General features: G+C 34.7%; 1 protein-coding gene across 4 annotated transcripts; it reads right to left on the reverse strand.

Annotated features, from left to right (window-relative positions):
• Positions 1–18,415: 18,415 nt before the first annotated feature.
• Positions 18,416–48,122, reverse strand: LOC149547087 (uncharacterized). 4 transcript variants are annotated; one of them, XM_089791498.1, is made up of 10 exons: positions 47,532–48,122; positions 47,321–47,440; positions 46,764–47,077; positions 23,451–23,614; positions 22,301–23,349; positions 21,932–22,204; positions 20,480–21,763; positions 19,795–20,340; positions 19,214–19,684; positions 18,416–19,080 (listed from the first exon to the last, which is right to left on the reverse strand). In XM_089791498.1, exons 1-10 carry the CDS (start codon positions 47,679–47,681, stop codon positions 18,535–18,537), a joined length of 4,917 nt encoding a protein of 1,638 aa, XP_089647624.1. In that variant the 5' UTR covers positions 47,682–48,122; the 3' UTR covers positions 18,416–18,534. The 4 variants fall into 4 exon arrangements, with proteins under 4 accessions (XP_089647624.1, XP_089647622.1, XP_089647626.1 ...); XM_089791496.1 differs by having other exon boundaries at positions 22,301–23,352; XM_089791500.1 differs by having other exon boundaries at positions 47,321–47,397; positions 47,532–48,118.
• Between the last annotated feature and the right edge of the window lie 23,967 nt (positions 48,123–72,089).

Raw genomic sequence — 72,089 nt, forward strand, 5'->3', positions numbered from 1 at the left:
ACAAAATTAACACACAAAACAGTAAAGGGTAAAGGTTAGGAACTGCCCCCTACCTCAAAACTCAGCAGATGAAGAAAAACGTTCAACACAAAGCTCCAAATTTCTGCTCAACTCCAAGCCCCCAATCAGAACAAAATCTCCACAATGCAAAACACTGAAACCAATTTCCAACCGAAATAAAACTTCCATCGAGTTCCCTTTTTCCTCTAATACATAAGCAAGAAAATCCTTCCAACAGAAACCCCACATCTTGCCGGAAACCCAGCAACAACATCCAAGTGTTAGAGGAAAAAGGCCCAAATTCAGGTCATAACCATTGAAATCCTCTTTACAAACAGCAATGGCCGACATTCCATCAAGGATAGTAAAGCCTCCTTAAAGAGCAATTAATAAATCTTTAGTTCCCATAAGGTTGTGCATACGACTTTCCTTATAGCCTTCGCCATTTTGGCCTCAAGAAACAATAAACATTTTTACCTATTCAAATCATGTGAAACCTTCTAGGGTTTTTAGGGTGAATTGTTTTTCTTTTTTAATTCAAATAAATATATAATAAATGCATAACATAATTACCTCCCATGTTTATTGCCATTGGTATTAAACATTGCAAACTCCTAAAACCATCACTCCACACTTGAGTTTATGCAAAAAGATGTGCGAAAATCTCATACCTAAATTTATATGAATTCTAGTGTGTGACTTAACAAATTATCCCTAAATATAAATATATCCACAAGTCAAGAACTTAAAGGCATGAAATGAATTTCTCGAAAATAATAAAGATAGCAATATACATGAGAAATTCCTAATAATACCATAATGCATTTGTCATATATGTACCAGATATGTATGCTTTTCATCAATAAGATAATGACTAACATTTACGTAAACATATACACAATTACATAAAAACACAAAAGAGTTTTACAAACATCCTTTTAACATTAATTCTAATCAAAACCTGATTCAGTTCAGAGATCAAGTGATGTATTTCAAAATCAACACTACAACTAAAACTGATCAGCTGTAAACCCGAAAACAGTCCAGATGAAATACAAAAGCAGTATCCAAAATATATGTATCTCATGAAATCAAAACTAACCTATTGTAGTGCCTGCCCCTCTACATTTTCGAGCTACATTTCTGATATCATTGCCAAACTCTTTTAGGCCAATTTATGTTTGATGATTAGTATTGTTATTTTAGAGATTATCAGATGTCGTTTTACACTTAGTTTATTATATGATGAGATTATTTGGTACTCCATATTTCATGCATGTATGATGATTATTCAATGGTTTCAGTTATCGATGATGATTAGTTAGATGGTTTATTATTTCATGTGCTGCTTATGGATACTTACCCCATACTGCATGTGTATGGTGTGCGTGTTGTTTTATTTATGTATGGTGTTTCTGATGTGGTTAAGGAAGGGAGCCGTAGTCACCTGCTAGTCAGGATCTACATGATGCACCACTTCCTGCCATTGTATGTTTAGCTTAGAATATTGTGTTTGTACATGCGTGGATTTTATGCAGGTTGTAGGTACCGGGTATCGACTTCCCTGAATTGTCAGGATGAGTGTACCCTATCGCACTGTCTCAATGGTAAGAGAGGGGAGATAAACTCTTAAGTCCAAATCCTAAACCCTTTAGCCAATTGTCCTAATTGATAATTAGGACAAGTATCTGAGTTAAGTACCCTCTGAATGCATCAAATGATGTAATTTCGTGATTATAACCCTTTTGTTTGATTTGGTATGTATTTTTCTATGATGGGTTTTCGTATGTTACTTTTTGAGTCCTTGGTGTATTTTCTATTAATTAAGTCTAATTAAAAAGATTAATTAATGATTTAATTTAATAGAGAATTATTATGATATCTTTATATTTAATTAATTAATTAATTAATTAATTAAAGAATTAAATGTGGAGATTAAAGTTCAAAGATAAATTTAGAACAGGATAATATTTATTTAATTTAATAATAATATATTTGGAGTTCATTTTTAAATAAATGCTAAATATTATTGTTATTTAAATTAATTAAATATGTTATCAATTAAGTTCTAAAATAAATTAAAAGTTGAAAGATATTAAATTATTAAGAATTCTAGATCGCATGATCTAAGCATGAGTTTAAATATGAGAATTAAATTAAAAGATTAAATTATAGAAATTAATAATGTTATTTTAATTTCTTAAAAGTGCACATAAGATTAAAGTAATAAATTAATTTAAAATAGAAGTCAAGTGGAATATTAAATAAAGTTATTTAATAATTCAACTTAATGTGCATGAAAGTTGAATGCAAAAGAATAAGAAAAGATAATAAAGGTTAATTTGGAGTTAACTGAGTTGTGAAAAGAGTCTTCTCGGGTAAACGCACAATTAGTGCCCCAACTTGAGGAGAAATTGCTTATCACAACTTTGGGGGTTCATTTTTGAGAGATACGAAGTTGGACGGGAATTTTTTGGGAGACAATTTTTGGAAGCGAATTTCAGAAAGCTGATACCAAGAAAGTTTTCCAGAGGAAGGTTATTGAGAAGAGCGAATTCTCATACAGTTCCTGGAGATTGCATAATAGCATCAGGATCAGGTAGGGTCTTGTGTTTTTGATTATCCATTAAATACGCAATTATCCTTTCCTGCCTTCTTCGTGTCTGGGGTTTGTAGATCTGAATTCTCTGTGATGAAAGTTTTAACTTTTCAATATTGTGAATTTATTAATTGCTCTTCAATAATTTCTGTATCCATGGAGACTGGATGAATTATTAGAACCCTTGTTTTCTTGATTTAGAAATTAAGTTTTAATTTGGTAAGGGTTTTGATTTTGAAATTGAAAGTTCTAGATAAATAAATATATATATATATATATATATCCTTTGGAAGAAATTGTTTTAATGAAATTAAACAAAACTAATTTTAAAATTAAACTTAATTTATTTTATATATATTAAAATAGAGCAAAAAAATAATAATATATTTAATGTATTTAGTGGGGGGAAGGGAATCACCCCGTACCCACCCCCATTGTCGGCGGGCCAATAGTACCTGCGTCGCAGGTACTACGACGGCAGGTACAGAGTACCTGCATCGCAGGTACTACGACGACAGGTATAGAGTACCTGCCGCCGCAGGCCTGTGGCAAAGCCGACGGGCTTTAAACGTTGGTTGAAAAAAAAACTTTGTTATTTCATTTTTTTTTTATATATATATAATTTTAATTATTTAAAACAAATTTTATTATTATTTAAAAATTTTAATTAATAAAATTATAATATATTTTAAATTAATAATAGTTTTATCCTTATTAATATTTAATTAAATAAATATTAAATGCATTAAACATAGTTGTAAATATTAATTTATTAATAATTTTGGTATAAAATTAATAAATTAACAATTAATGAATAGATTAAGATAAGTAAGTAGAACAAGCAATTATTGATTAATTTAATTAAAATTAGTTTAATTAAGTTAATTAATAATGAATATTATTTGACTAAATTATAGATTTGGATTATTGATTTAATGAAAGTTATTATAGAAATGGGTTAATCGTAAAGGGTAGTTGTGAAAACCTAGTTACTTGAATTCAACATTAAACTAAAACATAAACCTTACCTTAACTCAAATAATATACTTTCAGATCCAATCTCTGAGACTTTGATGTTGTCTTTGTGCTTTGAATGTTTTGGGGTTGGTTTAGTGTTGACCAGTTTAGGTTGTTACCAGAGGCTCGGGGTTGTGAATGTGATGTCATGATGATTTGGTCTCGATCTTTCTTAACCCGACCATGGTAATGTGATGAAGTGCTCTATGACATGATTGTGTTTACTGTTTGTTATTGCTTTCCAGTTTCTTTGTGTGAAGCTGAGATGTACGTATTTGAGATACTTGACTTAACCATTTTCAAGTCTCAATCAATTATATTTGATGACCATTTTGGAGTCTTCAATCAGTATGGTAATTTACTATTGGGATACTTTCTGGTTGCTCATTGGAGAACCATTGGATTTTGTGACTTATCATTGATACCTTCATTTGCTAATAGAGAATTGTCGTGATCATATGATTGTTATTTGATGCTTATCTGTTGCTCATGAAGAACTGATGTAATTTTGTGGCTTATCTTTTATGATGTTTTTCAGTTGCTTGTATAGGACTGAGGTGGTTTTATTATGATTCTTTGATTTATGTTTTCATGAGCCTAGGGTAGGTTATCTATGTGTAGAGTCAGGAAGTGGTTTGCAATGGGGGTCGGAGCCCTAAGAGGCTGCCTTGAGAAACCCATTGTAAGTCATTTTTAATAAGTGAAAACATTTACACTAAATGAGAGAAAATGAACCTAACAAGATAATTGTATGTTCTCTCCCATACCATGAGTGCTAGTACAGACTAGGATGGGGTAGAGAGGATGCTTGGTTATGACCTTGCATTCCATAGTAGGCCTCATCAGTACGAGAGGATACTAGTGGCCGCAGGATCAGTAGGGACCTGGGATTCCTAAGGGATTGCTCGGGTAACTTCTACGTGACTTTTGCGATGACACTTTCCCGCTTTCATATTAGGTTTCCTACGTGTCTTGTGGTACCTCTGGGATTTAGATGTCGATCTTTTTAGGAACCCTTGAGTTAGCATACTTATAGGATTTCCTGGACTTAGAGAGTATTTATGATTATAAGTTTTGTTATCCTATTTAGGACTTGAGACTATATCCTCAGCGCAGTGGGAGTGGACCATTTAGGTTCCACGTGGTCGGGTGGTAGTGCTTTTACTCTTACCATTGAGATCTGTTCTGTGGTCACCATGGCTGGAGATTTCGTGATTGGCATTTACCTTCACTATGTTCTTGGATTATTATGATGGATGGTTAGATTTTATGATAGATGTTTTATCATTATGGATGTATCATGTATGGTGAATAGTTTCATATATTTTACTTTACTTTGTATCATGGATTTGAGGTTGTTGTATCTTGATCTTTACATATGTATATTCTTTTAAGCCTTTCATACCCTGTGACTTGTACAGTGGATGATTGAGCATTCCGAATTAATTTGTCAAGAGGCATTCGAAACAAATGTATAATATGGACATGGGACTTCTGATTATTCTTTCATATTTATGTGATATTTGTTAGACTTAGAATTAATTAAATTTAAACGTGACTCAACGTCTTGGGATCTTTAAGAAATGTAACTTGTAATGTAGGTTTGTCGATGATTACATGTTATTGCTTCCGCTACTATGTGTTTGATGTGTATGTTATACTTTCTTACTTTTAAAAAAAAAATGTTTAGCAAACTTAGTGAAACTTTAGGTTAATTCTTTTGGATCCCTTGGTGGGGTGTTACACCTATCTGATATAACAAAACAGTACCCAAAATATAAAATCTCACAGCCACAAAACTTGGGTCAAAAACATCTGAAGAGAATTAAGAGAAACAAGAAGAAGTAGGGTCAGGCACGACACCCTCCCCCACTAGGGTTCGACTTTCTCCTGGAAGTCAGCAAATAAATGCGGATGAGCGGTTCTCATCATTTCAATATCCTCCTAGGTAGCAGATGTTTCATCATTGGGGTCCCATAAGATTTTTACCTGCCTTATTTCTCTTCCTCTTAAACTCATAGTTCTGCTTTGTGTGATCAGCACTGGTTCCAGCATGACCTGCCCATCCAAAATCTACAAATGTTTCCAATCCATCACGTGAGCAATGTCAGGAATATACTTACGCAAAATTGAAACATGAAAAACATTATGAATGTGTGAAAGATTCGGTGGCAAGGCAAGTTTGTAGGCAACAGGTCCAATTCGTTCCAGAATTTCAAACGGACCAACAAATCGTGGTGCTAACTTGGACCCCTTTCCATAACAAATCGGACTCTTACGCGGCCTAATCTGGAGAAACACTTTATCACCAACCAAGAATTGACGGTCGATTCTATGCTTATCAGCATATTTCTTCTGCCTATCCTGAGCAGTAATAAGGTGCTCTCTGATCCTCTAACCTGCTGCTCCAAATCTAACAACATTTTAGGTCCTAGAAGAGTCCTATCCTCCAAATTGTCCCAGCTGAGAGGTGTCCTACAAGGTCTTCCATACAATGCTTGAAATGGTGCCATACCTACGGAGCTGTGATATCCATTTTTATATGCGAACTCTACCAAGTGTAGATACTCCTCCCATTTATTCTGTCTATCCATTACGTACATCCTAAGCATGTCTTCCAGAATTTGGTTGACACGTTCAATTTGTTCGTCTGTCTCAGGGTGATAGGCTGAACTGAAATTCAGCTGAGTACCTAACTCTCGCTGCATGGATTTCCAAAGAGATGAAGTAAACACTGGATCCCTATCAAAAATAATCTTTTTAGGAATTCCATGTAACTTAACTATCTGTTACATAAATACTTTAGCAACCGTTGCTACATTATAGGATGATCTAACTGGAATAAAATGAGCAACCTTAAATAAACGTTCCACAACCACCATGATAGCATCATGCCTTCGAGCTGTCATAGGCAATCCAGTAATAAAATCTATCGAAATGGCATCCCATTTCCATTCTAGAATGCTATGTGGCTGAAATAAACCTGTTGGGTGCTCATGTTCAGCCTTAACTCGCTGACATTCCAAGCATCGAGCCACAAAATCTGCTATGTCTCTTTTCATTCCAGGCCAATAATAATGCTGCTTAAGGTCCGCATGCATTTTCTTGACACCCGGATGAGATGAATATGGTGCCTTGTGTGCTTCAACCATAATAAGATCTCTCAAATCCCCCAGCTCAGGAACGTACACATTCACTTGATACAGCAGCAAACCTTCAGGATTCACTGAATACCCCTCAAAACGTCCCTCCAAGATGCTGCCACTGACCATAACAGCCTTAACATCTTGAAACCAATGATCTGCGGAAAGGTTTTGTAAGATCCTATCCTTAAAATCCACTGAAAGAATCAAAGAAGATAGTTCATGTCACCTTCTGCTAAGAGCATCAGCAACCATGTTCTCCTTCCCTTGCACATATTTAATCTCGAAGTCATATTCACACAGGAATTCCATCCATCTTCGTTGCCTAGCATTGAGGTCTGGTTGCGTGAAAAGGTACTAAAGACTTCGATGATCAGAATGTAACTCAAAATGTTGACCTAAAAGAAAATGCCACCACTTAGACAAAGCATGCATAATCGCAGCAAGTTCGAGATCATGAGTTGGGTAATTCACCTCATGACTCTTAAGTTTTCTGGATTCATAAGCTATAACACGTCCCTCTTGCATTAAAACTGCCCCTAAGCCATCCAACGATGCATCAGTACAAACCACAAACTCCTTAGTAGAATCAAGGACTGCTAGAACTGGTGCACTGGTCAAACATTCCTTAAGTTTCTGAAATGTTGCCTCGCACTCTTCTGTCCACACAAATTTCTTTCCTTTTCTCTGAAGGGATGTGATAGGATGCACTATACTGGAGAAATTTAATACAAATCTACGGTAATAGCTTGCTAAGCCCATGAAACTTCGAACCTCGGATACATTCGTAGGTGCTGGCCAATCAACAATAGCTCAAATTTTGGATGGATCTACCGGGATTCCATCTCCTAAAATAATATGCCCTAAGTAACAAATCTCTGATTTGAAGAATTCACACTTTTTAGGATTGGCATACAATTTGTTCCTACGAAGACATTCCAAAACCTACTCTAAATGCTACTTGTGCTCCTCAACAGTGTTGGAGTAAACCAAAATATCATCCAGAAAAACCACCACAAACTTGTCAAGGTAAGTTCTGAACACACCGTTCACCAGACTCATGAACACAAAAGGTGCATTAGTTAACCCAAAAGGTACCACTGTGAACTCGAAGTGTCCATACCTAGTGCAAAAAGTTGTTTTATGGATATCAGCTTCCTAGATTCTAAGCTGATGATATCCAGATTTCAGATCAATCTTTGAAAAGATTCGGGCACCTTTGACCTGGTCAAACAAATCATCAATTCGAGGCAAAGGATACCTGTTCTTAATAGTGACTTTGTTCAACTGTCTATAATCGATACAAAGCCTTAAAGAACCATCTTTCTTCTTGACAAAGATCACTGGAGCACCCCAAGGTGAAACACTAGGACGAATCAAACCTCTTTCCAAAAGCTCTTCCAACTGAATCTTAAGTTCAACCAGCTCTTGAGCTGTCATTCTATAAGGAGTCTTGGAAATTGGTTCCATTCCTGGCACTAAATCGATCTGAAAATAAATTTCTCTCTTCGAAGGTATCCCAGGAATCTCCTTAACAAAAACATCTAAAAAGTTTCGCAAAACTGGACGATCGAGAGAAGAACTCTTAACTACGAAATCTTCTAAGTTGTTTACCAAAATGGCAAACAAACTATAGCCTTTCCGAGCACACCTTACCAATTGCTTGGCAGAAATAGTCCGCAAAGAGATAGGTCTCTTGATTCCTATGATAACTCTGGCTGATCCACAATCATCTACACAATAGATTGACTTATCTTTGCAATCCAAAATAGCTTGATGTTGTTCTAACCAATCCATACCCAAAACTATGTCATACGACCCTACAGGTATAACCCTAAGGTTCACTGAAGTTGAGAAAGATTTCATACAAATCTTACAGTCAGGAGCAATAATATCAACATTTACCCTGGACCTTGACGCTAACTCCACTTGCCATCTATTCCTTGCCTTACCCATAGGTATATCACAATGTGCAACTAAAGCAGAAGAAATGAATGAGTCTGTAGCTCCTGAGTCGAATAAGATAGAAACTTTCATACCTCAAGTATTACCTTGAGCTTCTATAACCGAGTTCTGGTGTTCGGCCTGCTTCTGATCTAAAGTTGCAAAGATACGATGGTTCCTGGCAGAATCACCAACTGTCGCTTCAGACCTAGCTGGCTTAGGTCCAACCTTTGGCTTATCCCAATTAGGACACTGAGACTGATAGTGCCCTAACTGTCCGCAATGAAAGCACTCAACAGATTTCCTGAATCCCAAATTCTGACCAAAAGGTTTAGGAGATGGCTTGCTACTCTGCACACTCTGAGGTGATTGAGTTTGCTTAGGATGTTCCGAACCTTTGGAGTTCTTATCAAACTTCCTCTTCTTGAATCTTCCACCTAAAAATCCAGTTTTTGAACTACTCTGTGGAGGCTTCTGATTCTTACTGACATCAGGAGTAGGTGGATTCATGCTGGTTTTATAAGCAACCCCATGATAACCAGACTTCATCTCTATCAACTTTGCTTGCTCTGAGGCTTCTTGCATAGTCAAAGGTCGAAAAGTTCTCACTTCCTCCCCAATTTTGGGCATAAGCCCTCTGATGAAATGTTGTATCATGGCCTTATCATTTTCAGCCCACCCAGAAAACTTCTTAAGTTCGAAGAACCTTCATTCGTAGGCTTCCACTGTAGAGCCAATCTGCATGATCTAAAAGAACTCCTCAGCACGGGCCTGACGCCAATATTCAGACATGAATCTCTCCTTGAAGCACTCAACAAAAAGTTCCCATGTGACCAGGGAGATGTCAATGCCAAGCTTTTCCAACTCCTGTTCCCACCACAAGCAACCAAATCCTCTCAAATGCATAACTGTCCATCTGACCTTCACGTTACTCAGGTAACGGTGTAAGACAAAACATTGCGCGATATTCAGCAGCCAAGCTTCTGCCGTTGTACCCTGTTCCGTACCATAGAACAATGGTCCTTTCATCTTGGAAAGGTCCTTGAGCTGAGTTCTTGCCACTGGATCTTCTTCTACAGGAAGATTAACGCCCTGCACAAGAGGTCTCCTATCATATGCTCCCCCACCAGGAATCTGGTTATTAGCCTCAATATTATCAAGACGTTCCAGAATTCTCTGAAGTACCAAAGCCTGGTCTGCCTAATTATTTTGCTTGTTACCAACCCCAGCATTCTGATCAAACTAATCATCTCCAACATCATTCTGGTACCTAGGACCTCTACCACGGCCCCTACCTCTACCTCTGCCTCTGCCTCTGCCAGTAAGGTCATCCTCAGGGATATTGCGTCCTCGAATTCCTCTAGTGATGGGAGGCATGAAAGCAACCTAAAATAGAAATCTATTAATAACGCATCGATGACGGGATAAACCGTATAACCCAAGAATCCTGGTTATTCTAAACCTATGCTCTGATACCAAATGTAATGCCACACAAGACATAACCGAAAGAATTTAAAACAAAATACAATTCCATAAATGCAATATTTTTTTTTTATAAAATCATCTCAACATAAGTTCCATTACAAGGACAGAATCACTCATATACAAAAAAATTCCCTAATGAAAGAGAATATCGTCCAAATACATTTTCATTACAATAAGAATACATAAAGAGTTCAGAACTATAATGAAATAAAATTTCATTTCTTGACACCTATGTCCAACCTAGGAACCCTAAATGCTGATTCAAAAGTAACTTCAATAAACATCCTTAGCTACTTGAATCTCGAAGTACCTGAAAACCACACAGAATGCAACATAACACAAACAGGGGCTCAGTACACACTGAGTTAAAAGGTGAAATCCATCTGCATACATGTTAGTACCAACATATAGATATCCAAAAGCATATTTCTAATCCATCTAATATAGTGCAAACCTGATAATAATATGGAAGAAGTAAACAATTACTTCTCATTGCAAAAATTAAACTCGCACTAAGAATAACTCATAAATGAAACATATATATTCTGAGGTGTCATCGTTATGGCACTAAGTTTCTGCATCCAAATATGGTATGCTCATAGTCATCACATAACGGTATTCTCTATTTTACTTGTCATTGACAGAATAGAGACATGCCTTTTCTCTGTACTTAACCATATAGGTTTAAGTCATAAGTAAGGTTATTTATCATTTATGTGAAATTAACCCACCCAATTTATTTTGAAGTTATCACTGAATTAATTAATTGAATAGGATAAACCAAATTCAGCCACCTCGATATACATTCATCACAGATATCCTTAAAAATACACATCTAACATATATACTAAGAATGAACATGCAGCAATTATAAAATCAGTTTACAACATGATACTACATCCTTAAATCCATCTGTAACACATCTTATACTACCAAGTTCAAAGGTAAATATGGATAATTACATTAACAGGATTAAAACCTATAATATCAAGATTGCATAGATACAATTGAACTGTTACACCGCTCAACAATACTTACAAAATCTTCATACTATACTCTTAATTCCTTGCTGACCCAATCATCTACACTTAACATCGAATTGACCAAGACAACAAATCAAAATGCACATGATATTCACATCATCAATCATGTATCAAAATCTGCCTCAATTCATATACTACTTTCATTTTATTAAGAACTGAAATTCATCTTACATAATAAAAGAATTCTGTCTTAAGCATCTAATCTCAAACAATCCAATAATGCTAATAGAACACATTATACTCATAGTAGAAACTAATTACAGCCAAATCTTAACAAGTGATTGTTAACTAAGATATTAAGATAAACAAGTGTCTATAAAAGTAACACCTCTGTTTTGACAATATGCCACCACCAAAATAACCACAGCAACATATTAAGATGTGATGTTTAAAATCGATTTAGAACATAATTCTCAATATGCAAAGTGACTTTCAGCATCCCGACACTCAAAAGTAATTTAGGATATAACATTCTTAATCTAAAATGTACATCCTAGTTGTTCATAGATAACTGCTTTGGTAATGAATCAGCAAAGATAACTAATGTTTTCGTTTATCAATACTGTCATACTCAGTTGCGAGTAACATCTCAAAAACAACAATGAGTGATGACTCAATATCTATCAAAATTTACTGAACATAATAATAATATATCTCTATTCACCACTATTAAACTTGAGTACCAAATAAAAACATTATACAATATTGCCCTCGATGACCCAATTCACAACATAAGACTGTCATCTCACTATCATAATACAAGTTTTTTTTTTTATATGCTTATATACCTATCTTCTAATGAAAACAAAGTTCAAACCAGTATTAAATAGTTTTATACTATTGAATTGATGCATCTACCTGCTTCTAGTTTTATCTAGCTAATGAAATAATGTCATTGCACAGTTCCAAATCTCATTATAGCAAGATAACTAAAACTCGACAGCATACAAATTCCAAATAGCAATAGAATCATAATGCCTACTCACACAGAGTATCGGCTGTTAGATAGCCTTTTATGTCCTAATAATTCTACACCAAGAAATGTTGATGCAGCACTCTATATGTTTCGAACTTTATATATGACCAAATGTCAACCCTCATACCATGAAACTGTTCGACAAAATGTCCACTTATAAATCCAAACAATGATGCGATACTTAGACTGAGTGATTGGTTTATGCAACTCGAATTTCCATCTAAGCTTCTACTACCGGTGTTTTAATATTATCATCGCAGGTCAGACTGTACTTCAAACCCAAGCCTATATTTCAAAAATCAAGTTCGGTTATTTTCCTCCAAACTCAAAATCCTCTATAAACAATGATAGTGCCTCTAACATCAAAATAGTTTATACGATGCTACCACAAAACCCTTAAATCATAAATCTACGAAACCGTAAACACATATTGCCTTCAAATTAAATCTGGGTGATACCGCAAAATTGTAAAACCCATGTCACAGAGTAACAATGTTCTCTTATCACAAGCCATTCATATGACAAAATGTCTATATAACAAAAGAAATCGAAACACACAGTTGACCACAATCATCTCAAATCTGAATACATATAATACTTCTTAAAACATCATCTAAATCCAAAACACAATGATTGAAAACTCATATTTCTTGTTATCCGAATACGGATACATGCAGAGCTTGACTCCATTTGTCGAACCCTACATATACCCACACTTGGGTATCGACAAGAATAACTTAAAATTGAACTCCCACAATTTCCTTAGAACAAAATTAACACCCAAAATAGTAAAGGGTAAAGGTTAGGAACTGCCCCCTACCTCAAAACTCAACAGATGAAGAAAAACGTTCAACACAAAGCTCCAAATTTCTGCTCGACTCCAAGCCCCCAATCAGAACAAAATCTCCACAATGCAAAACACTGAAACCAATTTCCAACCGAAATAAAACTTCCATCGAGTTCCCTTTTTCCTCTAATACATAAGCAAGAAAATCCTTCCAACAGAAACCCCACATCTTGCCAGAAACCCAGCAACAACATCCAAGTGTTAGAGGAAAAAGGCCCAAATTCAGGTCATAACCATTGAAATCCTCTTTACAAACAGCAATGGCCGACATTCCATCAAGGATAGTAAAGCCTCCTTAAAGAGCAATTAATAAATCTGCAGTTCCCATAAAGTTGTGCATACGGCTTTCCTTATAGCCTCCACCATTTTGGCCTCAAGAAACAATAAACATTTTTACCTATTCAAATCATGTGAAACCTTCTAGGGTTTTTAGGGTGAATGGTTTTTTTTTTTTTTTTAATTCAAATAAATATATAATAAATGCATAACACAATTACCTCCCATGTTTATTGCCATTGGTATTAAACATTGCAAACTCCTAAAACCATCACTCCACACTTGAGTTTATGCAAAAAGATGTGCGAAAATCTCATACCTAAATTTATATGAATTCTAGTGTGTGACTTAAAAAATTATCCCTAAATATAAATATATCCACAAGTCAAGAACTTAAAGGCATGAAATGAATTTTTTGAAAATAATAAAGATAGCAATATACCTAAGAAATTCCTAATAATACTAGAATGCATTTTTCATATATGTACCAGATATGTATACTTTTAATCAATAAGATAATGACTAACATTTACGTAAACATATACACAGTTACATAAAAACACAAAAGAGTTTTACAAACATTCTTTTAACATTAATTCTAATCAAAACCTGATTCAGTTCAGAGATCAAGTGATGTATTTCAAAATCAACACTACAACTAAAACTGATCAGCTGTAAATCCGAAAACAGTCCAGATGAAATACAAAAGCAGTATCCAAAATATATGTATCTCATGAAATCAAAACTAACCTATCTGATATAAAAAAAAAGTACCCAAAATATAAAATCTCACAGCCACAGAACTTGTGTCAAAAACAACATCTGAAGAGAATTAAGAGAAACGGGAAGAAGTAGGGTCAGGCACGACATTGTATCCTTTTGTGGCTTAGAATCTAATTCCTTTTGTGTCTTGTTAGATCCTTTCTCATGACTAGCCATAAGAATATGATTTGGATTTCTTAATAATGCCCTTTGTAATCAACTTTGATTGTTTAAACATCAAAATCTTGAAGTTGAAGTGGACATTCTTGAAGGAAAATTGATTCTATTTTCTCAAGAAGATGGTTAAATTCTTGAAGTTTTTCTTATAAAAATGGTGTTCTTCTAAAATCTTATTGCAACATGCACAAGTAGGTTTCTCCTTCTTAGATGATCCCTTGTAGATTAAGAGGATGTAGAATGTTCTTTTTGAGGAGGGAAAGATTGTATTGTTTCCTTTTGTGGCTTAGGATCCAATTCCTTTTGTGTCTTGTTAGATACATTCTCATGACTAGCCACCAAAGCATATGATTCGGATTTTTTAAAGAATACTCTTCATGATCAACTTTGATTGTTCAAACATCAAAATATTTGTGAAAGAATAAAATGATGTAGTGTGGACACTCCTTATTGTCAACAAATGAGTCTAAAAATTTGAGGAAAAAGTTGCGTACTCAAAAAAAAAGCATCCCCAACAAGTTGAAGACTAACCACACATCATTCTTCTTAATGCCACAATCTTTAAGGTGTAATTTTAGCTCATTTTTCTTCAATAGTCTAAATTGAAGAAAAGTTATTAGGATCCAAGTTGAGAAGTTTACTATCAAGTGTATATTCCCTAATTTCGCTCATTTAACCATACAATTAAGTTTTTCCTAATCTTCCTTCACAGTCTTAAACTTTTCAATGCAAAAGATAAGATTAGGTGATATGTATTTCCTTAATGTTTCAAGAGTCATAGAGCTTTGAATAAGCCATTAATTTTATATTACAATCAACCTCCTAGAATCAAAGGGTTTCATCAAGATAATAATTTAAGCATTTTTCGTTAATTTACTCAATGCATTAATTTCCCATGTTGCATAATTATGGTGAGTTAAAAGTAGAAATTTAGCATAACTCATAACTTGTGTGTGTGTGTGTGTGTGTGTGTGTGTGTGTGTGTGTGTGTGTGTGTGTGTGTGAGTGTGCACACGCGCACGAGAGAGAGAGAGAGAGAGAGAGAGAGAGAGAGAGAGAGAGAGAGAGAGAGAGAGAGCCACGATGATGATTTGGCACATTATATTTATCACATGTACAATTGCCACTTGAAAAATTAACACATTATATTTATCACATGTACAATTGCCACTTGAAAAATTAAACCAAAGTAGACTTCTAATTTTGACGTTTACAACTGCATTAATCATGCAATATCAATATCACATTGCTGGTGCTAAAGATCAAACTAAAATCCTATCATTACAATTATTAGAATCAGCCAAAAAAACAAGTTATGAAAGTGATGTTCTTCCCATTGTGGCTACAAACTAATAAGATATTAGAGAAGTAGACAAAATAAACTATGCACTTTAAAAAGAAGCACATAGAAAGGAGTTCGTATGACCTCAAACAAAGCCTCTATAGTTGCAAAAATAGGGATTACTTAGCTACATTTTTTTAAAAGGGCTATTTTTATTAAAAAATTCCATGCATCAAAATTAAATATTAATTCTAACACTAAAAATAACATTAAATTTTACCCCAAATCAAAAAATAATGTAGTAAAAAAGGAGCCTTGATCACCAAGTTAAGAGGTTTTGAAGTTCTCCTTCAAATTTGTGAATGTGATCTATGAAGGGTGTGGGGAAAATAATTCTCCCACATTCATTTCATGGGAAACTATTTAGTTATTCAGATACAAACCTTTATACTAATAAAAGGTAAACATTTGTTATGTAAAAGCTCCAAATTCACCTATTTTTACTCAATTCCCTACCCCATGGATATTGATATGTCCCATGAGAATTACTTGATAGAAATGATGTGACACATGCATTTGCTATTTGTGTCATAGAAGCCAACACCTAGTGATTTTCTAATGTGGCAATCATGTAGTAAACCTAGTAGAAGTGATGATGCAACACTTGATGATGTGTCCTTAATTGTTGACATAACATGCAATGGTTCTAGTGATTTTGAAGAAGCAACAATACATAATGATATAAGTGTGCCACATGATAGGTACTTTATTGTGTGCAAGTATTAGTTGTGCAGGCCAATATTGTTGTAAAAGTACTCTACAAACTAATACTTGCATGAATTTTTTTATTATGAAGATTTTTTTTTTTAAATAGCGTTGTGTACAAAACCTTTTTAAACTTTGACTTTTTCATACAAACTACATTGAAATTTTGATATTTTTACAAATCATACTACCAAGCAATGATTGTGTTCATACAGTAGGGAGGGGTAATTGTTTTGATGTTTTGGGTCGATTGCTCCAATTTGGATTTTTTTAAAATTTATTTTTATTTTTATGAATGGTCCTTTTCTATTAATAAATAATATACTAAGTTACAATTCACAAAAAAGGGTCGGGGGGTACAAGATCACCCTGTGAAAGTTCACACAGCCTCATTCAACAATTGATTCTAGGGGTTTTATGCATTCTAAGCATGATGCCATGTTCTAATTTGGCCCAAAGTACTGCAAAATTGTAGATCTCTCTTGGGACTTGAATTCACCTTCCACCTTCAAAAAATTGTATTATTTGACCTTTAGTGTCGGATATGAGAAAAAAAGGGTAATTTTGATTGAAAATGATCTTATAGATTTGATAAAAGCCTCAAATTTGACCTAACAAGCTCCAACTTTGACTAGAAACAAAAAATCACAAAATGCCAAACTCCAACTTTCTCAAAAAGTATCTCCAATGGAAAACCAAAGTCACTCTAAAATCTCTAATACCATTTAATATATGGCTATGAAGTTATCCACCAAGATCTAGAGACCAAGTGAAAATCACAATAACAAAAGAGAATGAATATGACAAGAATAAAAAATACAATAGAATCAATACACTAGATGCAATAGAATCAATACAATGAATGATATATAATTCATTTAAAATCTAGATAAGAAGGTTGAAAGTTATTAAAAATTGTACACATATGTTTCTGAAGTCTATAGACTCTTGCTAGTCTAATTAAGACATTTTGCCTTAGTAATTTCTTAACTAGATTCTAGTTACACTTAAACTTATGTGGAGAATTGAACAGGATTATTTAGAGTGTTTCCACTTTGAACAGACTTATCATGTTATCAATCTATCATATCCACCCATTGTAAATGTACTTCCCACCTTCGATGGGTGATCCATGTTTTATAGTGTTACATTTCATAAGGTGAGAGATTTCATTGTCCCATTCTATCCTTTATACTCACCTTGGACATGTAACCAAGGGCTCTCCTATGTACAAATGCTTTCTCTTAATGGAAATGTGGCTTTTTCTTCTAATCAACGAAGGATTTGTAAACAGACATGCATTGCGAACCCAATTTAATAGATCGCGAGACCTGTCATTGAAACCAGAAAATATAAGGTACCCTGGTGGGTTGTGTCTGACTCGCACAACATGGATGAGACTAAACAGTTTCAAACTCCCGTTAAGCAACTTTGGAGTGGGAGAATGCACTTTTAATGCTCTCGGTTCAAAGTTTTTACATTTTCCAGAAATGGGAGTCAGGAACATTTAGTAATATATATGGATTGGATTTATCCTATCCATCAATCATTTCTCTTATTTGAATTTTCAGTATTGGATTTATCCTATCAATTAATCATCTCTCATATTTGAATTTTCAGTATAACATTTTGAATGGAACCCAGAAGAAGGCAATATGCAAGTGCTCCCATGCCACAGTCTAAAATTTCTACATTTCAATGCAGTCGAATTCACTTCTATTTAGAGATGGCCGCTCTGCATGTAGGACGCACTAAACAATGTGTACTTACTCAGGGGCTTCCTGTGTAAGGTATATGTTACATGCACCTTCCTATCCCTGTATATGTGGCCTCCAAAGGTATCTAAGTGCTACCAATGAAATTCATTACCAATCCATTTCCAAGAGTTGTTTGCCTTTTAAAATGTTGAAACATGATTGTGAAGGACTATCCATTTTACACTCCTTACTACTTACCAAATCCATTTTAAAGTTTTTACTCGTCACTTTTTAATGTGGTTTATTACAGATGAAAATATTTCAGTCTTTCATTTTACTTTTAAAATTTCTCAAATTTCAAATGCACTTCGCAGATGTGGATCTTGTAACATGTAATTGCAATTCGAGCCATTAAACTTCCTTTTTCCTTGTCCTTATTGTATTCCGAGAATTCTGGTACATTTTAGAAACTTAAACATACTGCAGTAATAGAGTGACTATACTCATGTAAGAGTTTTGAGTTAGTGATAAAGAGCGTTGGACACTATGTCATCTTTCCATCTCTTATATAAAACTTGTTTTAGTCCCTTGCTTTTAATATCACATAACAATTCTTCCTCATCCTTACCACCCTTCAACAGCACCTCTACCATTTCCTTTCCCCTCCCAGTCACTATCTCCCCATCTTCACCGATCACAATTAGCTCCACATCTCTGTTGGCTTTATTCAAGAGAACTGATACTAATCTCCTTACTTTTAATGTTTTTTCATTATCTTTTATACTACTCAGGTCATTATACAAATGTACAATACGCTGCCACAATTTATGTGCATCCAAGAATGACAGACTTGGAATATTAGATATTGCCTCTCTCTTCATTTCATAATTGGCCGCTTCTTGGGCATCCATCCATATGTATATAGGTCTCCTCCCCACGTACAGAACATTGCTCTTGATTTTCAATTTCATCAATGCAAAATTCAAACTAGGGACAAAGTCTAACATCTTCTCAAGGGAACCTGTGCACAAGAAAATTGTTTCTCCATGGTGCATAGCCTCTTTTATCTGTCATCACAGGAGCAATCATATTAAACTACTGTTGACATAAATAAATTCTTATTTTCAGACTAAGATAGGATTTTGTTGAGATCAAAAGAATTCTGTAATTATATATGGAATTTGATTGAATGGACTTTACCTTCAATTGAGATGATTGCAGATTTTGAAAGACAAATTGCACACTAGCTTGGACCTTGAGTCCCTCCCACTCTAGGTTTCTGAGTTCATCTTCACGGCTTTGACAAAATGGATATGCCTCTAACCCCCACCTTTCAATCATAGGCAATGCATCTTTGCAGGAAATCATTCCCTTTGCATCTAGCACAACAAGTGCAGTTGCTGTATTAACCAAATGATGTAATGATTCTGGATTTATTAGCCATGGATTCGGAACCACTAGCCATGGAGAATTTGTAGCACATCTCTCATATTCAACCCAAGTTGGCCTTCCCCAATCCACTCTTGGGATCCAAACAACTTCTGCTGGATAGTCATGTCTGTCTAGCATCTTTAGATACGTATCTTTCAAAGCTGAAATCTGTATTTCAGACATGTTTATGGGTGTAATCAACAATAATAGCATTTTTCCTTGCAAGTCACTGACCTGCACCTGCAATTATCAGTTTAAAACAAGTTAGTACCAAAATTTGCATTCAATTTACTATCAAATTGCAAGTTTTAATGAAAAATACCAGATAGTAACTTTAAGAAGTTTAATACCCGTTGTTTGTTCTTAAGCAGAAGAAAATCTGTTTCTGTTGTCACCAACAATGCTATCAATAATTCAATATTGCTCTCTCTCCGGGTTCTGATTAAGAATTTAACCTCATTAAGTATATAGGAGATGTCTTCCCATGCTGTGAAACATTTTATGCCATTTTCTTGCAAACCATCAGTGGTACAGAAGACATGCTGGCTATAAGTAGGAAACAAAGAAAATAATTTATCCACGAGTAAGGAACCCTGGGAGTTTTCAGGTGTGTAAGCCAGTATTCTGTCGATCAAATTAGTTGGTAATGAACTGAATGCCTTGCCGACATATATGAGTTTGAAGAGTTTACAATTGGATTCCAGCCTCTGGAGATTTTTTTCCAGTAATTCCCATACCACGGGTTCAGTGGAACGCAAACTAATGATTAAGATAAGGGCAGTCTCTGGCTGAAAAGAGTATGAACAGAATGCTTGTTGATGAGCGTCAATGAGAATTCTTTCTTCCCTAAAGAACTTTGATATTGTTGCTTTCAACAATAAAGAACAATAAGTTTCCTGCAATAAACAAACATGGTGTTTCTTTAAACCATCTGCATCTTAATAAAGAAACCATATGTTTTTCTTTCCATATATTACAGCTTTAAATCTCTGAATGAGTATTTACTATTAACTTTGAAATAAATCACAGCTATACCTGCAATTTTCCTGTTACCACTACCACATGCCAGTCATCCTTTTCCCTATGCATTTCCATCCATCGTTCGATCAGCTTTTCACTTCCACTAATGTCTACACGCCAAAGGCTCTGAATTGCCACAACACTATCCATCCATTTCCCTTCTAACCTCTCACAATTTGTGAGTCCCAATCTTATTAAAGATGGTAAGGAATGGAAATCTTCAGAGAGATATTCCAATTGAGAGCATCCTGACAGATCTAGCTCTTCTAAGCAAGCAAGATTGCCAAATTGCTCAGGAAGTATCAACAAACTAGTACATTGAGACAAGTCTAATTTTCTTAATGTTCTTAGGCAATGGAAGTCACTGCACAATTCCTCTAACTTGTCGCATCTTGATAATCTCAACTCCTCCAGACAGCTAAGTCTACCAAAACCTTGAGGTAACTTTGATAAACTCCAGCAATTGAACATGTTCAATTTTCTTAACGCTACCAAGCAGTGGAAGTTATTACACATGTCTTGTAAGTTTTCACATTCTTGCAAGTCTAAATCTTCAAGGGAACTGAGTTTTGTGAGCTGACGCGGAAGCATTTTTAAACTAGAGCACCTTGCCAGTGAAATATTTTTAATCATTGTAAGTTCGCAAATTTCTTCTGGTAGTTCTGTCAAACTTGAACACCCACTAAGTGATATGGACCCTGACAATGATGACAACTCTCCAATGCTATTGGGAAGACTTTTCAGATTTGCACATTTACCTAATCGTAAAGAAGTTAAGGATGTTAAATTCCCAATTCTTTCATGGAGCCCAAATAAACTACTGCAATGTTCTAACCACAGGGATCTTAATGAGTAAAGCTTGTCAAAACTGCCTGGAAGCTGCTCCAAACTCCCACAGTATGTTAAGTCAAGCATAGTAAGAGCCTTCAATTTGCCAAACCCTTCTGGTAACTTCTTCAGGTTCCTACAATAACTCAAAACTAATTCCTGCAAAGACTGGAGCTTCTCCAACGAATCTGGCAGTTCTTTCAGATCTTGAGAAAAGGACAGGTTTAACTTTTCCAAAGAAAATAATTGACCAAAACTCTCCGGAATTTCTGTGAATTGGCATCTTGACAAATCTAACTGCTTTAATTTGCTAAGCTGCTGAAATGCTTTAGGCATTTTTGCCAATTTACAAAAATGCCAGACACATATTCGTAGGTCCTTAAATGCTGCTACTGTAACTGGATTGATTTCAAGATTTTGATGGGTCATGCTTTGTTCTGAAAGCTTAAGCACTTTGAGTTTTGATTGTATCTGAACCAAAGAACAATATTAGCTCACATCCACTGAAACCTTCTTACTAAATCACAAATTGTTGTAGGATAGTCTAGCATTCAAATTTTAGCAAGAAAAATGTTGCATACCACGTGTTTATGATAAAAGTCGTCAAAGACAAAACATAGACAAAAAGTGATTACAGACCTGGGACAGATTCAACATCGTGTTGCCCTCAGAGTTATAATCCATGAATGTCAAACACTTTAATCTTGAAACATCAAATGGAATATTGGGTACTCTTCCCACCTGAAGAAACCTCAGCTTGTTAAATACTTGACTGCATTTTCCTTTCACAAGTATCGAGTCTCCCATTGCAAATACTCGTAAAGACCCACACATTGTATCCAACTTTTCTGCCAATAGATGAAAAGGCTTCTTATTCCATTGCAACCAAACTCCTTTTATTTGGCGGAGAGCCTGTAGACATTAGGAGGCCACAACAACATAACTTTATATGAAACATCTTGCAACAACTGGCATAAATTTAATATGAATAGCAATAGGTTTTCATACCTGTTCATTGTTAAGGATTGCAGAAAAATCACCCAAATTATTGAAACGGTTGTCTTTTGATTTATTACGACCAGCTGCAAGAAGGAGATCATGAATGCTTATCCTGTTTACTTTTCTTTTGACATTATAACCCTCTTCATGCTCGATTCTTTTGAGCAGAGCCCCCTCTTCTAGGCTTTCAAGCTCTTCCTCTCCTACAATGCATGCAACTTCTTCCCACTCCCAACTATAGAAGAATGAGCATATGTCAAGAAAGGCCTCCTGAGCACTTGGTTGAAGTTCCTCATATGCAAAGAGAATCCTTGATTCATCAAAATCCTCTTCCTTGTAGCCACTAAAAGCTTCTCCACATTGGAGCCAATTAAGTACTCTTTCATAAGCTTCACATTTGTTCTTTCGTTTATGGAGATATGCTCCTACTACTTCCAAAAACAGAGGACAGCAACTGCATTTCTTTGCTATCTCCTTGGCCTGAGGTCTTTCATTCAATATTGAATGAATGTCCTGTTCTCTGTCCATCTTTTTGCATAACACTTGTAGGGCTGCATCAAGAGAAAGAGGTTCCATATGATAAATTTTACAGGGTTTAATCCCGCAGTCCTCAATCACTCCCAATATATTTGTTTTTCTAGCTGTTAGAAGCATCCGTATTTTTTTGGAACCTGTTATCTCCTTAGGTAGAAGCTTCTCCAGATGGTCTCTCCTCAAGACATTGTCAATGTATAAGAAAACAGTTTCTTTTTCCATTATATCTTTTAAGCATTGCTGTCCACTTTTATAGTCTCTTACCTTTTGCTTCATACCAGTCAAATCCTGCACAAGCTGGGATTGCAGTTCCTCTATTTTGGGATCTAAATCTAGGTTTTGGATGAGAGTAGCTTTGGAATGTTTCCAACCGCGGAGTTTCTCTTTCAGAGATACATAAACTGCATCAGCTAAAGTCGTCTTCCCAGCTCCTCCTATTCCATGTATAACAACTGCTACAACTGGCTTGTCATTTTCCCAATCAAGTAGTTCAATGACTTTAGTTACCTGTTGCTCTATTCCAACTGCTTTCAAAGTTGACAAAATGAAATCAGAACTTACATATTAATATATTATCATCAGTTACTTTTAGCAAATAGGTGAACAGTAAATTCAAGCAATTTACCTGCACTATTCAAGCAAGACACCTGTGGGTTGCTGCTTGCCATAGTACTATGGATATCATCTAAAATACAAACACTAATCTGTTCATTTAATGTCTTGCGCATCTCATCCACTTGAACACTAAGTTCTTCAAGGTCTTGTTTGTCTCTTGAAGCCATGTACAACCTACATCAAGAATTTAACAAATGTGTTATGTCTATTGCTTCAGGGTAGTCCAACTTTCTTAATATATTTCTGAGCATTTATGTTTCTTGGAAAACTAAGCAAGGGGTGAGTATTTACTATTTAGTTATCTTGTTATGGCTCTTTTCATGTAAGCAATCTAGGGGCAATACTGCATGGCATCAACTATGTCAGTCACTCTCACATGTTTGGAGTAGGTCTACACAACTGACAAGTGCTCTACCAGGTATATGTACAAAAGGAAATGGACTTGAAACATTTCAAACTTGTCGTTTTCCAAATTTGGATTCTAATCCACAGTTCTTCCAAATACACAATTTATTCCAGTGTATTTATGACAATTCTATCTATAGATGATAGTATCAAAAATGCATAAATAAGTTTAATTTATAAACCAACAAAAAAATTAATTTGATAGACTGTGAAAAAGACCTTGTATCTATCATTGGATGAGCTAAAGGGGCTTTGAGATGAAAATTCCATAAGGTGCAACACTAGCCGAAGGTTTTGCAAATGCGGCAGCAAGTTAAATGGGCTTGATCTTGGGGAAAACTTCATATTTAAGAGTGCCTGAGTAGAAGTATTACTAGGATGGTGGCCTCATGGTAAGTCTCAATGCTTCACCCTTGCAAGCATCACTTGGATGCAATAAGTGCAAAGTGTACCATTCATTCTCACAAGGGATGGGTTTGTGTGAACTGCTACCATAAAATATGGATCAACGTGTTTGGCTCAAAAGCTACGTAATGGAATTTAATAAACATCACAATTTGATTTACCAAAAAAATCTCCTACCTATCATTGAATGAGATGAAGGGGCTCTATAATGAATGATTCTTAAGGCACAACATGTGTTGAAGGTTTTTGCAAATGGGATAGAAAGTTACGTGGACTTGATTTTGGCAGAAAATTGATGGTTAAATACACTCAAGTCAAGGTTATAGCAGCCTAGGTAACCTCCCAAGGAGTCCTAAATTCTTAATTCATTCATACTCATGAGAGATGGGTTCATAAAATCACTGCTCATGAAACATGGGCTATTCATTTGACTCAAAAACTATGCAATTGAATACCAATAAAATTAATCAATAACTTGATACATTTGTGAAAAATGCCTCATACTTGTCATTGGGTGACTTGAAAGAGCTCTATATGAATGTTTCATGAGGTACAATACTTTTAACAGTTTGGCAAATATGGTGTTGTGTGGTTTTCACACCATCGCCCCATTAAAAATAGGGACCCCCTCTTTTCATTTTAGCAAGGACTCTTTGTCTTAGGTGGTTTTGGTTGGCAACATTTTTTTTCAAGTCTCTAAGTCCAGGGTGAGTTTATGAAATTTCGGCTCATTGTGAAGCGATTTTTGTCTCAGGTTTGTGTGAGCACTTTGGTGCCACTGTAGAGGAATTTTTGTATGCTAAGTCCAAGAGTAGAGTGGAACTTTTAGCCTAAGAGAGAAGGGGGTTGCATGTTTGAGAATTAGGAAAAAGTTTGTGAGGAAGCCATATTCGGTAGAAAATTTGCAACTTCGGAATTTTCCCCCCGGTGGAAATTTCACAACTTTGGAATTGTCTCTCCAATGGAAACTTTGCAACTTCGGAATTGTTCCTCTAGTAGAAACTTCACAACTTCAGGATTTTCCCTCTGGTGGAAACTTCACAACTTCAGAATTTTTCCCTTAGGTGGAAATTTTGCATCTTCGGAAATTTCCCTACCTCCCCATTTCTCCCAAAAATCTCAAGACTCCCCCTTTTGGAAAAATGAAGTGCAAATGCATTAGGAGGCCTTTATTCGGTGGCAAATTGAGCATTGCAATATTAGAACGATGAGGGGAAGAAATTGATAACTTTTTGAAGGATTTTCCTCTTGGAAAAATTTTGCATCTTCGGAAATTTCCCCACTCTGAGTCTCCCAAGTTTTACCATCCTCTAAGACATTAGCAAATTAATTTATGGCATTAGGGCAACACCATGAACAAGAGTAGAGCAAGGAATCACCGAGGAACATTTAAAGGATGACATTTTAAGAACACCAAATCCTGGGAAAACTTCGCATCTTCGGAATTTCCCTCCTCTCAGGATTTTCCCCAGCCAACTATCATCCTTTCTAACTTACCAAAACCACCCTCTCCTAAAAAAAAAATTGAGGAGAGAGAAAGTGACAAAAATTAGAAATAACAATAATAATAACAAATGGTTTTGGATTGTGATTTGCCTCAACTTTGAAAAATCATTGGTTTTAAGTTGGGATAGAGTTTGTTTATTGTTGATGTGATTTTATTTTCAGTTTTTTCTCACAAGCTTAATGCTCTTCTCCGTTGTTTTGCAAGGTGAATTAGAGGAGGAAAATAGCTGAATGGAAATTCATTCTTGGAACAACTTTGAAGATTAGAGCGTTGTTGTTGTTGCAAATTTGGCAATCTTAATTATGGTTTGTGGGAAGAAATCTTGGCCCTTGATCTTCAATCGATCTTGGCCCTTTGTTGTAATTGAACTACCATCAAAGGCCAAGGCCTTGTCGTTTGTAATGTATTAGATTAGAGGGGCTTAGGAGATTAGCTTAAAGATTGGAGGTAGTATAGAGCTAGGAGAGTAGAGTAGGATAGCTAAGGGAAAGACTTGATCAAATTGTTGCTATGATGCTTGTCAAAGTAATTGATAATTCATTGTTGGTTCTTCATGGTGGATTACTTGTTATTGCTTTGAAGTGTTGCATGGTTTCCTCAATTTTTCACTTGGAGTAGATTTCTTTTCATGTTGAAGTAGTTTACTTGAATGGAAGTTGTTGTAGATGTTTACTTGTTTGACTCTAACAAATCTGGACCTGTAACCTCTTGCCAATGGTAAGGGTGCTTTGCGTGGTAAGCCAATGAAAACACTTAACTTCAATTATCGTTCAATCTTTAGTTTGCATCCAAATGATGGGATTGGAGAGAGGATATTGATGTGGAAATCATTTGTGTATTCCTTAGAAACTTGGACTAGGTGGGTGGAGTCGCTGGTGAGATAACAACTAGTAGAGTCCAAGTCATCCATGATTCCTTGCAAGAGATAGAAGTAGTAGTAGAGGTTAAGTTTAAGTTGAAGTGGAGGATTGAAAAGTTGAACACTATTTTCATTGCACATTGTAAAGCCAAATCTTTAGAAGTGCAAGAGTTGATATTCATTGACTGAATAATGTAAGTCCCTTTGTGATAACCAACATATCACATCATAAAACTGAGTGAACTCCACAATTAAGAAGGAAACTTGAAGTCATTTCATGATCTTACTTTGCAAGCTTAGCATGAGAGATGACCTTATATCAAGAGAGGATTGAGTGTTTGTTTCTCCTTAAAACATTAAGTATTTGATTTTGCATGTTGTAGTGGAACAAAGCTCACATCAACATATGATAGCAAGCTAGGTGGGCATGATCTTAGGGGAAACTCCATGCTCAAGGCTTGAGTTGGAGTATAACTAGAATGGGGAACCTCCTAGGAAGTGTCAATGTTTCACCCTTTGAGCATTACCTAGATGCAATGAGTACTAAGTAGACTATTCATAGTCATGAGAGATAGATTGATGTGAACCACTCTTAATGAAACATAATCAATGAGTATGAGTAAAAAAATATGTATGTGAATAATGATAAAAATTTATAATTTGACACACTACAAAAAATACCTCGTCATCAACAAATGAGCTAATAGTGCTCCATCCTGAATTGATTTATAAGGCACATTTGCTGAAGGTTTTCCAAATGGGCTAGAAAGCTAAGCAAGCTTGTACCTTGGGGGAAACTCCATTGTTAAGCACACTCAAGTAGGAGTAATCCTAGGATAGGTGACTTCCCAGGAAGTTCCAATGTTTCACATTTATGAATATACTAAATGCAATGGATGATAACTAAACCATTCATGCTCATGAGAGATGATTTCTTCCAAATCACTACCCATGAAGTATGCATTCAATGAGTTTGGCTCAAAAACTATATAAGTGAATCATGATAAAACATTGTAATTTGATAGATTACAAAAAAAAATACCTTCTACTTGTCATAAGTAAAAGCCATCTAACCCACAAATGCAAGCACTTGTATAGGTGCTTTCCTATTTGTTCCCAAGTAGTCATTTTGTAGTTGTGGTGTGATCTGTATGTAAAGAATTCTACCTCCCTCAAAAAAGCTTAGAACTTCATTTGCAACACAAGCAAAATTTACTATATAGCAATAGATGTGCTAGGAAACATCAAATGTGCTTAACATGATTAATTAATTTTTAAGTGTAGATTTATATTGGAGACACAAAAGTAGAAATTAAGTAAAGGATGGTTCCACAAGTGGGGTACTATGAAGAGGAACAAGTGGGCCCCTCGAAGATTTCGCCCACATACTTGCAGGTTGTCAAGCAGTTTTTCTTGTTTTACTACTTTTTTTCATTGGTATCATCACCTTCTTACATGTCCTTGTTGTGATTGTTGCTAGCATGAATGCTAATGATATTCCTATGGGGGAGTATTCTAGCATTGTTGTAGCAGTGGAGAGACAACATAACTGTGTTGCATTCATGACTATGTTTGTCATTGATGTCAACATACTATGAAGATTGGCAAAGTAGCAGACATCGATTGAGGTCGTACGGATCAGATATTGAAGACGAGGTTAAGCGTAGTTGAGGACTTGTTCTATAGTGTGTCTTGATGACATGGTTAAGAGCATGTGCAGAAAGTCGAAGACTGGTAAGAGTTATTTGTGATTTATAGAAGACAATTTGCAGACAGAGTTCCTAAGAAGTGGCTTCTGATGTTCGGATTATATCTCCTAATAGGGATAGAATCTCAATGAGTGAAGTTAGAGACAGAAGACATTTTGATGATGACGTCAACGAGTGCGCGAAGTCTAAGGTGGCACGTGTAAGAAATTGTGAAGACTATGAGCCGACAATATTTTGTAATTGTGAAAAAGATGTATTGTAGTGTGTTATCTTATTGAGGTCCTATTGTAATTGTAATTGGGAAAGCCTCAAGGCCGACTCAATGAATTATTTTGAGGACATGGTATAAAGGAAAGTTATTTTCCTTGTGATGAAATGGGTATGAGTGTATGCAAATAATTTGTGAATGCGACAAGTGAAGTGGTAAATGCGAATAAGCAATCAAAGGGATCATTGTGATGCAAGTTTGCAGATCTGGTATTGGGATGTGAGAAGTATTTGGTGCGACAGAGGCATGGTAAGAGGACAAAGCAAGAGTTTGAGTTATTGAGATCAGTTGCATTTCTATTATTCTGAAAGGAATAATATAGAAGCCAGTTTGACAGTGAGTTCGGTGGTCTTGCCCCTGGAGCTATTTGGACAGTGGGTCCATTTGCCTTCTACAACTCCTAACAGGGTTGGAATCTTCTCACAGGGATTCAAAGTCTCCTAACAAGGACTGATATGTATTGAATGTATTTCATTGGCTCCTAACAGAGTCCATCCTCTTACAACGAACTTATATATTGGTACATCATTTTGTGGGTATCATCCTTTTTCTCTCTAATCGAGGGTTTCCCTAGTAAACATGTCTAGTGTTATTATGTATGTGTATCTTGTTATGGTTACTATTTATATTGATCACTTGTTTAAGGTTTAATAAGGTTGATAAAAGTCATATTGATCTAATAACTTATTCACCCACCCCCCCCCCCCCCCCCCCCCCCGCCTCAGTTATCTTAGTGGACTTTACTTTCTAACAATTGGTATCAGAGCATCAAGTCCTTGAAGGAAAAACTTAACAAGTTTAGGAGATCAATGGTGGGTCATTTCAGATAGAAAGTCCAAAATTCAATGTAGTTAACTATGACAGTTGGAAAGAGAAGATGAAGACACATTTTCTATGCTTGGGTCCAAGATATTGGCTGACTAGAAAGAATGAGAAGACCATTGTGGAAGAAAACAAACTTGAAGAATGTAGTGAAGCTGAAAGAGATTTGTTCATAAGTAATATGCTTCCCAGAGAAGCACTTTTGTCAGCTCTTCCTGAAAATGAGTACTATTAGGTAAAATCCTTGGTATCATCTCATGAAATTTGGAAAGCTTTGGAATCTACTTTTGAAGGTAATAAGCATGCTAAGAGAATCAGATTGCAAAATTGGATATGTTTATTTCAAGAGGCTAAAATGATGGAAGATGAATCTGTAAGAAGTTATATTGGCAAACAATCAAAGATTGTTGCAGGAATAAAATCTTCTAATGGAACTAAAGATGAAGATGAGATCATATGGAAGATCTTGAAGACTTTGGCACCACATGCAAGCAGACAATGTAGATCATTGAGCAAGTGATTACTTGTACTAGGAAATTTTCTAGAGAGACTCTTCTTGGAAGATTGGAAGCAACATAAGTAAGTTTAAAACAATTTGGAGATTTGCCTAGAGTGGAGATTACTTTTAGTGCATTAAGTGTTCGCCCTTCCTTATCAAGGAGTGCAAGCACCAGTGGAGATTATGCTAGCAGCAGTAGATCCATATCTAAGGAAGACAGAAAGATTGAAGAAGGAATCACCTTGCTTGTGAAAAGAGAACTTGATGGTAAGAAAATATTTAAATGTTTGACTTGTAATGAATTTGGTCATTATGGTTCTAAGTGTCCTAAAAGAGTAAAGAAGTACAAAAGGAATTTCAAGTCTAGAAGACCTAAAGAATGCATGTATGCAAATGATGATGATGAATCTAAGGAAAAGAGTGAGAGTAATGATGAGTTAGGATTTGTAGCTATAAAAGAAGAAAATTTTGAAAAAGAAGTTAGAGAAGAGAAAGCCCTAGTGTCATAGGTTGAGAAGAAATCTGATTGGATCATAGACAGTGCATGTTCAAATCACATGATTGGTGATATAAATAAATTTGTTAAGTTCAACAACCATGATGGAGGAATTGTTAGAGTTGGTAACAATGTGACTTGTCATATGAAGTGAATAGGATCTATTACTCTTGATGGGAAAACTAATACAGATGATGTTTATTTTGTTGATGGATTAAAACATTACCTTTTGAGTGTTCGAAAGTTGGTTGATAAAGGATATCAATTACAATGCACAGAGAAAACATGCATCATCAAGGACAAGAATGGTAAGATGATTGACACTGGTACAAGATCCAAAGGTGATGTTTTTCAGCTAAATCCTACAGAGATGACATGTTTAGTTGCTAAAGTTGATAATAGGTTGTTGTGGCATAGAAGGTTTTGTCATATAAATTTTGACAATATTGTGAAAGAAAGTACTACTTTTGCTATTAGGGATTTACCAAAAATTGTGAAGCCTACTAATGTTGTGTGCAAGGAATGTGATATGGCTAAGAAAAAGAAAAATTATTTTCCTAGCAAGAAATTTTCTACAACAACAAAATTGGAGATTATTTACACAAATCTCAGTGTCCCACAAAGAAAAAGAGAATTCTACGATGAAAGGTGACTTTACTAGGATGATGTGGGTAGCGTTCCTTAGAGAAAAGTCTGAAGCATTTGAGAAGTTTTAAGTTGTTTAAGAATAGACTTGAAAATGAGTCTAGATTGAAGATCAAATGTTTAAGATCAAATAGAGGTGGAGAATTTACCTCGAATGAGTTTAATACTTTTTGTGAAATGAATAGTATTAAGAGGTAGCTATCAGACCCTAAGACTCCTGAGCAGAATGGTATAGCTGAGAGAAGAAACAAGTCTGTAATAGAAGCAACAAGAGCTATGTGTTGCCCCACTTTTTAACATATTCCAATTTTGCAAAGTGAATGATTTAACTCGATTGCGATTAGTCCAGTCGAGTCAGTTGGTCCTTCCTTCCTCAAGTGTTAAGTTTCTCCATCGGGTTTCCATCTTTTTCCTTTTCCCGCATTATATAGTCGGATTGGTGTTCCTTATAGTTTTGAGTCATGTGGGTAGTCTAGATCATTACTTGATGGAGATTCTTGAAAAATGCTACTTCAGATGAATTTACTTGCAGCTCATTTGATCTGAGTATAAAGAAAGTTGAATTGGTAGAAAATCAAGTTTCTTCTTCTCCTTAGCGGGTTTTCACACCCCGAAGGTGAAACTCCGCAGAGATCTATAAATGCTATTTGTAGGCTGAAACAAGGAAAGGTGAGTCATAATATGGATGGATCATTCAAGTATTATCATGTTTTCATAGTGGGAATCACTCAGAACTCACCAGGATGATCAGAATAAGCATCGGCAGAAAACTCAAAAATAGCTTCTCCTTTGGCGGGTTTCGAACCAAGAACTAAGTTTTCCGAAAAGGCCTAAATAGAAGGGTAAAGTTACTAGTGGACCCCATTTTTCACTTGCGAAGCCCTTTTTATGTTTTCCAAAGGCTTATAGTAAAGTGCTTAAGGCAGAAAAGGTAAAGCAAAAGCGTAAGCGGAAAAATGGAAATCGCCTTCTCCATTGCGGGTTTTCTACCCTCAAGGGCAATTTTTCGCATCTAAGGAAAAATCGCTACTGCAAGCATGGTAAGTGTTTGAAATGATCACAAGATGTGTTGGGACAAAAATGGAAGCAAATTAGTTAAATTTGTAAGAATATTTTGAGTGGAATCTAGCCAAGCGGATTTTTCCCCAGGGAGTACTCCTTTCTTGTTTTTCCGAAACTGGGTGAAAACGGAAAGGTAAGTTAGTAATAAAGGAGAGTTACCGTTAGGCCAACAAAAACTGTGAAATGACAAGGAGAAAGCCGTTAGAACCCTTACATTTACTAATCCAACGGATTTGTTCTTAAATTCACTCGCGTGGCGTGGATTGTAGAATTTAACGGGCAGATTAAAGGTTTTCATATAAAGAAGAATCTAACAAAAATTCAAATCACTGCTTTACTGTTATACTGTTATATTGAATAGTGCTTCCGAAAAACTTCAAAGTTTAGGGTTCATTTCTTTACATTATCACAATTGTTGAATTTCTATCATTCTATATCAGGCAAGATGGCATCAAGATTCTCTGGCTTTGATGGGCTAGGAGGAATCAAGTCAACATGGCAAAGTATCTCTGATACTTCATTACGTTTCTTTGATATGCAAGATTTTCAGAGAAGGCTGAGAACTGAGCCGACTCACCCTATAATGGAGAAACTCAGAGGAAGTGGACTGGTGGAAGCAGCCGGGTTTCCTGTTGCAGTACAAGCTCCGGAGCTAATTGTGGAATGTATCAATCATTACAACTCGAATACCAAGCAGATCCTATTGCCTGATCAAATGGTATTGATTTCAATTGATAGGCAAGCGGTGGTGAACTGTCTGCGGATTCCAGAACGAGAGGAGTTCTCTAAGCTAACAATTGGAGGGGCCATGTCCGAATTCCCCCTGAGGAAGATGGTGTGGCGGAAGGAGATCATGAACTCTTGGTTCCAAAAGCCCAGGGGAGCAAAAAGTAAGGTCCCTAAAACCCTATTTGGCATGGATCTTAAGCCCGAAATTGTGGATATTTTGGTTCTCTTGCATTGACTAAAAGGTGAGGTAGAAGCACTCAATTTTATAGAACAATACTTCTTTATGGTGCAAATTATCTGCTCAAACACACAGTATGTTGACTGGGCGTTTGAAGTTAGTGAATATCTTTCTAGGGCTCTTGATGCAGCCAAGTTTTATAATTCGTTTTATATGTCATCTTTCTTGATATATATGTTGGCTTCCCTACAATTGTGGCCGGGACTCCCCAGAATAGAGAATTTTTTCGAAGACGTAAAAACTTGAGTTTTATCCATGCTTGCAGTTACAAAATAGCTATGCGGAGTATATCCGGGTTAATGATGCACAGAATCTGCAGGGAACTCCAAGGGTGTCCAGGGCGGAGGTTTAGCCCAGAAGCAATGGTGGTCATCAGCCAGTTTGGCTGTTATTTTATTCAATTCTCATCTTTCTCTTATTTGCGTCTTGCAGTGTTTGACGGATTTCCCCTGAAGCTACCTAGATATCCAGATGATATGATCATGCTCATCGAGATCGTTAGGCAAGCAATCCAAGTAAATGTGCTGAGCGCCAGTTTGAGAAAGAAAGGGTATGAATTCCCCATAAAAGTTGGAGCTTATAGTTGTGAATCCAGATCTGATGCAAAGAACATACTCAAAGCATTCGAGAACAAATACAGACTAGAGGAGTATGAAGTGATAAGGCCCATGTTTGATCCAAATGGGTATGCTAGAGATGTGCTTCAAATTGAAAGAGTCATCAAACATGTAACTACTATAGAAGATTACTGGGCCGATTGTAGAGATGAGCTAGATAGTCCAGACCGTGCCTTTGCTAGACTCACAGTAGATCAAATAAAGACCTATGGTATTGAGTTGGATGTGGAAGGGCTAGAAGATGATGGGCAAAATATGTATAGTAATACATATTTGACCAAATTGAGAAACATCCCAATCAGCTCTGAGCCATGTGTAAACATAGAAGAAGATATTGATGTTATGATGGCCCGGGTCATCAAGAGGACTGGGAAATGGGTTGAGTGGACAGAAAAAAAAAGCTGGAGTAGGAGCAAGACTACTCAAGCTTCTCCAACCGCTGCTACTCCCACTTCCTCTCAAAGCGCCACACCCAATGTTACAACTTCGGCTACTCAAGGGCCGGCTCAATCTGCGGGAGGAGGTGATCAACCCCCGGAGAAAAATATTTCAATAGCTCCAACTTGCCAAGGAGGTTCTCTACTAACTCAGGCTGGTACTAAAGAAAAAGGGGCAAAAGAGCCGAAAGATGGAACCACTGCTCCACCCTCACCCCCTCACACCACTCCAACTCCATCTCCGCATGCTACTCCAATTCCATCCCCCCGTGTTACCCCAGTTTCATCACCTCATCATAGCCCTACTCCATCTACAGGTGCTTCCCTTTTGAAGCCAACTGGTTCTCCCATCCAAATAGTAGAGATTGGAGATGATAAGAGCAGCAGCAGCGAGTCCACTAAATCCGATGAAGCTGCAAAGAGAACTCAAGAAGAAGAGAATGTCTCAGGTTCATCTCAGCTCCTCTCTCAAGATTCGAAGAACCCCTTCTCTGCAACAACAGTAGCAATGACTCCAATAAAGAAGAAAATGTTCAGCATAGAGTCACTTGGAATGGCTTCTAAGGTGATTGGTACGGAGTCCTGGCTTGAAGACACCTTAGAAAGAAAAAGAAAGAGGAAAGATGAAAGCGTTCCTACAAAGGATGTTGTGTCCCAAGCGGTATGCTCTGGATCAGCCATAGTAAAAGCTAAGAAGCAGAAAACTTTGTCCATACTTGGGCAGGATCTAGAAACCGGACATTTGACTATGGAGATTGCAAAACCAAATAAAGCAGGGCAGATTAAAGAGATGACTCCTGAAGACTTCACTCTACATTCAATTGATCTTGAAAAGGCTATAGACATGATACAAAAGTTGGCTTATGGAGATCAGGCAATTAGATAATAGAAGGTCAGTTAGAAAACCTCAAATTATCAAAGATTAAGATGAAAGCTGAGATAGAAGAACTCAAAAGATTCATCAGGCAGCTAGTTGTTCCATTGGCAACCATTACTGGTGTGCTTGCTATTGAAAATCCTACAGCAAAGGAAGTGCAAGCTTTCATCTCACAGCTCCAGAAAGATAGACATTTTGGTCAGATTGGGAAAGAGTGGATTGATAAACTCAATACAAATGGAGTTGCTTTGATTGATCAAATTGGGAATGTTATACTTCGATTGGAGACTAAGAAAAATAATATCTCGTCTAATCAACGCACTTTGACCGCGGAGAAAGAAAGATGTGATGAGTGCATTTTTCTCCTGAAAATGATTATCCAGATGAAGGCAAAGGAGGCAGTTGAAGTAAAGATTTTGAAGAAAGGAACTGAACCCCTGTTTGAATGGCTCCAGGGTATGCAATTCAAGCTAGAGATGATTCAAGAAGCTGAAAAAGGACTCAAGGAAACAGAAGATAAAGTGAAGAGAGTTCAAGATAGGGCATTTGAACTGATGAAAGGATTACACACTGATCCACAAACTAGTGGTCAAGGGAGAGCCCTTATTGGAGTAGAGATAATGAAGAACAACTTCTCCATGTATTTAAGTAACCTGTCAGGAATGGCTTTAAGCGTTCAAAACAGAGTGATAGAGCTACAGACACTAGGTGGATGCATACACGTAGCTGCTAAAGAAGTGACAGGACATCTAAATTCTATGAAAGAATTGGCTCGATAACATTCCAAATGGCTCTTAAGGTTCACTAATATACACGTTCCTAGTCATGAGGAATTAGTTCCCATTATAGTTGCCGCTAAGGCATACAGGGCGAAAGTTGAAAAGGGAAAGAAGTCTAAATGATTCGATGATGCCTCCTTTTCACTTTCTTTTGCAGCTTCTACCAATTTTGTAAATTTTGTAATATGACAAACTGGCATCTTGCCATTTGTCTCCTCAGAATATGAACTGATTAAAATTCCTATTGTAACGGTCATCTCTCAAAATCTATATGTATGAAGTTGAAAGATTAATGAAGGGTTGGCAAAAATTTTGGTGTGAAGTACTGTTTGTTGCAGAGACAATTGAATGGTATTTTATTTCAAATCATTTTCCGTTCCAGTAGGTATTGTGATTAGTTAGTATTTCCTTTCTGTATCACAGAGAACTAAGGAAGAACAGAGTTTCATTTTCCTTGTTTTCCAGAATACAAATGAATGTAATAAGTATTGTTATAATTCATTTGACGAAAGGATTCTGTTAGTTTTCCCCGATTCATCAGTTGTATTTCAGATTTGAGTTTGACTTAGTTTAGCATCAATTGATTATGCGAATGGATTTATGGATTCATAAGATGTGTGGGTACATGAATCTCTTTCAGTATTGAGAAGTTATTATCTGCCTGAGTTGGATTTAATTTAGGTCTAACTTGGTTATTCCTCAATTGTTCTCGGGTTAAGAACATACCACAAAGTAGTTTAGGAAGAAAACAAAATTCATTGCAAATTTGTTTTAGGGAGCTGTACCTATCAATTCAAAGGAAAGCTAAATTATTCACAAGAGGCTTTCCAGCTGTTTGTGATCAGATATTGTTCTTAATTGGGTAATAAAGAGTAATAATATAAAAGAACAATCTGTTTACCAACACTATGATGTTTGAGAATGATGTATTAAAGACATTTTGGAGAGAAGGTAATACAATAGTGTATACAGTGAATAGAGTGCAGATCAGAAAAGGTATAAACAAGACACCTTATAAATTGTGGTTTGGAAATGCCCCATCAGTGAAGTATTTCAAAATTTATGGAAGTAAATGTTATAAGAAGAGAGATGATGACATTGGTAAGTTTGATGCAAGAAGCGATGAAGGTATCTTCCTTGGTTATTCATTGAAAAGAAAAGATTATAGATGTTCTAATTAGAAAACTAAGACTATTGTTGAGAGCGCAAATGTAAAAGTGGATGAAAAGTTTGAAGTTCAAGAGAGAATGCTTGATTATAATTCTAATGATGAAGAAGCTAATCCTAAGCCTATCCAAGAAAATTTTGAGACTTTTTATGAGACTAACAATGATTTGCAGAATGATATTCAAGTTATGGAACAGAGAGAGGAACCAAGATCTGAGCCTAGACCAAAAGTAATAGTTGAGACAATGACACCAACACCAAACAAGAATTCGACAAAGAATCATCTTGCTGATCAGACTATTGGAAGCAAAGACAAAGGAGTTATGACAAGAAACAAAGTACATGAATAACTATGCTTGATTTCTCAAGTTGAACCTAAGACTGCAGATGAAGCATGTAAGGATGATCATTGGATTCAAGCAATGAAGGAAGAACTAGATCAGAATGTGAAGAATGATACATGGAAATTGGTCCCTAGACCTAAGGATAAGAATGTTATAGGAACCAAATGGATTTTCAAAAACAAGATGAATGAACAAGGTGAGGTTGTGAGAAACAAAGCAAGATTTGTATGCAAAGGATATTCACAACAAGAAGGTATAGACTAGACAAGACATTTGCACCTATTGCTAGAATTGTAGTAAGAATGTTCTTGGCTTATGCAACAAACAAGAAGTTCAAAGTGTATCAGATGGATGTGAAGTAAACATTTCTGAATGGAAAACTTGAAGAAGAAGTCTACATTGAACAGCATAAAGGATTTCCTTTGATAGAAGAAAGAGATGTGGTATGCAAGCTGAAGAAAGCATTGTATGGAATAAAGCAAGTGCCTAGAACCTGGTATGCAAGGTTGGATAAGTATTTGACAAAATTGGAATTTGATAAAAGCACTGAAGATAGTAACTTATATAATTATATTTGACAGAAATTGAGAATGGTTTGTTGATTATTGTGATATTTGTGGATGATATAATCTTTAGAGGTGATGATGAAGCAAGTGATGAATTTGCTGATGAAATGAAGAATGAATTTGAAATGAGCATGATTGGTAAGATGAAATATGTCTTGGGTTTACCAATTGTGCAGAACAGTGATGGTATTTTCCTATCACAAGCTAAGTATTTGAAAGATTTATTGAAGAGATATGGCTTGGACAGTTGTAAGCATGTTGGTACACCTATGATAATTGGTCACAAGTTATCTAGCAAAGATAAGACACCTATGGTTGAACAGAAGCAATACAGATCCATGATTGGAGGTTTGCAATATTTGACTCACACAAGACCAAAATAGTAGCAATCAAGCTGATTCTAAGGAATCACACTATGCAACAGTAAAAAGGATATTTAGATATTTGAAGGGTACATCTTATTTTTGGTTATGGTATGATAAATGAAATGACTTTACTCTATGTGCATATAGTAATGGGGATTGGGCAGGCAGTATGGTTGACAAAAGAGTACAAGTGGTGGAGCATTTTTCCTTGGAGGAAGATTGGTTTCTTGGCTAAGCAAGAAACAAGATTGTATTTCACAGAGTATAGCAGAAGCAGAGTATGTAGCAGCAGCAAACAATTGCAATCAGATCATGTGGATGAAACAGATGTTGAAGAATATCAGGATAGAGTTTTCAAAACCTATTATCATACATTGTGATAACACAAGTACAGTGAGTATGTCTAAGAATCATGTATTACATTCTAAGACAAAGCACATATCGATTAAGTATCATGTTTTGAGAGAAAAAGTTGTAGAGAAAGAGATTAGATTGGAGTATGTTAATACAAAGGAGCAGATTGCAAATGTTTTTATGAAGCCTTTGCCTAAGGATACATTTGAATATTTGTGAGGTATGCTTGGGGTTATGCCCTTTCCTACTTCTAAGTAGACAATGGAGAGATTGCATCAGTCCAGTGGTACAAAGCACTATTGTTTATCTAGACTGAATGCTGATGCTTCCTATATGGGGGAGTATCTATGATTGAGCAGAGTCGTGAAGGACTCTTGGTAGCTGGTCTTGAGTAATGTCTTTGGACACTTGAGTTGGTTGAAGACATTAAGCAATAGATTGACATAATGATGTCTTTGTCATTGATGTCAATGGGGGAGAAGTAGTGCATGAAAAACATCTCCTATGAATGGGGGAGAAGTGAATGCATATGAGAGAATCTGCTGTGGATATGGGAGAGTTATGAAGAAGAAAAGATTGATGTCAATAAGGGAAAGTACATAAGAGCATAAACAATTGAGAAGTTTATCAATGGGGAGCAATAGTTGTTCCTAAGAGTTTCAGATTTGATTGATGAAGAGGATTTCAAAAGATCAAAGAAGCAAAGTTGGATTTGGTATTCTTGGAATTTAGATATTTTTCATCTATTTGCCATCAATGCCAAAGGGGGAGATTGTTAGCATGAATGCTGGTGATATTCCTATGGGAGAATAGTGTAGCATTGCTAGAGCAGTGGAGAGAAAGTTAGCATGATTGTGTGTTGCATTCATGACTATGTTTGTTATTGATGTCAACATACTGTGAAGATTGGTAGAGTAGCAGACAAAGATTGAGATTGTACAAATCGAGTATTGAAGATGAGGTTAAGTGCGGTCGATGACATGTTCTACAATGTGTCTTGATGACGTGGCTAAGAGCGCGTACAAAAAGTCAAAGACTGGTAAGAGTTATTTGTGATTATAGAAGATAGTTTGCTGATAGAGTTCCTAAGAAGTGGCTTTCGGTGTTCGGATTATATCCCCTAATAGGGATAGAATTTGGATGAGCGAAGTTAGATAGAGACAGAAGACAGTCCGATGATGACGTCAATGAGTGCGCGAAGTTCAAGGTTACACGTGTAAGAAATTCAGAAGACTATGAACCGACAGTATTTTGTTATTGTAATTGTAATTGGGAAAGTCTCAAGGCCGACTCAATGAATTATTTTGAGGACACGGTATAAAGGAAAATTATTTTCCTTGTGATGGAATGGGTATGAGTGTATGCAAGTAATTTGTGAATGCGATAAGTGAAGTGATAAATGTGAGTAAGCGATCAAAGGGATCATTGTGATGCAATTTTGCAAATCTAGTATTGAGATTTGAGAAGTATTTGGTGCAAAAGAGGCATGGTAAGAGGACAAAGCAAGAGTTTGAGTTGCTGAGATCAGTTGTATTTCTATTATTTTGATAGGAATAATATAGGGGCCAGTTGGACAGTGAATTCGGTGGTCTTGCCCCTGAAACTGTTTAGACAGTGGGTCCATCTACCTTCTACAACTCCTAATAGAATTGGAATCTCCTCATAGGAATTCAAAGTCTCCTAATAGGGACTGATATGTACTAAATATATTTCATTGGCTCCTAACAAAGTCCATCTTCTTACAAGGAACTTATATGTTAGGACATCATTTTGTGGGTATCATCTCCACCAAGGTTTTCCCTCTGATAAAGGGTTTCCCTAGTTAACATATATGGTTATGTATGTGTATCTTCTTATTGTTTTTGTTTATATTGATCATATGTTTAAGGTTTTATAAGGTTGACAAAAGTAATATTGTTTGCTTCTATCATTTCTTTGCATTGTGGTTCTAACTTTTTTTAATGCATTTTTTTGTTTCCCTCGTACACATGCATTCCTTTCTACGAATTGTGCCATCTTGGGTTCGATCTGTTTTTGATCCGGAATTGATTATTTGTTGTATGCTCTTAGAAAGTTATGCAATTGCTAATGATGAGAGGAAAAATGCAATTAATGCAAACGGTAATGTTGGTGGGGTGGAAAATGTTAATATTGAATCTACCAAACCATCGTATAAGGCAGTGGTTACTAAACCTACCCAACTTAAGTGTGTTTCAATGGAGAATTTGTTAGAAAAACGATTGTGGGAGCATTCAGAGGAGTGGATCCCGTGTGAATGGACATCGAATGGGAGACAGATGGGAAACAGAGACCTCATGGAAGCTAGAGATTCCAGAGGAGGAGAAGATAGTTAGATCCTCTTGCCTAGTGTGAAAACCCTTTCACTCTCTGTAAATGATGACATGGTAAAAGCTATTAAATCTGAGTAATCTCGTTTAAGGAACATTGCCATATTTTTTGTTTGCATGGATAATGAAATTTTTACCTACTAGAATATTTTTGGATGATTGGTTCAGCAATGTGTGGAGAAAAAACCTAGAATTGTTGTAAGCTTTAGTAGAATGATTTAGAAGGGTTTATTTGTCATGTTTATGAAATCTCATGACATGCAAGTGAGTGTTAAAAAATGGCTTCTTCAATGTTGGCCAAACCCTATTTAGGGCCTTTCCATGGTCACCCAATGACAATGTCGAGCAAGTGATTGCTCGTCCTTCTCCAAATTGGGTCAAATTGAGAGGGGTCCAGCTTGAATTCTGACCCTCATCCTTAATATGCTTGAACCATTGGGCTATGCTCTTCAACTGAGGATTCAAGGGTCAGAATCTCACATTTGAATGCTAGAATCCTCATTGCTCTAGACTCTGAGATGTTTTTTCCTAAAAGGATTTATGTATACATTGAACGAAAAAATTCAATTGGGAAATTGTCTTGCTTGGCAACCTAGGAGCTTGTTTCCATTGCAAGCTTAATAGTCATACAAGGCGGGATTGTTCATCCCTAAAGACTATCTAAAAGCCTTCAATGTCATCCCTAAAGACTATCTAAAAGCCTTCAATGTCACATCTCTGGTAAATGAGTCTATTAACCCTTTGAGGAAGGAAATTTCTGGTGAAAATATTAAGAACCCTTTGTCTAATGAAGGGAGAAATGAAATTGCCTCCTCTAATGAAAAGAATATGCCTAGCAATGGTACTCTAGATAAACCAGAAGGAAAGTTTGTTACCTTGTCTAACCCTCTGTTCGAAGAGTATTTGGATGTGATACCCACAAATGGGTCTAATGTAAGTGTCTACCCTAACCCTTTCGGTTGCCATCCTCAATATCTCCCAGATCCTTGGGAGATTCAAAAAGATGATATACTCACCAAAAAGAATGCACAACAAATTACACTTGAAAATATTAATGAAAAAGGAAAAAGATAAGGAGAAATGAACAAAATTCTTTGGAGCAGAGAAATGTCCCATTTGAGATCATGAACTCTCTAGTAGAAAAGGTAAACTCATCTCATATTGTCCCCATTGAAGTTGATGGTAATGGCTTGTTGAAAAATGGAGAAGCCCAATTCACTAAAGTTGTTAGTAAGAGTTCAAAAAAGAAAAGAAAAGTCTTTGCAAGGCAGAATAGTGCTAAATCCATTGAGCAAGCAAGTAAACATAAAAGTCTTGATATGCCCGAGTGTTTGAATAGAGTTTATAAGAATGAAAAACCATCCATAAACAATTCATAATGATAAACATACATAGCTGGAATGTAAGGGGTCTTGAAATGCCTGACATAAAGTATATTGTTAGGAAATGGTGTAATATGCTTACCAATAAGGTAATTATATGTTTACAAGAGATTTATGTAACTGGTTATCTTACCTTTAACACTCTAAAAAAATTATGGGAAAAAGCCACCTCTTTGTATTTTGATCATGACAGAGGAAAAGGTGGTGTAGGCACTTTGGTTGGCCTCGAGCGGTCTGATAAAATTGAGACTAAAGGTGTCTCCCCTTGCCAAAGAGCCCAATGGGTTGTATTCAATACAGATGATAAGAAGGTGGGGATTTGTAACATTATGCTCTGAATGACTACAGGGAGAGAGCCTCTCTTTGGGATTGGTTGGTGATAAACCTTCCTGTTGCTAAATGGATTGTGGTGGGGGACTATAACATGATTGAGAGTAGTGATGATAAATATGGAGGAGTCAAAAATATTTGGAAAGGTAATGGATTTTTCTTCTGGGCTAAGTTCAAAAGAAGACTTAACCTTTGTGATCCTATGAAGAACCAAAAAAAAAAGGAATTTGATAACATTTGGTTTACATGGTACAATAACCAAACCAGTAAGAAAAGGATATATTGCAGGCTTGATAGGATGTATGTGAATGCCTATGTTTTTTGTCTTCTCTCATCGTCCTAGCCAATCTCCTATAAGAGTCCTACCTGCCAGCATTTCTTGCCTCTCCCCTATCTCTGCTCGCATTGCCCTTGATGGCCTCTAAACCTTGCAATCTCAACACAAAAGAAGAACAATCTCTTCAAGCTCAATGTACCTTCCTCAAAGGTCAAGAAAATCTTGAAGTAATTAAAACAGTAACATGTCTTACTGAGTATTGCAACACTGGGTGTACTCCAAGAGAGACCTAGGGACATTTGTTTGATGCTTGGAGATTTTTTTTCCAAATTATTGGTAAGAAGGAAGCCAAAGATGGAAAATATGAGGAATGGTATTATCAAATGAAGTTGAATGAGGCTGAAAGAGACTCACAGACTAAGGTAATGATAGAAGCCTTGAAGAAACTTGATACATACTAAGATTCAGCTTAGAAAGATTTAGAACTATGATTTATAGAGCAGAGAATTAGGGCAAAAATGAACTGGGTCAAAGATGGCGAGAAAGGAACCAAGTATTTCTTTAACATCAGCAGGGCAAAACAGAATAAAGAGATGATTAGAGGCATTCAATCTGATAATGGATTCACCAGTGATAATAAATAAATAATGAGTGCATCAGAGGATGGGGCTGATAATCATAGGACTTTGGAACAATGTATAAAATTGATTCCCAAAAAGATATCTAAGGAGGATGAGAAGATGCTTAGTAAAAACATTAAACTTTTGAAGATGCTCTAGGCTCAATGACAAATGGGAATTTCCCAGGTCTGGATGGTCTTCCCGTGGAGTTTTACAAGCAAAACAAGGACTGGATTAGCCTTGAACTCTTGGAGTTGTATGAAGATGCACTTGAGAAGGGATCTCTTGGTGAGAATATCAATAGAGGTATAATCAAACTACTTCCTAAAAGTGGAGATGAGTCCCAAGTCAGAAATTGGAGACCTATTACTTTATTGAACCTTTTCTACATGATTATTGCAAAGCTTTTGGCCAGAAGGATAGCTAGCATTCTCAACAAGATTGTTTCAGTTACTCGGGCAGGGTTCACTAAAGGCAGATACATCTTAGAAAATATTGTTTCTAGCTAGGAAGCAATACACTAGGCTAAGGCTGATAACCAGAATGTGGTAATGGTGTTACTTGATTTTGAAAAAGCATATGACATAGTGGAGTGGCCCTTTGTTTTTAATATGCTTCATGCATTTGGTTTCCCCCCCCCCCCATATTTTTGCAGTTGAATAGCCATCTTGTTTAAAGACTCATCCACTGTTATTGAGGTCAATGGAGAAATCTCTGACACCATCCCTCTTGGTAGGTCTATCAGATAATTGTGTCCTATTGCTCCAACACTTTTTGTGCTTGTTTCTGATGCGTTATATTATGTTCTCAGAGCTTCAGATTTTGGCCCACCTATGAAAGGTATTTCCTTACCTAACCAAGATGAATTAATCAATGAACAGTTTGCAGATGATACTCCCCTGTTTGTCAAGCTTTCTGAAGATAAATTTGATAATGTTCTAAACAGACTTCAAATTTTTTACCTAGCATCAGGTGCAAAAATCGCCCTTCATAAATCCACAGTGCTAGGTTGAAATGAAGAACCACCAGATTGGCTGCAAAGAAGAGAATGGTTATAGGTAGGACCCACAACCATTATTAAGTATTTGGGCATCCCTTTTGCAATTGACCTTCCATCAAAGATATGTGGGAGTATCTGAAATGGCAAACTCATCTTGTCATTGGCTAGTAGAATTCAAGTAGTTCGAAAAGTGTTGGCTTCCCATACAATTTATTATGCATCCTCTTGGTTGTTTGCCAAATATCAAAACGAGAAGCTTGATAAAATTCTGAGAGATTTCCTTTGGTCGGATGGCATGGGGCACAGAAAAGGCACAATGTAAACTGGGACTGGTGTTGCAGACCAGGAGAAAGGGGTGGCCTTGGGCTTAAGGACTTGAAAGCTCGTGGGATCGCACTAGCCTACAAATGTATATTCAAGACTCTCCATGGTAATGAACCTTGGAAAGCTCTTGTGCGAAATAGTCTACAACTGTCAGCCATTAGAAAGGGTAAGCAGTGGAAGGACACCCCACTAGTTGATATTGTTTTGGTGATTTTGACATCAAGGTGTTTGGATCTAATGTGTTTTCTTCTCTGTGGAAAGCATGGTGTTGGGTAGAACATCTTCTCTGCTCTAAGTATGCTGTTGGGAGCAATCCTACATATGATGTTGGATCTATTTGGTGGGGCATTTATCTTAACAAGAAACCTCTTGCCTTAACCCAATGTTCTTTTGCTAAGTATTGGAACTCTATAGAGATCTCTCACATTAGGGATATTATTTTTGACAACCAATTGGATTCATGGGAAGAAATCAGGGAGAAATTCAATCCCCGCCCTTCTCAAAAGAAGATTTATAGTATATAGTATATACTCTCATTTCAAAAGCTACAGGCAGGTTCTTTCCTGGTAAAATTATGAACACTGATCAGTACTTGGATCAGGTGAAATGGTCTGATGGTAAGATGCTATTAGATATTTCCACTAAACAAATGTACACTTTGTTGAAAGAAGATAATGGCACATTTAGCAGAATTAATCAAAACTGGGGCTGTAACTGGTCGGTCTCTAGGTGGCACATTGTTTTTGAATTGTTTTGGCAATCCCCTCTTGAGCCCAAGAAAGTTTGTTTTCATTGGATCCTTTTTCTCAATAAGCTTGCTGTGGGTCCTATTCTTTCTTCTGTTGGTATAGAAGCTGTAACTTGTTCCATTTGCAATTGTCCCGAAACCTTGAACATCTTTTGTTTGAATGCAAATTTACTAGTAATATTTGGTCTCTTTTTCTTGGTCAACCTGTTAAATGGAATTTATAATTCTAGACCAGATCTCTCGTAGCATGAACTCCTTACTGGTTTTGTGGATTTTTTTAATTTCAAAATAAACAATTTTTGGTTTATTCTTACTGCTGAAATACTGTGGTTCATCTGGAAGCAGAGAAACAAAGAGATTTTTGAAAACAGGAGATGGGATCATACTGCGTTTAATCTTAAACTCACCCATTTTTACATAATGTCACAGGTCTCTGCTGTCCTTGAAGTACCTAAAGACAGGTTCATGATCTTGGTAAGAGGAGGAGCCATGATTATATACAAAGAGGACATTCAATCAGCAAACTACTTCGATACCTACTCAAGATATGCTGAATCCGGAAGAGCTGGAGAATCTTAAGCAATTCACCAAGAACAAACACATTGATATCAATCAAGAGAACAAAAAGATCAGAGAACAATGGGAAAACAGAGCACTATCCTGGGAAGATACACCCAGAAGTACACCTGCATTAGGTCCTCCCATTGGAGCTTTTGAATGTGCCAAGGCAGAGTGCAGCAATAGCATAATTGATGCATGGGATTAATCAAGCTGGATAGTTTACTTACTTTTTTTTTAATGCTCTCTTATATTTTTGATGGATCCTAGTGGATGTTATAGGTGATATGTTGAAAGGCATTGTATATATCTGTAGCCGTGGGTACAGTCTCAGGTGAGACATAAAACTGAATCAGTATCATCATATTTTTTGTGGTTGCTACCTTCTGATAAACTTTGGTCCTGGTAAATGTATGCAGTTCTCAAACTATCTTAATATGTAAAAAAAAAAGGTAGATTTGATATTTTTTATCTACTAACAAGGGCAGAACGTGCAAGAAAAAGAAAATGGAAAATGACTTTTTCTTTCAGCCAAATTTTGGAAGCCTGTACTAATTGGCAAGGGAAAGGACTTATCTGGATTTACCTTCCAAGTGTTTTTCTTTTCTTTTGAAAACAACACAATATTGCTCCTTCAACTATCAACTGTAAAGATTCTTTAATCCTTGTCTGCATCTCATATTTTAGACAAGGAAGACGCTGGAGTTGCATAATTACTTTGCATAAATTATTCATGGACTTGAGAATCTTCAAGCGCTCCATTCTGTTAGATTCAATTGTATCCAGCCTTTCTAAGACAGCAGCAACCAACAAGAACCCCACTCCAACCCAATGCATATTTCCAATGGCATTCAACACTGCTATAGTTGTCCCATGTTTATCTCCAAGAGACTTTGACATCTGATCCACAAAGCCATATTAACTTCACAGAGGTATTAAAGATCACAATTTCCCTTTCTTTTGGCTATTAAAATTAACTAGTACAATTTAATTGTAAATGAAATCTAGTTCTAACCTAAGTTTTGATCAAAATAGAAAATCTTTCCAATTAGAAAACACAATTCAGTTTTCTGCTGACTAAAATCATTTTGTGCTAGGAGGAATATGACCGGAAGTACATGTTCCTACAGAGGGGAATATCACCTGAAAAGAAATGATTTTGACATGCTTTGACACCGCTTCGGATAATTTGGATGTATTTCCTGCGGAAGGAGGGCCAGCTGCACCATGATTTAGTCCCACATAAGATGGATTTCGTTTCCCCTACAACCAATGATCAACCTATTGATACAAAACCATCCTTGAATTAAGGAAACAAACATAGAAATTCTTGTAAGGTACATATGTTTTCTACCTTAGTGTTGTATTGAGAAATAACGCTCTCAATCATGTGGACTAGTTCTTCTAGATTGAAATCGGGTACATCCTCACGAGTATTAAGAAGTCTATCAATAATTTCAGACGCGGTAGCAGAGGTTGAAGCAGTTGAAGCAACGGAAGACATTAGTATTGAAAGATGAAACCCAAGTGGGGGTCGCAAGGAGACTAACAGTGAATTGTTGTAACAAGTGGCTGGAAAGAAATCATATCGTATCGTTTCTGAGCTATGAACGCTTTATAATACAAGTATGATCTCAGAGAAGGCTTCACCAAAAGACTGCACCTTCTACTTGAGGGTATGCAATATGCCTCTTCAACCAAATGATGAAACCAAGCTCTTTTTCAAGAGACTTCGTAGCCTTTAAGTAGATAATTTGTAACTTAGCAGATACCACATATAGAAATGGACTTGTAATCAAAATACAGACAAAACCTGAGAAGTGACCCCCATATCTCCTACCGAAAACATAATTTAGCCGTGACCTGTAATCATGTTGATTTCTTTACTCCAAAAATGATGCAAATGTCAACTTTTGCACTCATTCAGAGTTGCAAATCGTTCAATATGTGTGAGGCCAGTATCTTCCTATAAATGGAAGTAATTGTGGAGGTAAACAACGCGTTCTCAACTACGCGTTCTCAACTGCCTACTGTTGACAAACGCATTAAGATTCTATTGCATGTATTCAAGAAATTATTTGTATGTTATCATGCCGTGAGCGGCAGGATACTACAGCATCCACCAGGATGCTTTTTCTCATTTTGCTTGAACCAATGGATTTTAATTGGTTCCTACTTCATACAGTAGGGCTCCATGTTTGAGTCCACTTCATAATTTATCTAGCACACTCTGTGAGACCACTTTATAATTTATCCAGCATATTGATAGCTGTGGGTTTTAGTTTTTGTATTTACTAGCACTTGCTCCACAAAAAGAGGTGCAAGAGGTACGCCAATAGTTTTTTTTCGAAAAGACAAATTCAAAATATGTAAATTTAAAACAAATATTTCTAATTGGTAGTGTAGATTATATATATAGAATAGAGGCATATTCATTTGACATTTCTCTTTGGAGGTAAAAAAAAATGTAAAACTATAATATTTGATTTAGTGTAGGACATCCAGTTCAAGAGTTGATTTGAATTGCACATTTTTCGATTTTTTTTGAAATTGTAAATAGAAACGTAATAGGAGTCTTATTTGTGGCAAGGCAGGAAAGACTGGTATGTTAAAAAAAAAAAAGATTAATTCTTAAGAAGAAGTAGATATGAGGCATTTTAGGAAATGTAGAACTAGTGAAATTCTAGAAGCAATCAAAAGAGACCTGAAATACCTGAAAGTTTCTTGAGCATTTTTTTGTGTGTGAAGACCTTCTTTGAATCCAACAAGTGTCATCCTGTAGAAAAGAGTAGTGAATTACTTAGGAAGCAACACAAAGACACAAGTGAAATAAAAAAAAGGATATTTGTAGATTGACAGACATTACCATTTTCTGTAGAAGTAGCTTCAAACATATGGTCTTGATGTGAGATTGAGTGCAAATGTGCTTCTTCTTTCTTTCTAATAATATTGTATGGATTCTTTTTCATCTTACAAAAGCACTCAAAAGAAAAGGAGGGCTCTATACGGAGGCCTTGGATGGATTTGACTTTAGAGATTGTTATGAAGGTGAGGCCCTGTCTTTTAGTTTTACCTATATCAATTGTAGCCCTGCCTAAGGTTAAACCTTGTGATTTGTGTATAGTGATAGCTCAGGCTATGGCAAGAGGTATTTGTGTACGATTGCCTCGGGAAATGGGTTGTATCGGAATGATTTTTGGGTTTGTAGGATTCCAAGGTGGACCAGTATAACTACTGAACTCTATCGTGACATATGAAGTCAACAAAGGAGGTTTACATCCTATTGGATGCACTATATCTTTTACCTCTCCAAGAGATCCATTAACAAGACCAGCAGCAACCCAGAGGTTTGTTGTAAGCACGACACGTTGAAGTTTACATAATAAAACTTCTTTGGGTAATTGGTCATCATCAGTCATTTCCTCAAGCTTACGATGTGTATTTATCGCAGTACATAGTGCAATAGGGGCATTGACCTCCTTTAGCATTTTCTTGTTGTGAAGTGAAACTCGTTCATTAGTAGCAAACAAATGTGTTGCATAGTCAAACTCAATCTGTTCATTTGGAGTGAGGTTCTTGTTTGTGCGAGTCATTAACAAATCCCAATCATGTAGCATTGGTTCAACATTGCGCATATTGTGTAGTGCTCTGCGAAGTTGCATTTGAAGTAGATCATCACCTTCCTATCTAAATATCATTTCTAATGTTACCACTGTATTAAAATTGTGCCACAATTGTTTTGCATTTGTGTGAGATGCATAGATCAATTTATCCATAACTGGTGGAAGTTGGGCTAGGTCACCTACAAGAATAATTGACATGCCACCAAAGAAAAGGTGTTGTTTTTGGGGTATAGCTTTATGTAGCCTGGAATCAATTTTAAGAAGTAGTTTGGGACCTATAAAGCTCATCTCATCTATTAAAATGTATTGAATATTTTTCATGTCTTCTTGATATGTTGTTAATGCTTGACCCTGAAGTGGTTTCATTTCTCAATTTGGGATTTTAAGGGCTGCATGTATGGTTGATGCATGAATATTGAAGCTGCAATGCCTGTGGGTGCAAGAACAAGGAGTGGATTTATTGTATTTGGCATTGAGTTGTGTAGTGCATTTCTTATGCAGCTGATAAGGTATGATTTAACAATTCCTTGTATGACCATGTATAAAGGTTCCATGGAGAAATTAGATGCAGAGTGGTTTCTAACGATAGAAAACTTGCAATTTGTTGATGTCGTGATAAAGTGTAACTATTTGCAGAGACAGAAGTAGAAGAGCCAATAACTGAGCCAACATTTTTTTTTCTATGTATAAATTGAATGGCATGGTCATGCAAATTCAAATGAACGTTATGGTCTTCCCATGGATGGTTGTTGTCAAAGTCACTTTTTCCCAACATGTCAAGATCATTTAGGCTAGAACTAGTGGCAAGGCCCAGTTGGGACAGAAATTTCCACTCATTCAATTGCAATGAATCGTGTATATCGATGTCACCATCTGAATCATTTTCCTCTTCCAAGATCTCTTCATCTTGATCAGTGCGGGGTGGAAGCACAAACCTGTGTCACCTTTGGTGATATCAACACGTGTTTTGGCCAGAACAGTTTTGGCCCTACATACGTGGCATTTTCCCGCGCCAATGTGGCATGTACCATTTCAGCTGAAACACTAACTTTTTATAAAAGCGCTGAAAAATCCTTTGCGGCTATCATTTTGACTGTCACGGTTCCCAGCTTCTCGAAGAGTGGTCTAGGTGTTTTGGCCGTAACATGGTAGTGGGTTTTTTTTCCTTTTTTTTAAATTTTTTAATGTATTTTTTTATTAGTAAATGTTAATGGTACTTAAATTAATTATTTTTTGCGTATTTTATGAGTGAAATATTTACATTTGTTAATTTTTTAATATATTTAAATTGTTTTTTAGATTTGTTAGTAAATTATTTAAAACATAAGCATGAATGTAGTCAAACATTAGGCAAAAATGTACAAAAACATTGGTTAAAAATGTAGAAAAACATTAATTAAAATTGTAGAAAAACATTAGGTAAAAATGTAAAAAAAAAATTAGTAAATAAATGTAGAAAAACATTAGGTAAAAATGTAGAAAAATTTTAGTTAAAAATGTAGAAAAACATTAGTTAAAAATGTAGAAAAATATTAGGTAAAAATGTAAAAAAATTACTTTAAAAATGTAGAAAAACATTAGATAAAAATATAAAAAAAACATTAGTGAAAGAATGTAGAAAAACATTAGGTAAAAATGTAGAAAAACATTAGGTAAAATGTACGTTTATATGAAACTTAGAAACACTTTTACATTTATATGAAATTTAGAAAAATTGTTTTAACCCTGTAGTTAAATCAAAATCTAATTTAGTTAAGAAAAAAAATTTATCGCATATAGTATGTGTACACTTAGTTATAATTTAATCAAGAAATTTTTATTTTTTTTATCGTATATACAAGTACATGTATGTGAGTATTTATTATTCACATTTGCACATGAGCATGTTAAAATACATTAGATATGGTCTCTAAGATAATTTGTTTTAAAATACATACATTACATTCAATTGAATAACACCATACATTTAATGTTGTGTATTTATATGTACGTGTGTTTCAAATTATATATATATGTGTGCGTGTGTGTGTGTGTGTGCCTACAGATCTCTAAATATTTATCAGTCTTGTAGCTTCACACTCACATCATCATACATTATATGCATGTGCCTACAGATCTCTAAATATTTATCAATCTTGTAGCTTCACACTCACATCATCATACATTATATACATATATACATTATGGCATCTGGTTCTAGGGATCGTGGTCTTGCATCCCTAGGGGATGCTAGTGTCCACAGAGGGGGTCATAGTGTTGAGTCTAGCATGGCACGTAGATCGAAATCCTCCACTAAGGATAGAGAGCGATTATTCAGAGATACACTTGCCAAATTATCTCGTGCTAAGAGATTTTGGACACCTCACTTTCCTCTTCTACCACCCTCCTTAATAGGGAGAAGATCATAGCGATGCAAGAGAAGTTGTTCCGTATGATTCAAACTATTGAATCATACAACCCTTTTGATGATATTAGCATTGAGACATTTTATTCTTCTCTATCTCATAGTGTCACTAGCATTGTGAAGTATAGACATGTTGACACTGAGGTTTCCACTAACATGGTGAAGACCATGTTTCCATCTTATAGAGATAGAGCTAGAGTTAGAGGCTACTCTGCGACGAAGTGTACTGATGAGCTTGTCGCACCATTCATGTATCCTCACTGGTTGGCCACTCATCATAGATGGCCACAGAAGGATGAGTTCCCTCTCTATTTCTACAAACAATTGTTTGCAGAATTTCATTTACACTATGATGTTGACTACATAGATTATCTACGGCATGTTAGGCAGGGTCTGGGGAGACTTTCGGAAAGATTTGGACCCGTAGACACTCTTGCGTCCGTTAACAAATGGTCAATGGTGGGTCCAAAATTTTTGGTTATGTCAAGAGGTCTATAGATGGTTGTTGCAGGCCAGAGTGTTCCTGATGACACAATCAAGACAGATTTATTCGAGCACCGCCACCATCGCCACACAGTTGCATGAGATTTCTTCTGATCTATGTGGTAGATATATGTTACGGTCTCGAGGTACCATTTCCATAGCTGCATCATCTAGCGCACCTATTGATGATACATATGGAGTAGTAGACATACCTTCTCCACTAAAGGTTTCTGCAGTCTCAGAGGTGGATGCATTGCAACATTTGGGATCATGTTTAGCATCTGATCTTTTGGATTCATATCGAGCATTATCTACAATCACAGGGATTCCACTTCATGACATCCCCTCTCAAATTAGTCATATTTTATCACGTACAACAGGATTAGAGGGTTCATAGAGGCAAGAGGACACTCCTGCACCTTCTACTACTCCTACTACTACACAGGCCCAAGCTACAACACTAGCCCTAACTACTCAGGACCCTACAGCACCCCCCCTACTCAGGATTTCACGGCTAGATAGCCTAATCTATTTACCTCCATGCTTTCAGATCAGAGTTGTACTATTGACTTGGACACTAATAGTGTTTTTTCATTGCACAATTCAAATATCAGTCAGATCAGCAAAGCATTACATCATCGTACAATAAATATCTCTATATGTTTAAATTTATTTTAATTATGGTAAATAATATGTCTATATGTTTAAATTTGTGTGTGTGTGTGTGTGTGTGTGTGTGTGTGTGTGTGTGTGTGTGTTTGTGTGTGTTATAGGGTCTGAGTGATAGTATGTTACATTTTGTTGATCTATAGACATCGATAGATCCTACACGTCCTAAGTCTCAAGGTTGTTACAATTTAAATATATATTTGATTTATATACATGTATCTTGATATAATTTGTCTGTACATAATTTGGTTCACTATCATGTTTGACATAGGGTTCAGACGCAGCTAATAGACCCTTATGGGGACATCCAGGATCAGGGGGGGGGGGATGTAGATGATTAGATCATGGCCTCTTATTTTATGTACACATGTTATTTTGGAGACCATTGATATAGTATTTGGATTTACATTTTATATGGACACTTTGATGTATTATATGTTATTTCTAGATACATGTTTATATGAACACTTTGATGTTTTATATGTTATTTCCAAATACATGTTTATATGGACACTTCGATGTTTTATATATATGTTATTTTCAAACATTTGATACATGATATTTTTATACATTTGATATGGGTAGATTATTCTCCAAATATATGTACATGTATGTTATTGATCTTTTAATGTACACATGTATGTTATTGATCTTTTCCTATCTTAATCTTTTATGCGTATGTATGTGTTATTCATGTTTATGTGTGTTATTCATCTTAATGTCTTATATTCATGTTTTCAATATTCAAGTTTACATGTATATGTTATTCATCTTAATGTCTTAATCTAAGTGTAATTAACTATATTTAATGACATGTCTTAAGGGGAGATGCTAAATTATACACAATAATGTAGATTAATGTATATTTTATTTTTTAGATGTATTTAAATATGTTCATGTTAAATGTAGACATGTATGTTTTCAATTTAATCATGTTTATGTATATGTTATTGTTTTTAATGCCTTAAAATCTAAGTATATAATTAACTATATTATTTGACATGTCTTAAGGGGAGATCCTAAACTTAATATGTTATAAGAATGTCTAGATTAATGCCTTAATCTAAGTATAATTAACTATATTTAATGACATGTCTTAATCTAAGTATAATTAACTATATTTAATCTAAGTATAATTAACTATATTTAATGACATGTCTTAATTAACTATAATTAACTATATTTAATGTCTTAATTAACTATATTTAATGACATCTCTTAATTAACCATATTTAATCTAACTATAATTAACTATAATTAACTATATTTAATCTAACTATATTTAATGTCTTAATTAACTATAATATTTAATGACATGTCTTAATTAACTATATTTAATCTAACTATAATTAACTATATTTAATGTCTTAATAAACTATAATATTTAATGACATGTCTTAATTAACTATATTTAATCTAACTATAATTAACTATATTTGACCTACTAGATTGAATTAAGCCCTCACATTGAAATCAACCTCCTAAGGATACAAAGATACAACTTCAGATGGCCCTACATCAAAGAGGTCTAAGGATCCAGTATCCTCTTGAATCTCACATGCAAAATGCTTACATAAGCAAGTATGTGGACTAAACCAAATAGAGTAGCTTATCATTGGACTTACTACCCACAAGATTGGATTCCCATGCCCTCCTTTCCCTAAAATCAACCTCCACCCAATCATCTTCCACCACATGTACAACCCTTAGTGTCTATAAATGTAAATCATTTTATTTGAAGTGAGATAGGTACCTATAACATCTCCCTTGTCACTGTTCTAAATTGTAAGCAACTATATGTAAGACCCCCACAACTCACCATGGACAAATAAGCTTCCTTCTCTAATATGAACATAATACATGATGATTTAGGTCCAACTTGTCTTGGTTAGCCTAACCAAAATTCTTACATGTAACATCATTGTGGGTATAAGGAATTATATAAAATAGACAATACAATATTCCAACTATCTCAAAGAGAAATAAATGTAAAGTTTGGTGACATTGAATGCATTTATATCATTCAAACAATATATTTCTAATGAGTCCAATTTACTAATAGGAGATACAAACATAACATGTTGGTTTCAAAAGTACTTTATGTCATTCAGTTTAAGGAGAAACGATGGTGGGTTGTTGGGGCTCTCTCAATTTGTGAAGGTAAGGAGAATTGGGCTCCTGATCATGAACACGTGGAGGGAGGTTGGAGTGGGCTTGCCTCTCCAATGCCAATTCCTAAAGTAGTTGTTCCAAATCAAGATCACCTAATGTTTTAATGCTCCTATTTTTAGTGAAAAACACAAACTTTTTGTGTGGGAAAAATTTGTATGGAGACTCTACAAGTGGGAGAAATCATTTTCAAAATTTAAATTTTGTGAAAGAGCAACAAAACGAGTTGATTTGGAATTTAATCTAAAAATACTAATAATATGAATATTAAAATGCTTATGTGATAGGTAACAAATACCAATTGAAATGGACTTTCTAATTAAATGAGAGAAAACTCAGAGAAGTTTAATTTAATGACATGTCTTAATCTAAGTATAATTAACTATATTTAATCTAAGTATGATTAACTATATTTAATGACATGTCTTAATTAACTATAATTAACAAAATTTAATTAATAAAATATAACATGTAATATGTTTAATATAGAATATAACATATACATGTAAGAACATATAAAGAGTATGACGTAAAGAATGCATGTTACAACATTTAATTAATAAAATTTAATACATATAAGAGCATAAATATTATGTACAAGTTACATAAAGAATGTATCATATAAGAACATATAAAGATTATATGTACATAAATACATAAAAACACTAACAATCATATGAAGAAAACATAAACAATGTATATAAATACATACAAATACTAAAGGGGTTGTCTTAAGGAGAGGTCAGGTAAAAGGTGGTACTAAGGGGATGTCCTAATAGGTGGTCTTAAGGGGAGCTCCTAAGAGGTTGTCTTAAGGGGAGGTCCTAAGAGGTGGTCTTAAATGAGATATCCATGTCGAATTTAAATAAAAATAACAAAACATGTCTAATTTCACATGTATCCAAGATAAATGATCCAATGTATACAAATTTATAAAACAAATATCCTATCAAAATTAAATGTGAAAGTATAAGAGCTATATAGACATAACTGAACTAGAGCTCCATAATAAGTACATAGGTAAACTAGAGCTCCACGAACAATGTATTGTTAGGATCCTCTCTAGTTTTTATTATCTCTAGAAGTTTTTCATGTTCTTCAATAGACAGTTTCCACTTTTGATTTCCACGATGTCCTCTTCTTTGTATTGCTTCAAATTGCAATTTGGTTGCTATAACATGGTTACTGTAATGTAAAACCTTTTCTCCAAGCTTGTATTCAATAAATTCAATACTAGTATCAATTACCCTTGTTTGTTGATAATATGTTTCTTGAATAACAACTGATCCAATTGGATATTACTATTGATCAGCATCTATAGTTCCTTCTAGCAACTTGTGTTTTTCTTTTGTGCATCTTAAAAGATAATAGTCCACATTTTTCGCATTATTTGGTAAGGCTTGAACTACAAAAGTATCTCCTGCATGTATATAAAAATATACATAAATATAAATTAATTTTAAAATGAATATACATGTATATTAATTTATATATATGTATATATGCACACAAACCTGCCATAACTAAATAAAAAATGCACTCATAATTAGCTAAATATACGGGATCATGAATGTCAATGTCAATGTCAACATCTTCAAAAGGAGGCTTTCTAACTATCTCCTTCAAATCCCAATGTGAAACATATCCATTCACAATATTTTCACATGCACTCACTGGATTGTCCTTAATGCAGTAGTCACAAAAACATGCTTTCTCTCTTACTTTTATTACTGGAGGTTTATGATTTCGTGTAGTCATCACTTGATGTAAACTTCTAATACTAAGAATTGTTTGACAATTGTAAGGATTAGATCGATATATATCTGTTACAAATACAAAAAATAATTTTCATATTTCAAAATAAATATTTAATAAAAAACTCAACTTGATTTAAAAAATATATTAAAAATAAATATAACTTAGTTTACCTTTCACTTGCCAAATGTAACGCTTATTATATTCAGTATCTCAAGTAGCAAAATGAACTTTGCACCATTCAACAATTTGATTTGCGCTCTCTATCCTATTCCCTATATATATATATATATATATATATATATATATATATATATATATATATATAATTTAAAATATATGCTACTCTAGTATTAAACATGCACATTAAAAATGCATATATTTACCTACAAGTTCATGTTGTCAAAGTGCACGTTTTATACATGCTCCTACTCCATCATGCTCCCCTTTTTTGTGTCCACTTTCAAAGAAATTCCATAAAAACCTAACATTGGTTTTAGCATGTTGCATTGCTAACCAATTAAATCCTTTTGCATATTTGAATTGTCTTGTGAACATGAAACATGATAAGTATCTACGATTATCTATGTACATGTATCAAATCGAAATAGGCATTTCCAAATAAATATAAGTTAAAATAAAGTTAAATAAATGTGTAAGTTACGTGTATACTAACCTACACATCCATAAGACCAAATCCAGTGCTCTAAAACATTTATTCCAAGATTTTTGATATCTTCAAAGAACATTGCAAAACAATGAGCCACATAACTCCTATCATGAACTCTATCATCACTAATATAGAAATGAATCTCTTTGATGATGATGCATTCATTTTCATCCAACCTTTCTATCTGATCCACCTCAAATTGTGCATGTCTATAGGTCACTTGCACAAATATTGCAACTTGTTCAGAATGATAATATCACCCTTGAAGCTCTTTTTGAGGTGCAAATGTATAATTCTCAGAAAAATCTACAACTGAAAGTATACAACCAGGTGGAAAACAATTTTTGGAATCATGAAACTGTTTAGCTTGCCATTGTGCACCATGACAATGTTGGATATGTGGATATATCAATGGATGGAACTTGGTCATAAACTCATCATAATGCAATTCACTCTCCTTCAATACAATTTTTTTGGATTCATCTCCTGTCTTATTTTGGTATGTCTCATATTCATATCTCATCCATGAAACTGGTGTGGATTCATTAATATTCTCAATTTGCATTTTAAAAAATTTACGTAAATCTCCACAATTTTCACACTGATTTTTGATGCATTGCACTTTGAATTTATCTGAATCTTCTAATTTATCACATAATATGGATTTCACAAATTGTGTTGTACTACTAGGGATGACCAAATTAGGATCAAGTACTACCATAACTTTTTTATATGATTGCAAGTGTAGACCAAATTCAACATGATTTCAACAACAACAAGTTTCACGCATCTTATTTATGTTTACAAAGGAAGGACACAAACTCTCAACATTCTCAAACATATTTTGACATTTGAAAATTCTTGTTTGAATTTTTGAAATAATTCACTTTGAGTTATATCTATGAAATGTTTTGGATGTTCAATGTTGGTCCCTGTCTTGTGATATTTAATTTGTATAGTATCACATCTGTTGGAAGAAACATGAGAATGTGTAGTCCAAAATTCAACAACTTGTCTTTTTACATCTTCAAAAATTCTATCTTTTCAAGGAACTCTACAAATATTCACCCAAATATTCTCAATGTTATCATCTAGCATATTTCTTCTCTTGATGTATCTCTGGACAGTTCTTCTAGATATATGTAGTACATCAAAAATTGCATGTACTTATTTTCTATGTGTCAATTTTCTACTAGATAGAGTAGTCATCAACGCTCGACGTGCATTACTCAAATCACCTCCTTGAGTTGTGTTGTCAATTTTGTTATAAGCATTTTGCAAGTTTTCAACTATTGTTTTATTAATATTATGTGCATGGCTTTTCCTATTATCAACACCCAACAACTCCAAAATAGGTCTCATATCTTTTCTCCTAAATAACTTGACAAATAATTGTGTCTGTCCAAATATACTTTTATCCTTGAAATATTCATCCCACATGTTCTAACAGTGCTTTCTAATAGTGTTATCATTTATCATATCTTTAGATGGAATTTGGTTAAAAAGTAGTTCCTCATCCAAATCCATCAAATTTGTTATGCCTTCTAATTTGTCTCTATTAGTAGAACTGCCAATTTCTTCCTCTTCATTGCTTTCATTTTCCTCATGAATCTTATCCTTTTCAAGAATTTCAGTAGGTTGGTTTTGGTTATGTTTTGTATGACCTTTCATTTTGTCATCTCTTATTCTATCATATTTCCTTGATCTTTTCCTTTTATTGCCCATTGAATACTTTAATCTATAGAAACAAAAATAATAATTTAGATTTCACTAAATACCAACTAATGTTTCAATATAGAATACAAAAAAATAAAAATAAGTAGATGGGAAAAAACACCTTCAAAATATTCGATCCTTTGCAACTTTGATTAAATCCATGAAATAGTTGTTGAAAATGGCTTCAAAATTAGTTGTCTTTCGAAAATGCTCTTCCAATTTTCATTGTTTTGTATATTTATTTAAAAAAAGGAAAAATAAACTTTATTTTATATGAAACAGCCACATTAACCGCATGCAGTTTAATCGGCTGACGGGGGTTTTGGTCAGAATAGTTTCGGTCAAAAGGTTTACGGCCAAAATAGTTTTGTCTGTAACCCCTTATGTGGCATCCTTGGTGGCAGCCACACAAGAAAAAATTAAGAACTTTTGTAAACATCTCACTTTGAAGGCTAATTTGACCTACTAAATTGAAGTTTTTTTTAAAACTAAAAATATACTTTTGTAGGTCTCAGAGTCATGATTATGATCATCTAATTTCTTTTAATTTTGATTATGGATAATATGTTATAATTTGAAAATATTACAAGTAGGTATTTTAAGTTTCAAGGGGATGTCTATTCAAAAATAGGAAAAAAAAGTAAATCATGTTAAAAATTTATTATTTTTTAATGTTGGATTAGAAGAGAGAGTCTTCTTCAAGAATATGTAATTTTTTTTAAAAAATATGTAGATTTGATGGAAAAAGTTTGACAGGAGAAAAAAATTGTCAATTTCTAATAACTTTGACTTTGATCAGTTATAACTTGAAAAATATTAGCCAAATTTCAATTTTTCCTTTTTGGGGCACTAGGTATACATGTCAACTCTAATATATTCCAAAATTAGATCAAACTATGAACATTTGCATATATTTGTTTGACAGGAAAAAATCCATATTTTCAGCATTTTTTAAAAATTCAAAAATAGACTTTAAAAATTCAAAAATAAAGAAAATTTTTACTCAATTTTAAAAAAAAAAATTGCAAACATAAACTTCATCCAATTTTACACATTTCATTAGTTTACATCATCTTCAAATTCTAAACACAAATACCACTTTTATGTCGTTAAAGTTGAAGAGTTTAAATTCTGATATCACTTTTCCTTTATAAAAGGTGACACTGGTTTGTGCTTTTACCCTGCGGTCCACATGCCAAACATTATATGTTTTTTTTTTTAATTGCTTCCAATGTCGAATAATGTCATCTTTGTTGACACCTATATCTACATGGATTTCATGAAAGTGTTTGTACAAGATTAATTCACTCCAACAAAAGGTTTCAAAATGCTCAAAGTCTTCCTTGGGAATTGCAAAATATTTTGGATACACTTTTACTATTGTTGTTTCCTTTCTTATTCTCCATTTAGCTCATTTGCGAGATGCAACATATGTGTATGATCTTTCTGATTCAATTAGTGTAAGTTTTTGAAGCTTAGTTGGACGTTCCATGTATGCTTGTATGTAGCTAGTTTCTATTCTGCTACCAGCACTCGTTTCTCTAAGGCAGTGCAACACTTTTCATCCTACATTCAAAGACATAAACTAACAATTGCAATTCAAAAGGGGAAATTTTTGAAGTATGTGACATGTTTCTTGTGCACTAATGTCTGTTTTGGAAACAATTTAATCCATAAACTTCTGGTATGCTTTGATGGCATTGTCATCTACATTTGAATCTGAGCAAATTCTAGCCAACATTTGAACATAGCTTTCACTCTTTTTTTCAAATTTGGATGCATACTTAGCAATTTATTTGAGAACTAATGCTCAAGATGTAATAGGTTGGAAATCTATATTTTCTCTCCATATTGATAGCATATGTGGGTTATGAATGTTCAACCTATCATCATTTCTAGCTAGTTCAAAGCATTTGTGCCTTGTTTCATTACGATATAACGATGCTTGTTCACATTTTTTCCAAGGTGCTTTATATCTACATTTCATTTCTTTACCTTTCACATGTAGGCACGTCCTCTAAGTACATCGAGTGTGCCTTTAAACACATTTAACCAACTCTTCATAATTAACTAAAGGATTAGTAGAATTTATTTCAGTTGTATTTAAAAGACATGGATCTTCAGTTTGAGCTCTATGTTGAAAGTTGTCTATTTTTTATTTTGAGCAAGGGTTCATAGCCGTAACATATTTTTCAAAGAAAATTTTGGCCTGTTCTATTGCTTCAGGGTTTTCCCAATCAAGTGTGTCCATATTTGGAGCATTTTTAACCCAAATGACACCATGTATGTGCACAGATCCTCTTCCCTGCCATTCTGAGCGATACCAATAATTAGTTGCCTCCGTGAGCTTCTCAATTATCTCTTCACAAAAAAATTTGAAGCATTGGTGTAGATATAATGATGTTGTATGCGGGTTATTAATCACATTATCAATACGTTGTTTTTTGGTAAGCAATGAAGATGGTACATTTGGGGAAAGAACACTATGCAAATCAGGCCATTTAGTGTCTGTTGCACTCAATGTAAAGAAGAATGTTGGAGATCCTATTTGGGTTATCAAACTTGTCAACTCCATACGACGTGTATTTCAAAATGCTCTTGTCCCTCGTAAAGTAGACCCAAAGTGCATCAGTTCTTCTGTGAGTTGATTGTCAAGTAGGTTGGTTAGGTGGGAGTGAAGGTCTTCAATAGTTGATGGTGTATTGTCTTCAACATTTTGTTTAATAAGTACAGATGCAGTAGACTGGCTACGATGATGCATCATAAGATTCAAAAGGAAGTATCTAAAGCATGGATGTTGGCCAAACCTATTATCATGGTAATGAATAAGATGCATAGCATATTCATGGATTTTGACTTCTCTAGCACGAGGTTGCATGGGTAGTGCAGTACAATTTGGGAAAAGTGTGGGAAAGGCCATATCAAAAAAGCCCTCAGTAGTATACTCATTAATGGGGGTTACACTTATCGATGGCCAAACTGCGACATCATTAGTCTCTTGTTCCATTTGTAAAGAATCTTTATGATCTGTAGTTGACAACATTTGTTTGGCAGGCTCATCATAAATGATGTTGAATATTGGGAGTTGTCTTCTATATCACATTGTATGTTTTCATCTGAAGCAATTGTTGAAGCTAAAGGTTCACTGCAATCATCAATTGTATGTAGCATTTGTGAAATATTGGTATTACAAGTAGGAAGCATTGATAATGCCAAACTATATATTTCTACATCTTTGTAGTAAGGGTCAAATTTGATCTTGTATGAGAGTGCACTATGAACATGGCTTCTACTAACATAGCAATCATAATGCTTTCCACTTGTATTTAGTCTTCGAACCATTAAGACATCTAGTTGGTCAATTGAAAGTGGTAAATATTTTGGAACTGTTTGAATATCCTGGGGAAAGCTTATTGTGTGCCCACTATATTTGTATTGCCCACCATGAGCATGGGTTACTTGCAATATGGGAGTAACACGTGCAATAAGCATCTCCTCTACTTAGGTGAGAACCCTTAACACAGTCAGTTGCTCAAAGGGGTCCATGTTGTTGGCTTTTGAGAAGAGATGTATTCCCCTCTCAGAAAAACATCTCTTATAAGTTATAACTCCATTTGATGTACACACATTCATACTAGGGTAGCACTCCTTACAAGTAGTACATGTTTTCAGTTGTGAGAGGGCACCTATCCTAGTTCTAAATTTGTGGTTTGCATCTATATATTTAGAGGAAAAGTGGAAATCAATTTGGTTCATTGATTGTTGACAAGGATGGATTTTCTCAATAGGATTTGGTGGTGCATTCATGAAAGGTTGTGGTGTAGGAGAACCTATAGAACCTTGCAAGTGGTAGGGGAATGGTTGGTTCAATGTTGACTGCAAGTGTTGGTAGCATTGAATGCAACGATGTGCTCTAATTTCTTCTCTATGGTGGCCATAGTATACATGACTTCTCTTGTGTGATTGCATAGCAACACTGTTACTATGGATGGGCTATCTATCTTGATCAAGAACAACAGGAGCCATATCCTAAATTGTATAGTAAGAAGACCAATGTATTTCTATTACCATTATACAATTATAAAAGCAAGGAAGTGCAAGAACAATAACAATAATATCAAAAGAGTATCCACCCTTGAACACAAGTTGTATAGGTGGAAAAACCAAGTATGTTTAAGAGTAAGAGTACCAATTATGTTGAACCTTTTTTTTGCAAATGCCCCTTTAGCCAGAGTAAAGAGTTGATTATTTTTTTGGAACATATTTGGTATTACCAAATGTAAAACATATTAGATAATAATAGTGAAGTTGCAAATACAAATCAAACATTGAGTACAAGTATAACAAAGAGTACATAATGTGTAGAGAAAAATAAGTCATTCAAAGACATAAAATAATAGATACAATAAAAAAACATCAAATATAAATGTTTTCTAGTAGAAGGTTAAAAGACAAGTTTTGAAGGGGTCTTGAAACCCTATTGATGAGTAGACAATATGGAGATAGTAGTCAATACAACAAAGAGAAGGCGATAAGCATAGAGAATGGATATTAAGGAGAAGCAACAAAAAATGTGATTCATATAAAATATACTTATAAGAAGAAGACATAATTTTCATGTATGGATAGTAGTCAGGAAAAATGTAAGTCTTGTGCCTTCATGTGTGGTGCATTATATATTTAGTTGTAGCTAACACAGGGGGTATAATTCCATCAAAGAGTGAGGTGCAATTCACTTATGAAATCCAACCTAGCAACTTCCAAGATCATTGAGTTCAGACGCAACTCATCATTATATAATTCCATTTTGCTTGTAACTGTGAATAAAAATTGGTTGTATTGAGCAGTTCATATAGCGAACTTTGCACAATTAGGTTCAATATCATCAAACTGTAGCATATAGAGTTCTTTTGCAGGCATGCCAAGGAGTTTAGTTATAGTTTCATCAAAAGCAGTTGCCCACAATGATCTAGTATGGTTTTCAATCTTGACTTGAAGTAAATATCTATAATCACAATCTGAAAAGGTGGTTAGACACTTTGGGCAGTACCACTTGTAGTCACTATTTTGTTCAACCCTTTTCTTGCATTGCTTTCCTACTATGACAAGGGGACAAGCTAGATAACAAAATTTCTTCCTTATGACAAAAACAAGGGTTGCTTTAACAATGTATTGGAGAGGTTTTGAGGAAGTTGGACATTCCTCTTCAATCTTTGTAATGGTTTTCGATGCTAAAATCAGAGGTGAATCTAGTAGGGTGGTTGTTGGTGCAATAAACGTATGCCCATGTTGAGAAAACCAAGAATGTAGTTGGTTGGCTTCATCAATATCAAGATTTATGAGTATCTGTGAAGTGGCAAGTATGCTTATGACCCTACCATTGTATTTTACCAAACGACCACCTTTTATAACAAGCACAATTGACTTCTATAGATGATACATTTCTTGTAGTTGTGCACCTTCTTTCATAGCTTCCTATCCCCACAAAGTTATGTTGATAGTAGATGTAGAAACATCAACCATCTTGAGACTCCTTTTGAAAACCTCAATTCCATCTCGCCTTCTTATTGTAGAGGCAGGATCCACACAAATGACAATTCCAATGAGATCAAGACTAGAATTAATATTTATATTCATAATCTTTGCAATGGGTGTAAAAGTGTATCGAAGTGTTAGAATTAAGAGGTCATCGTCACATAGTGAAAGTGTTGAGTCTTCCTTTAAGGTGATTTCAAAATCACTGTTCAATTTATTGTAGAACTTGTTTGTAGATTTTATGGTACCACCAGACAATGTGTAGACACTCCCAACCTAGACTTTATCAAAGTGGAGGTCTGCAACATTATTGAAGCAAGTTATCCAGAGTTCAGTCCTTTCAGTATCGATAATGTCAAAACTAAACATATGACCATTCCCATTCTTTGAGTTGAATTGGTATTTTTCCTTTTTCATGGTCACGTGACCTTTAATAGTCCACATTGTTTGATATGGGTTCAAACTTCTAAATGGAGTGATTGTTAAAGTATGATGTTTTTTCCACAGAGATGCATTAAGGCCAAACATCAATTTAGTATGAGTCATATGCACTGATGTTCCTATCTATTTAGCATTTTTTCTTGTGCTCAATGGACTAAAAAAGGAGTGGTTTACAATTTTCTCTAGTTCTTTGAATAAGAAGATGGGAACACCAATGATATCATGTTTTGTGTGGAGAACCTCTAAGTTGGAGATTACAATCCACCTAAAAAGATAGGTAAAATAATAATATTAGTAAGGGTACATATTTTCATAATAAAACATTAAGGGTTTCATTAAATAGAAGTGGAGTGGAAGTGGAGCTACCTCGACTTGCAAATGGTGGGAATAGAATAGTGGGTGACATGAACTATAAAACCTTTTTGGATTTCATCTTGGAGATGTGGTTGCAAATGAGTGTTTTAATTGTTTTCATTGTTCATAACTTTGATTGTAGATGCGGTTGCAAATGAGTGTTTTCATTGTTCATAACTCTGATTACATCTTCCATAAGAGAGTGAGACATTACTTGGAGAGATTGAATTTTCCCTATAAACTAAGACAGATAACTATCATTTTCTTGTACACATTTACAAACATAGTAGTACAAAAAAATGGTAAGCTTAGAGGAGCATGTGCTTGTCAATGTCATAATAGGCCACATTACATTAGTAGGGCTAGACCTAAACATTAAAGTATCGTACCACTTTGCATGGGAACATAGTGGTCATAGTAGAATAAGAGTAGTTCTAGGTGACTTTGATATGGTTGAAATAATGCTTATGGTGAAGCGTAGGAGGGAAATGAATTAGTAACTATAGTGGACTCCCACTATGAATATAAGCCAAATAAAATGGAAGGTAACATCAATTTAACTTCGTGGTAAAACAATGCATACTTGGAGATTCTTACTTATATAGAAAAACATGTAGTTGTGCAAAAGGAATATAGGTAAGAATGCATACCAGGAATATGCAATCCAAAATTAATTTCTTCAAATATGCTTTTTTTTTTATGCCAAGCGTGTTCCTGGAGGAGGAGTAATGTTTTCCATAAGTGGTTAGTGTGATTGAAAAGACTAGTTGGTTTTTATACATGGTAGAATATCTTTTATTGATGTTAGTATACAAAACTGCTTAGGAACATGATATTAATTTATAATAAAGAGATAGTTCTAATTGTATCTATTAACTTTATTATTAAATCAAAACATATAAGCAAGGCAATTGTCTAAACATAAGAGGACATACAAGGAAACGATAAACCAAAATTGCTTTGGTGAAGCACAAGTTTTCCAACTAAAGTGTGAGAATAGATTGAAAAGAGTGGTAAAACTTGTAGTCTAAAGTGTGCAATCATAAACATATAGACAAAAGTGTGCAAAGATGCACAAAGATGTGATATACATAATATCATATAAAACATTGTGCCATGAAAAAAAATCATTCTAGTTAAATATATATGAGCTATTTCATAGACATTGTAGCTCACTCTATATGAACAAACAAATTTGGCATCTCATTGAGAAAACTAAACTATGTAAGGGTAGAGGAAGAAGAAAAGTGAATAGGTGTTGGAGATATATGTAATGCATAGTTGTATTCAAAATAGAACCAAGTTTGTATAAAATAAACTCCAATCAGTGTACGATATAACAGAGGAGGAACATAAGGCCGTCTTGTTTATTATAGTAATAGGAGAAGTTTTAAAAACCCCTATTTTTTAGAGAGTTGTATTAGAGAAACCACTAATAATCACCAATAGGGGATAACACAAGTAAAGCATGTTCTATGGACAATTAAGATAGTCTTGAAAAGTAGGACGAATAATAGGTGCATTTCCTTGTCTATAATACTCATCAACATGAATATCCCTTAGATAAATGCAATATTGATAATAATCAAGTTGTTGTAAATTGATTTCTTGCAAAACTTCCTCAACCCTAATGATCTCAAATTCTTGAACATCACATGTGTGTATGCTTGCCACTTTCATTTGTGCATATACTTGAGCATAATTCACAAGACTCTGTATTCCAGTTTGGGGATACCCATTCCAATTGATAGACCCATTAGATCCCATAGATGGTTGTGGAGTATTGACCTCTAATGTACTGATTGAGATGTATATTATGTGGTGAGGTTGGGGAGGATTAGCCATGACCTAGAGAACCAAAACAAATGTTAAATATGAAAAGAGAACCAATGGGAACATTGATAGTATTGAATGGTAGTTACTTTTATCCATATGTTAGAGATAGTAAAAGTAAACATATGGATTCATATGGATCAAGCACTTCAACCTATCAATATTGTCACACACAATAATGATAGAAATATAATATAATATTTATTTTTATGAGAGCAATTCGACATATGTCAATGAGATGAAATATATGTCAATGAGTTTACTTGAAAACTTACACAATTGAGTTTAAAACTTACATAGTTGAATTTAATGAGTTTTACACAATTAAATTTTAATAACAATACTACAAAATTCCTACTTATCAAAAAGAAAAAATATCAAGCACCAATTTAGATGTGAAATCAAAGAATATAAAATTTAAAAAGAATATATAGATAATGTATGTTATTTATATATACTAAATGTAATGGAGAAACAATAACACTTGAGTATAAAGTATCAGCTTATATTTGAACGTAATATTAAGATCTTTGATGTGCCAAATCCTTCAATAATTTATTTGAAGAAAGAAGAGTTAGGTTGAAATGTATAAATATTGAATTGTATAATGAGTTTTACAAAAATAAATTTTAATAATAATACTACAAAATTCCTACTTATCAAAAAGCAAAAATATTAAGCACCAATTTAAATGTGAAATCAAAGAATATAAAATTTAAAAAGAATATACATATAATGTATGTTATTTATATCTACTGAAATTAATGGAGAAACAATAACACTTCATTATAAAGTATCGGCTTATATTTGAACATAATATTAAGATCTTTGATGTGCTAAATCCTTCAATAATTTATTTGAAGAAAGAAGAGTTAGGTTGAAATGTATAAATATTGAATTTCTAGTATCAACTAAAAAATTGAATTTCAAGTTCAGATGATAATTTATTAAAATTTGTTGTAAAGATATACTACTCTAAAGTTGTTGAACTCATTTATAGCTGATCCTCTCATACATATCATGGAACAAACAAATTGGTTGTCATTTTTATCCCATCCTTAACTAGTGCGTCATTGTGTCTTGACAGGAAATTTGTCCAAAAAATAAATATTTCTAAGGCAAGATCTGATTGAATAGCAATTTGATTAGTAGTTAATTAGCTCAATAGAAACAAGGTTACTATTCCCATTCTAAGGCAAGAAAAATTGGCTAATAATAGTTGTTATATAGAATTTGAATCTATCACATTATTATCTACTAATCTCCTCAAGATATTCAATCTCCATTGAGTACATCAACTGCCTATTTCTCCTATTTTTTTAATGGCAAAAAAAATTCAATAATGAAAGGAAGATGAATAATGAAATAAAGCTCAATAAGTAAAATCGTGAATAAAATATACCATTCTGAAAAGAAGAAACTTGATATTTTAGAAATAATACATAAGCGTGAATGTTCATCATTCCAAATGGAAGAAATGGTATAGTACAAAAAAAGGCATGAAAAAAATAGAACGGCATAGTACAGAAAAGGCATGAAAAGAATCAAATGTTGCACTGTACATTTCTTGCTCTATGCATTTCTCATTCTTTCTCTTGTAGTTGACAAACCTATTTACCGAAACTTAGTAAGATGATTGGATCCACAATTAGGGCCACAAACTATTTGGAAAATAAGCTTCATTGTCTCTCCACCGATTTAAATATATAATGAACTATAGTGATGCATATATCAATAGAAAGAAGAATCTACAATAAAGATGTTTTCTAAAATAATTCTTCAAAGATAAAATTCAAATACATTTAAAATAAAACTTCCAAAAATACAAATCACGTGAATAGGGGCAACTGGGCACTTAGGGTTAGGGCAAGAGATGATAGGTAATGCCTATATTAAGGCTCGAGAAGATAAAAGAACAAATATATTTAGGGAAAGAATGGTAATATAAGTTATTCAACTGTGTATTAGTATCGATTATCTTCTCTTTCCTATTCATTCCATGGATCACATACTGAGAATGGATACTAAATGCATGGGCGATATTGAGAAAGAAGATACAATTGGAGGAAGATATGATTTAACAATGAATGTGATGGAAGAAAAGAAAGAGGGATTTTTGGTGATGAGAGTAGAGAGGAAGATTCAGTTTGGTCTAAATGCCTTGATCATATACTAGAAAGAATACTTTCAACATTACCACTAGAGTACATGGCTTATGGAGGAAAATAATATTTGAGATGTATATCTGGCTAGCTAAATTGCCCACTAAATTGTCCATGTACGTGTATATCAGATAATATATGTCTATACTAAGTTACGCACAATTACCATTATCATTATTATAGAAAATATGATATCTAGTTTTGTAGTTACACACATGTATATCAAATATTTGAGATATTTATGTTACACACTATTACCATACATTGAGTATGAGGTGATTTGTGCTGCCACTATAGATTTTTCTCAAGCTACTACATAAATATTTCCTATTCTTTTAATGGTAGCACAAATTCAATGAACAAAGGAAGATGAGTAATGAAATAAAGCTCAATAGTTTAATTTATTTCCAGATCCAGTGTTTTGTTTTCCATTAAAGATCTAAAAGGTAAAAATCAAGGAAACCTTGCTACAAATATGAAAACTCGCAAAGTACAAATTGAAGTGCAATTTACAAAAAGAGAACAAGTGACAGTTTATAAAAGGTGGATAGGCTTAGATTAGAATTCTTCATATACTGGTCAAGGAGTGTGAGGGGAAAGGCTTCCATGTTGAGGCACTACATGCACTACTTATGTTACTAGTAGGCTTTGCATAGATTATGCAAGGTTCTCATATATTGTTGCCAGTTGAATCAAGGTGCTTAGTGAGAGGTGGGGGGTGTCATTAAAAGGAATAAAGGAAACCAACCTATTAATGAAATTTGTGCTAATGAAAATAATGATATTAAGAAAAATGATTTAAAAAAATTAAAAATTAAAACATAAATGTGAAGCACAAAAACAAAGAGTAAAAAAGTAAAACATAAACCCGAGCTGCAATTTTCAGTTTCCAGAAGTACCTGCAATAAGTTGAGCTCAATTGTTTACTGCAGATATGAATAGGAATAGTAATGGTGGATGTGGGAAGTATAAATAGAGACTGATCACTATTTAAAGACTCAATATGCAACCCAAGTAAGTTATCTGCTTGCAAGCTTGTCAATTCATGATCACATAACATTAATGGGGTTAAAACAAAATCTTTTGCAAATCATTAAATCTACATTGAAATATTTAGCTTTACAATGCAATTATCATGGAGGGACATGTGGCTAACATCGTAATGGGAGAACCTTATGGAACTTACCCATGCATTTGAATAATAAATGCTATAAAAAGTAGCCAATATCAATTATGTCAAGAAGTGCCATAGGAAAATGATATTTTCCAATGCTTATCCTAAGCTGGAGCAGATGATTCATGGATGCCCCTCACAAGCATAATAGTCATATTTAATGAAACTGTGTAGTGCCTCTCCCATTTGACTTTTGTAAGTCGTCCTAATGGATGCAACCTTGCTGATCTTTTGTGGTGATGGATCATGATTGTGACCCTAAGTGGTCTACACCGTCGAGGTGTTTGGATTTATATTTTTGTATCTGTTGCTTTGATTATGCTTTTGACTGATCTTTGAGATTATGATGTGGTTTTTGGTTCACTGATGTTTATGCCAGTGGTTACCAGGATCGATGTGGTATCATGAGGTTGTTCCGTGAAATTACCCTGAGATGTGTGCAGAGATTGCACTATGTTCTATTACCATGCTACACTGAACTAGGTTCCTGTAGCAGTGGTTAGTCATGTTTATGACTGTGTTTGCTTATGTGTTTTAAATGCCTTTTTAATGCAGAGTAATCAATCATTATTAATGTGTAAGTAATTAAATGGATTGTTCATGTGGGATTATTTGGTTATGTGCTGTGGACATTTACCTTGTTATATTTCTGATCTGAGAGATATCTATTCTCATGTTATGTGTTTCATTTGAGATGACCTGAGGGTCAAATGTTACTCTTTGATTCCAGTATCATAGATATTAGACTATTATGTTGTTCAGTTAATCATATTGCATGATGATGCCATTTTAAGATGATAGTGTGTTTTACGATGTTATCTGGTTATCTGGTATTTGGACATACCTCTGATTTTGTTATGTGATAGATTTAATGCTATGGTTATTTACTTCATTCCTGCGTTGCTATGCCTTTTGCGAACGTGA

The sequence above is a fragment of the Cupressus sempervirens genome, chromosome 7 (genome assembly GCF_028749045.1).
Source record: "Cupressus sempervirens isolate cs-2001-9-10 chromosome 7, ASM2874904v1, whole genome shotgun sequence".
Taxonomy (NCBI): Eukaryota; Viridiplantae; Streptophyta; class Pinopsida; order Cupressales; family Cupressaceae; genus Cupressus; species Cupressus sempervirens.

What these genes read in the sequence shown, in the direction of transcription:
- LOC149547087 (XM_089791496.1), bottom strand. Translation starts at nt 47,681, where the DNA reads ATGTCTTCCGTTGCTTCAACTGCTTCAACCTCTGCTACCGCGTCTGAA. An exon ending in TCAAAATCATTTCTTTTCAG is followed by an intron (nt 47,078 to 47,320) that starts GTGATATTCCCC and finishes TTTGTGGATCAG; the next exon opens with ATGTCAAAGTCTCTTGGAGA. An exon ending in TGGTAACAGGAAAATTGCAG is followed by an intron (nt 20,341 to 20,479) that starts GTATAGCTGTGA and finishes TGTTTATTGCAG; the next exon opens with GAAACTTATTGTTCTTTATT.